The sequence below is a fragment of the Micropterus salmoides genome, unplaced genomic scaffold (genome assembly GCF_014851395.1).
Source record: "Micropterus salmoides isolate LMB-PRFRI ecotype aquatic unplaced genomic scaffold, ASM1485139v1 Ms_hic_scaffold_13, whole genome shotgun sequence".
NCBI classification, from domain to species: domain Eukaryota; kingdom Metazoa; phylum Chordata; class Actinopteri; order Centrarchiformes; family Centrarchidae; genus Micropterus; species Micropterus salmoides.
The window spans coordinates 3,749,598-3,821,686 of NW_024040374.1; the positions used below are offsets into that span (position 1 = coordinate 3,749,598).

Sequence of the window (72,089 nt, forward strand, 5' to 3'; positions counted from 1 at the left end):
AAATGACCTCCAGCAGGCCACAAATGTGCATGTGTCTGCACAAACGGTCAGAAACAGACTCCATGAGGGTGGTATGAGGGCACGACGTCCACAGGTGGGTGTGCCAGAGAACACCAAGATTGGCAAATTTCATCTTCACAGATGAAAGCAGGTTCACACTAAGCACGTGACAGACGTGACAGAGTCTGGAGACGCCGTGGAGAACGTTCTGCTGCCTGCAACATCCTCCAGCATGACCGGTTTGGCGGTGGGTCAGTAATGGTGTGGGGTGGTATTTCTTTGGGGGGCCGCACAGCCCTCCATGTGCTCGCCAGAGGTAGCCTGACTACCAGTAGGTGCTGAGATGAGATCCTCAGACCCAGTATGTATATATACATATATATATGTGTGTGTGTATATGTCTCAAGTTCTTCACACAATCAGCACAACAGAAGTCACTGTCGACTAAACTGTGGACCACTTGCATAGCTTTCACAAAGGTATTCACATTTGAAAAACACATCTTTCAAATTTTAATTTGTTTCAAATTTGTTTTCTCACTCAAACTCTACCACCACAAAAACTCTGTATTTACACTCTGTTTTGCACATCTTTACATACTATTGTCAAAACTGTTTAAAAGACAAACATAACTAAACTCCTAATTGGGACACTGATTGCTATTGTTCATTCCTTGATGACCTCTATTAAAGACTTGCCAGATGAGGAAAGGGGTCAAGTGAGGTGGACTCCAGAAGGTTTTGTAATAATTGGGATGATGTGGCGTTTCGCAGTTTGCTTCTGTCACAGAGTGGTTAACAGCCCATCCCACAATGGTGTCACTTTTCCTTCCACCTTACTCTCCATTCCTCAGCCCCATAGAAGAACTCTTTTTCTCATGGAGGCGAAAAGTTTATGACCACCAGCCACATGATCTCTCTCTCCCTCTTTGATGCAATAAATGCTTGATGTCTGGATATATGCAGATGAATGCCAGGGATGGATCAGGAATGCAAAAAGAATCTTTGTCCGATGGATTGCACACAAGGATGAAAACTTCTGGAGTATACTGCAGCATTTCTGTCACTGTAATGGAATCTTGGTTTAGGCTAAATCATTCCTTTTTTATTTATTCAGGGACGTTTCACTGAGAAGAAGCCTCTATTTGAATAAATAAATAAAAGATAATCTTACAATTGACAATAGCAAAACATATTGTAATTCTGCTTGTTGTTACTGATTTGTCATGGTCATTTTATAATGAGTGACAAATTGTTACCATGTGTTTTGATTGCATTAGTGTGAGCTGAATGTTGCATGTTGCAATAATTTAGAAATTGTAAAAAAGATGTAATAATGGCCTTTATCAATATCGTAACATTACTGTATTTTGTACTTGTACCGACCCATTTAAGTTTGTCCATATGCCTGCATATGCAGGCACGGCCACTTCAGTTTACACTTACAAGATTTAATTGAAAGCTTATGTTACGGATAGTCTATAGTGTTGGAATGAAATATGACTATATATGTGAAATGCAACATGTGAAGTAGTTAATAGGAGTAACATGTAAGGACAGTCAGAGGTAGTTCTTAATTACCTGTAGTGATGTTCCCAGGCAGAATGTTAATTTCATTAGATGAAAATGTTTGTTTAAAGGCTGTTTAAGGAATGAGTATTTGATATGGTGTGATACCTTAACATGGTCAAGAAGTTGCCTTGAGTATGGGTTTTCCATAGTTGTTCTTCATATTATAAAGATGTCAGAAGCTCTTACCCACTTTGACATAAAGTCTATTATATTGTAGGCTAATTTATTCCCATGCATGCTGCTCAGCAGCACAATGTCCTCTCGTGCCAGGAGTTACTATTGTCATGGGGACACTGAAACTTTGCAAACCCACCCTCCACCCAGTGACATGAAATATAAAAAATTGTTGGTGATTGTTTCTGGTCAGGAGTGACACAGCTGTAGGAAGGCATGGGTTCTCCATTAATCCTCATTTTCCAGTCTCATCTGCCAATTATGACAAATGTATCCACTGAATCACCCGTTATGTAGTAAAATAGAAAAACAACGTGCAAAAAGCAAATGTCAATGTCAACATTGTCAGCTCAGAAAGGAAATTGTGCTCACACGAGCTCTTTCAATTACAGTTTGCACAATTCTACTTTTCGCTGCCTGCTAATGTCATCCAGCAAAAATTACAGTGAGCAGAACCTGAATCTATGCGTGATTCAAAATTCTTTTCAAACGTGAGGAAGCAGGCCTCAAAGGGAGAGTGATGAAAAATGTTCGCCCACATAGTTGATCAGGGATGTGTGACCTTCATGACGCGGCAGCTGGAGGACTGCTTGTATTGTAGATTTCTCAGTCAGACACCATCTTTGTCTCTCTCTGTCTCCCTGAATGACTAATCGGAAATCCTCTGGCGGAAGCAAAAATTTTGCACGTCCTTACTTCATCAAGTAATTTTTCTTTCACATGGTCTGGCATGCACAGTCTCCCAGCTCTGTTTGGCATTTAACACATTTCAAATACCACTTATTATCTGAAGACTAGACCTTTTAAGAAGGAAGATCATGAAATAATGTCTTGCTTCCTGTTGATCAACGCCTTAAAAATTTAAACCAATCCATTCATCCATCCATCCATCCATCCATCCATCCATCCATCCATCGTCAACCGCTTATCCTGCATACAGGGTCGCGGGGGGTGTGTGCTCATTGATGGCAAACCCATCTCCACCACTGATACATTAAAATTTCTTGGGATACACATCAGTAACAATCTTAAATGGAAAATCAACACAGATAATATCTACAAAAGACTTTTTTATCTTCGACAGCTTAAGAAATTTACAGTAAGGTCTCATCTCCTGCTCCGCTTCTACATGGCCATCGTCGAAAGCATCCTCAACTCATCCATCACAGTCTGGTTTGGCAGTCTTGACTCATTTTCCCGGAAGAAATTACAGCATATCATTAACAGACCATCTAAAGTTATCGGTTCACCTTTATCATCCCTTGAATCACTCTATCACAAACGGACACTATGCAGAGCCCACATGATAATTTCTGATACTTCCCATCCTGCACCCTTCGCCTTCACTACTGCCCTTTATATCAAACTACTACTTTATATGTTAATGTCTAAATATATATTGTCTAAATGTTGGAACCTGTATCAAAAAGCTGTACTGGAAACAAATTCCACCAGCCTGGCTGTGTGGTCATTAAATTAAACATGTCTTTGGACATTGGGAGGAAGCTGGGGCACCCGGAGAGAACCCACGCGAACACGGGGAGAACATGCAAACTCCACACAGAAAGTCTGGGGTTTCAACCCACAACATTCTTGCTGTGAGGCGACAGTGCTGTACCACTGCGCTGCCCTAAACCAATTCATAATTTATTCAAAATGAATTTTCCTTCTTTTACAATTGTTTTTCCTGCAGTGGTGTATAGCGAATCCATGTCATTGTAAGCAGTTATTTTCACTGTTATTTCCAAACTGAAATCTCAACTGTTGGACTGACATTTATGGTTTCCAGAGGATGGACCCTAATGACTTTAGTGATCCATTGACTTTTCCTCTGGTACAACCATGAGACTGACATTTGTGGTTTTAAGTGAAATGTCAAAATACAATACTTTGGTTTATGAGCAAATACCTGCCAAACTACTGACATTATACAAAACCATCATTCCAAGAAAGAACATCATTCCATTAGGATTAACCTTTTCCAGTGTAAAGGATTTTGATCTTAATAATGTATTTCTCACTATATAGCATATCAGAGATGGACCTCATCAACAGAAGAAATTTGACTTAAAATGGAGTCCATTTGTTAAAAATCTGAAAAGAAACAACTCTATTTTACTTACAGATTAATTAACATCAATGTGATCTGTTTCATCTGCAATCCACAAGTAGATGTTATGTATTGCAACTGTCATGCTGTAGGTCTTAATGCTTATATAATTTATAGACTTTTAAAAATAAAAACCTATTCAGTTAATTTAGCTTGTACCAGTAAAAAATGTTCTTAGTGAAAGTTTATTATATATTATGGCTTTTTTTCGACTATTAACTTTAATTTGACATCCACAGAGCACTGTCTGGCAGGTTTATTGGATGCTAATTTTGATGTCAAATCCCCTCTATCCATTTTCCTGTGTTTCCCCTTCAGTGTTTATGACCTTCATCTTCATTTGTTATGGCTTACACATTGAAGAGTGTCATTATGGCCTACACAAGGAGGAGATTTAAAGAACTGCTGAAATGGGTTCCAGGATCTAATAATACCCCTGGTACACCTAATATAATCCAAAATTAGTGTCCCCAGGCCTAAATATATTCATCCCGTTAGTCACTGTTACGTCTGTCTCCATGATTATCTCAGGGTATTAGATTTAATTTTACGGCTTCTACATTAATCTTTCTCCCCTTTCACATTGTTTTTTGCACAGATGGCCATCATTTAAACCCCCAGAGTGTACCACATCACTTGTAATAATAGTCTGATCTCTCACTTAATGATACTTAAAAGTTCATAAAATGATTACAAATTTTGGGACACAGAAGATCATTAGTACATCAGAGCTAGCTTTAATTAATCTAATTGGTAAAGGAACAAGGCCTCAGTAGTGCATTTTTGCTAAGAGTTGCTTCATGTTGCCTACACTAGGAAATCTTCAATAGGAATTTCCAGGTTATCAACATACTGTCCACCATCATAAATATTTAGTAGGAATTTTTAAGGTTGAGGGCACCCCTATCTGTCAAGGTGGCAAGCAGGGCTGTGACTGATTCAGAGTTTTCCAAATGGCTTCATAAAGGTTATTAAAAAACACTGATGTCATTGTGTTTACTGTAAGTTCACCAAACCCATTCCAGAGAGAACTGAGCCTCCAATGTCACAAAAACACGTGTTGACCGTGACAGTGCTGTGACTTAGAGTAAAACAGAATATGTATGCAAGGGAGATTTTCCACCGTGCCCTGTCTGTTCTGCTGACTACTGACTTTGCTCTGTGTGTGTGTGTGTGTGTGTTTGAGCTCAGCCAAACACAGAAAGCAGGATTTTCTAATTTTAAATAGGGTTCTTGATAGTGAGTGTCAGGCCCACCACCAGTAGCAATGTGGCACGTTCATGAACAGACTTTATGAACTGTGTCAAACAGCTATAAGCGGTCTACTCCACTAAAACACAGATTTTTCAAATCTGAACGTTCCGACTTATTACTTATTACTTTGTGATGAAAAGTAGTGGGGACAGAGATGCTCAGATTAGGGGTGTGAAGAGACACTTAACACACGAGACATCACGATATGCAACATTAGGTTCAAGAGAACTAGACAAAAAGATCCTTAAAAAGTGTTTTAAAGTTAGTCTCAATGCCGAGATAAATAAGCAGGGGGTCTGGGAGGACCTTTTGATTTTGATCATTACACACTTCATATCCTGCATTCTGGTGAATGTTTCTGCATCAACTTATGGTGGAAATGTTTTTATTTATGTAAAATGAAGCACAAAATTCTGGTGGCTGGTGACAAAATATAACAGAATATCATGCAATGCAGCTCTCAGGCATTCTGTGTCGCATTCAGATCTTTTTCTCCTGTAGATCAGCTTTACTTATGTAATATCATCCCTGCTGAGGCATGGCGGCACGGTGGCCTCACAGCAAATAGGTCGCAGGTTCAAACTCCGGTCATCTCGGCCTTTCTGTGTGGAGTTTGCATGATCTCCCCGTGTCTGCGTGGCTTTCCTCTGGGTGCTCCGGTTTCCCCCACCATCAAAAACATGTTAGGTTCTCCAGTCAGTGCCGTTGACTAGACACTTATACATACATCTGGACAGTGGCTGCCCACTGCTCCCTTGAGGGATGGGTTAAATGCAGAGAATGAATTGTATGTGACAATAAAAGGTTTCTTCTTCTTCTTTCTAATGAGGGAGAGAACTAAAAACTTGACCAAAATGAAACTGTGTCAAGAAGTTACTAAATGGTGCATACATGTTTTTGGGTCATTTTATAGTCAGTAGCTTGTTTCTTTAGCTTAAGTTCTTTTTTTTGGAAAATGCACAATTATTTCTTCTATAATTTAATTGCATTGCATGTTTTCTTAATGTGCAAATAAACCTTTCTAAAGGCATTTTCATTTGTTATTAAACTGCAAGCTACTAAATTCAGAACATTTTTTAACAAATTATTATAGTACAAAATATTAATTATTTTGTACTATAATAATTATTAAATTAAATTAATTAGTAATATTATACAAAATATTATTAGTTTTAAACAAGTGGTGGGGACATGTCCCCAGCGTCCCCAGTGTAAATGACACCAATGAGCATTTCTGTATTTGTTCCCCCACATTTCAACCCACCCACACCTCCCCCACATTACTTGTTGATCACCTGTTAGATCAGGAGGAGAATGAGGAAGACCTCAAACGCATTCTTTGGAAATGTAAACAAAGGTTTTGCAAACTGACATCCAAACATACAGACTCTGCACGAGCCAGGAGATAATCGTTAAGTGTGGTTTTACATTATGTATCACAATTGATTGCATAATTTTAGTAAACAGCAAAGAGTCTAGCATGAATTGTTAAAAACCTCAAGCTTATTAACGTTAGCTAGGGAGCATGGTAGCCAGCTGGCCATACTATCTTGCTTGCTAGTTAAAATGTTAGCCTTAGTTAAATTTGTTTGCTAGGTAGTGTGAATGCTAGCTATATAGCTCGCTAGCTAGCTCACCCAACTTATAAAGTTACCTGTAAACAATTTCCAGTATCCTGTATCGTTGGGTATGCTTGTTTTTGTTACCTGTCTACAAAATAATAAAGTGCTTAAGCTGTCTGTCAGAGCTAGATCAAATGAATGATTTGTAATTGATTTGTTATTTGATATCCTATTTTTTTATACAAGTAATATTCATACTGGTTGAAATAAATAATTTGATGTTTCACATCTTTGCTGAGCAAGAGTTTTCTGCAAAATTTTCATTTTTTAGGTTTCATGCCTGCTATCAATTTACAATTGTGCACACTGTTTCAATTTACTTAAAGGGGCCGTGTGTAGTTTTAGCGGCCTCTAGTGGTGAGGTTTCAGATTGCAACCACTACCTTCCACTAACTAATGAGCGTGCCAAAACAGAAACTGACACACCAGAGACAGCATCACACAAAACGAAATTCAGGTAAACTCACACTGCAACAATACGGTAATATTTTTATCAGCTTTATGTTGAACTAATCCATGCTCGTTGCATTGTAACGTTACACTGACTGCATTTAACAGACCAGCAGCCAGTTCTCAATAACCTTTTGTGTATCTTTCATTGGAGAGGCTTAGCATATCTAAATTTATTGGATGATAATGAAAATGGTTAGTGAGCTAGACTGAATATTATACATGAGATTGTTGCTATACTTTCGTATAACAGTTACAGCGTAGTAATGATGTTACTGTACGTATATTACTGTAACTTACTGAATGGGTCTTCCATTGTTATGTTGCATTATTATAGATTTTGTGGGTCATATAAGTTACAGCGACTGAGATCTAAATTGAACATTATGAAGCAAACAATGCCAGATCCATGCTAATCTGGCTGACCCTCCTTCCATTGGTTTTAGAAACAAATCATTCCACATTTGCTTTGTACAGTTACATAATTTCTTGCAGGCTAAAATCAAGGTACACAGGATAGTAATATGGATCCCGTTGGCTGGTAATGTAATGTGGCAAGCCATACAACTATAGTATTTTGCAATAGATAACGTTAGCAACTTGTGGCATTAGCTGGCAAGCTAACATTATCTAATTATTAATCTTATTTGTCCCGTTTTTATATCCAAAAAAAGAAGAGGTCGCTCTGTGACTGAAACATCTTTCTGCTGTTGACCGTGTTTTTGGAAGCCTGGGAGTGTGCATGATCATCACAGCCTATGTAAACCAATAGTTTTTGCAGAAAACCCGACCTGATTTCTCCACATAGGAAGCAGCAAATGGTAAATTTTTATGTGAGTTTATAACCTGTCCACAGATAGGCAATAAAAAAGTGATTAATTTAATTAAAGAACTACATATAGCTCTGTTAGGAGCTTATATAGCATATTCGTCAGAAATCATTTAAAATTTTTAAAAGTTAATAATAAAAAAATGCATTAGCAAAGTATATTTTATATTTAATAAGAACACCATTGCAGCAGTAAAAAGTTTTTTATGCATGCAAACATGAAAACCAGAGAAAATTAACAAATTTTAACTGATATGTATTTTGAATATATGAGCATCTTTCTATTTAGAAACAAAAGAGAAATTTTTGTTGAATATCTTTGTGTGACTAAAAAAAGTGAAGCTCAGATGAACTGTGATTTTACCCCCAGTTCACCTAATGTAAAGTTGTGATGACTCATTCAGAACTTTAAGTTCTGACTTTGTGATCAGGATCTCCTTATTTTTTGAACTATATAGTTTTGCGGAAAACAGATCATTATAGTTTTTTTTGCAATGCTGTAGTATAGCAAAGTTGTAAACCCATGTATCAGCCAACATATTAAGATATTAATCGCATCTCTCATTAGGACTTTTGCCTCCTTTCAATAAATCCATCTCAAGTGAAGTGCTCGTCATGCGAGGGAATGATGACTATATGACTTCGGTTAACAGCAATAAGGTGTATAGCTGCTTTTCATTGGCTGAACAGCTGATAGTGTTGTACGAAGGGGATGCGGGTATAAACCTGCTTTCTTGTTTTATCTGACAACATTGTATATAGTCAGCATATTCCTTTGACAGACGGACTGATGACCACAATTGAATACACTGTACACACCCTTTCCAGCTATGAATGAGTGCGGGTTTATGTGGAAGCTTGAATTCACATGAATAAGCATCTATTCCTTGAAATGCTCCTCGAGGAAGCATCACCTGTTGAAAAGAATAACACCCTCTAGACTACAAATTCAAGACATCTCCATTCTTATCCTAATCCCTGTCTGACAGCAGATTAGTTTTAGGAAATTTAAGTTAGCGTGACCTCAAATCAATACCAGGAATTAATTCTCAAAAGAGACACATTATGCCAATAGGACCTTTTCACAGAAGACATTTTGACCTGTCACAGCAGGAAAAGCACAAGTGTGAATAATGAAATTAATGACTGCTGAATATCCGTTAGCTGCTTCAATTTCAGGGTTCTGGTACTGTGCATGCTGGCTCACTTTCACACTGACATGGTTTAGTGAGACACTTAAATAGAACGGAGCCATTCTTAATGTTATTAGTAACACTTTTCCTACTAAGAAAAGTCAATATGTCTGTTGTTTTCCTTGTTTAAAATGCCTTAAAGGACCACTTCACCCCAAGAAACACCAACAATATTATCATTTACAACTAGTGGTATGCACCTCTCTTAAATGTATATGATGGAGGTAAATAAAATTTAATTTGTTGTGCTCATAGCATTAAAAATTTTCATTTTAAAATGTAACCTAAAGTGTCTGTCAAGAATACATGTAACATATATAGATAGCTACATCAAGGCAAGCCAAACTTTGTATAATCAAGCAAACATTACTGAGGTACTTCCAGATCTTTAATCTTGTAGTGGTTAATTGGATGTAACAAATTCAACACATGCCTTGATTTCAACTGTATGTGTGACTATACTGTGATTCTATTTTGTCTTCCCAACAGCCCATAATATGCAGACATTTAAACATTTAAATAATTCATGAGCAATGTCACAATGAAAAGGTGCGTGTAAAATAGTAGTTTTAACAGGAATAAACTGGAATGGAAATGGAAAAAAGAAAACCCTTTTAGCTGAAGTACGATCAAACAAAACAAAAGCTGTGTTTGAAACTGCCTATTATACTAGCAGTATATATTGATTTGGCCAAAGTGTAGAATGTAGTATCCAATATGCAAACAAAAGGAAAATCTGCAGGATGACCAGTCTGCTTTGCGTATTGTGTCCCACAACACAAGCCTAGAGAGGTCACAACGAGTATTTTTCTTTTAAAAATCTGTATTTCACCAGGCAGTCTCAACAAGCGGTCATTGGTGAAAACAGCAAACAGCAGCATCCCTGCCTCAGTGATGGACAAAGAAGAATATAACTGCTCTGTCCCTGATAACATAAAATATAACTCTACGTTAGATTTAAGCTATGTATGTTGTGTTGTTTTCTTATTAATAGCTCGCTTAGGTTAACATTGCTGTGTTTGTGATTTAAAAAATTAGCTTAGATGGCTTAGCTTAAGCATTATGGCTTTATTATGTGTAGTAGGACAAATGCAGCTAGCTAGAATGTGACATTTGTTACATTTGTTTCTCCTTAAAGATTAAATTAGAAAACAAAGCTTGGCCTAGCATACTGCAAAATTGATTTGTTTTATACTGCATACTACTATGAAAAGCAGTAGCCCATGTACTGCATATTGTGGTCGCTTGTAGCATGTAGTAGACGTTCTGAATACAACCAGAGTCTACAGCCATGCTAACATGCTCAAAGTCATAATCATAAACTGTATATAAGAAATGGACGTAGCCATCATGACGTCACCCGTTGGTTTGTGGATCGCCGTTTTGGCTGATAGGGCGCCAACATGTTCAATTCAATTCAATTTTATTTATATAGCGCCAAATCACAACAACAGTTATCTCACAGCGCTTTTCATAAAAGAGCAGGTCTAGACCGTACTCTGTGATGATATTTACAGAAGCCCAACAGTTCCCACCAAGAGCAAGCACTAGGCGACAGAGGCAAGGAAAAACTTCCTTTTAAGAGGCAGAAACCTCGAGCAGAACCATGGCTCAGGGTGGGCGGCCATCTGCCTCGACCGGTTGGGGTGAGAGAGAGAGAGAGAGAAAGAGAGAGAGAAAGAGAGTGAAAGAGAGAGAGAGAGAGAAAGAGAGAGAGAGAGAGAGAGAGAGGGATGTAAGGAGAGAGAGAGGGGAGGGAGGCAGCCTACACAATATACACACAGAGGTACAGACAGCGAAGGTAATGTTGCTATAAACTAAATGAAAAATGGTACAGATATTTATAATAGTGTTAATGGTAACCATCGTAATGTTAATGATTATAATAACAATAAGACTAGCAACAATAGTCGTTGCAGTAGAGGGTGTCGAGCAGGAACACGGGGGCAGCAGGCGACCCGCAGCCACAGATCCAGACTCCACAGCTCCAGAGCCAGAAAACCTGCAGGAAGTGATAGGAGGAGAGAGGAGAGGGACGAGAAAGCACAAGACTACCAGAAAGGGGAGAAGTTGTGTTAGTAACATGCAATAATGGGATAAGGTTGCATACAGAGGGAGAGAAAGTAGAGGAGAGAGGAGCTCAGTGCATCATGGGAAATCCCCCGGCAGTCTAGGCCTATAGCAGCATAACTAAGGGATGGTTCAGGACTACCTGAGCCAGCCCTAACTATAAGCTTTATCAAAGAGGAAAGTCTTAAGCCTACTCTTAAATGTGGAGATGGTGTCTGCCTCCTGAACCCAAACTGGAACCTGGTTCCACAGGAGAGGAGCTTGATAGCTGAACGCTCTGGCTCCTAGTCTACTTTTGGAGACTCTAGGAACCACAAGTAACCCTGCATTCTGGGAGCGCAGTGCTCTGGTGGGGTAGTAAGGTACTATGAGCTCTTTAAGATAAGATGGTGCCTGACCATTAAGAGCTTTGTAGGTAAGAAGAATTCTGGATTTTACTGGAAGCCAATGCAAAGAAGCTAAAACAGGAGAAATGTGATCTCTTTTCCTGGTTCCTGTCAGAACACGTGCTGCAGCATTCTGGATCAGCTGAAGAGTCTTAATGGACTTTTTCGAGCAGCCTGATAATAAGGAATTGCAGTAATCCAGCCTAGAAGTAACAAATGCATGGACTAGTTTTTCTGCATCATTTTTAGACAGGATGTTCCTGATTTTCGCAATATTACGTAGGTGAAAAAAGGCGGTCCTTGAAATTTGCTTAATGTGGGACTTAAACGACATGTCCTGATCAAATGTTGAGTTTTTGCAACCAGGAAGTGCCCATATTTGGACGAGACGGCTGAGCTAACGGCCGTGTGCGGTGCTAGCTAGCTTGCGTAGCTAGGTGCATCTGTAATACGTTATGTTAACTCAAAACGTCATTTTAACAGGGCTGACAACTTTGTCTAGCGAACAACAGGTTTAAAACTAAATGTACTTGCCAGAGAAAGTGAACAGCCAACTCCTAATAAACTTTTTCAACGGGGCTGGTTAAATTTACACAGTGCCGTGGGTATGAGTCCGCTTTAGCCTGATTGACAGATCGCCATGGTAACGACTTGTTAATCATAGATCATCCTGCCCTGAAACATACTGCTTTATGGTCTATTTTAAAATAAATGGGACCATAATTTACTAAATGAACATCCTTTTGTATTGAAGTAGACATGAAACTAGCGATTAAGACCATAAACTCATCTTGAAAGTGTTTACTGAGGTAATTATTCAGCTGAGAAGTAGGGTCATTTTGCCATTATTTCTAATGGAGCCGGACTTCTTTTTGCAACCAGAAGAGTCGCCCCCTGCTGGCCGTTCAATAGAAGTCAGGTTTCAAGGACTTCCGCGTTCACATCAGATTACTGACCAGAAGCTTCCCGCTTGGTGACAGTGTTAACATGCTAATGTTGCTTTAACATTAGCATGTTAACACTATGTATCATTTCTATCTTACAATAACAGCTTCAATATAAATGTTGGTACACTGACTTCTAATCATGGTGAATGACGTCACTATCTTTGCGGCTCGGGCCCATGGAAGCTTTGTCCGGCACTATGCAGTTCTAAAATCCCGGGGGAGATTTCTATCAACAAAACTCTTAAGCAAGCAAACTATGAGAAGAAGCAAAAGGTGTGGAAGTTCTTTGGAAGAAACTAGCTTGGTATTATCTGTGTGGATGTCATGGCAGAAACTCCAAAGAGACTAAAGATGTTTAAGAAAGCAAGGAAGAGAAAAAGAGACAGTGGCAAGCAAATTTCGGACTGTCTTTTACTTGTTGCCATGAGCCAAAATTGCTGCAGAACAGATGCAGAGCTCGTCTTCTTTCTGTTGGCTTGCTATGTCTTGTGGTGTTCTGCTTGCTTGATGTTTGGCTATGTTAGCAAAGGTGTCACAATCAGCCAGAGGGTTCATAAACAGAGGAGGCGGTAGCTATAAATCTCGAGTTGATGTTACAAACTTACTAAATAACACACTTGGACATGGGTAACATTACTGTAAGTGCTCTTGCAATTTGTTTGCTGTCTAGCTTTGTTGGCTAGCTTGCTAGTTTCAAGCAACATTATGCTGCTGCCAGTGTTGTACCTGAACCAGACGAGCTGGCAACATAAGCAGGCTCAGTAGCCTCTATGGATATAACATTAGTTAATTAATAGCACAGGCGAATAGACAGAAGAAAAGAAAACATAATGTTGTTTTAAGTAGGTTTATTTATCATGTTCACCATCTTAGTTTAGCCTGTTAGCATGCTAACATTTGCTAATTACTACTAAAAACAAAGTAGGCTACAGGTAAGTAGGGAATACAAACCAAAGTATTTGAAACGTTTAAATTTTGACCTGATGGTAGCGACAGATGAAAAGTTAAGGGATCAACAAAGTGAAAACAATTTGTTCTGAGGGAAACATGAATGTCTGTCCAAACTGTCATGGAAATCCATCCAGTGGTTTTTGGGAGATGTAGTGATCAGTGTGTTCCAAGGTGGTGGACTGGCTGACTGACAGACTGAAATTGCCATCCCGAGAGCCATGGCTAAAAATAAAAACACACAGCGTCAACTTTCCTACTACAGCTCAGTGACTAATAATTTACTTAGTCTTACCTGAACACGTAATCTCTCGTTTGCTCGGATAAGCACAGTGGTGAGTTAAACAGGCAATATCACTATTATTACTATTACTACTACTAAGAAAATAATACACATTAACAAACAAAACAATACTTGCATTGGCTACTGTACTTATTATTGCTGATACCAAAATGTTGCTATAGAAGCAAACAAGCACACACATGCATCAATTCTAGCACAATTTAATTTGCTTTAGAACAAATTTACCCTTCCTTCAACCCGATGCACACCTATTTTCAGTATGAGCAGATGACCTGCAGGGAAAAACAACACTGTACATTGAAGTTGACTGATATATAAACTGACTATAAAAAAAAATGGCTGAAATTACTTATTTACTGGTAATGTTGGGTAAATTGCAATTAGATAAAATTTCCCTTCCTAATTTGGAGTTGCAAAGAAGCAGCCTCCTTACTATACATAAGCAATCGTCTTAATGACAACACCAGACACAAGCACCAGACATGTCATCATCAAGATATGATCAATTAGCATGTGCAGCACATACAATATGCCAGCTTATCCTGCTAATAGCTGCTCCTGTTATCCATCTTGGAATCTTAATTATCTTACTGTTATAATTATGAATTATAGGTCAGACGTGACTACACATGCATCATCTGACCACTTGTCGAGGATTATTTCCATTTTCTTCTCTTTGCCACACTGCTGTATGGTGTTTATGAATGAGGACAGAAATCGCTAATGTGCTAATTTCATAAACATGCATAATTAGAGCATCATGTTTACACATCACCTATTGAGAATCACTGCACTGAAATGATTTTAACCAGGTCACTTTTCCAAAGAGAAAGATACAGCACTTTTCTGTGGTGCCAACTTGTTACCTTTTGGCGAAAATCCCCATTTTGAATCCAAAAATGCTTATATAATGTTACTAACGTTGCCATTTTGCCAATGGTTACAACATAAGTTGAGCTCCTTAGCCAAAGTGACAACTAAACGTTAGCGCCTGATGGTTCATTTTCTTGATTCTAAGATAGTTTAATGTTGCCTGAGAAGAGGGCAAATGCCAAGCTCACTGAAAACTAGAAAAGCTGAATTACCCTGTGACAGTCTTAATTTAAGTTGCAGTGTTTTTATAAATGTATACCTAAGGTTTTTTTTTTATTGACCACACAGCAGTTGCAATAGCTGTAAAGAGCAAAATCCACATTAATCTCTACTAGCCACACACAAACATTAGGAGCTATAGACAGAATCATACCATTTTGAACAAGGCTCTAAGCATAAAAAACAAATGGATCTGTTACCTGGCAACAATTTTGCATCCAACAGTGCCCCTAACTCACCAAATGTATCCCTAGCTTATTGTTGACTGAGTATCAAAACATCAACAGCGAGCTTAGAGGCATTTAGGGAGTTTTTGGGTGCTGTAACAAAACCAGGAAGTATTTCTTTAACAGAGAAAGTGTTATTTTGATACTCACTGAATACAATGAGATCAGACTGTTTGCACTGGGGAGGGCAGCCTGATAAGTACCAGTGTAAAAATGATTGTGCCTTCAGTATTGATTGTATTTGTAGATTTTTTCAATCATTCAAAAACACAAGCAGCATCCATAAGACCCATTGTGGATCAGGTATGTTTACACACAAGTGAACTCTTTTAAAATGCAAGTATTTAGTATTTAGCGTGTTACTTATGCTTATGAGTTACTGCTACTACAATATTTATGGTGTCCTGATTTTAATTTACCTTATAAGCCTGTATGTTACCAAATGTTGATCATAAGGGACTTTGAACTTCTCAACCACGATACCTAATGAGAAGTGCTGATCAAAAATACCATTTATGAGCCTATTTGTCCATGTAACCACATACGAAATGGTAGTTGATTGTGATTTTGACAAATCTAGTCATAAAACTGCTATTTAACTGTTAATTATGTACACACACAGTTACTGCATTGTTCAACATTTCAGAATCTTAACTGAAAATACTTGAACTAAATGTCCAATATCTGTAATAGTTGACTAATTTTGATAAACTAGTTACATTTACTTAAAAAAATAAACAAAAATACAGAATGATAGTCTACATGTTCAGAGTAATGCACCACAGAGTGGCCATGTGGTGTTGTTCTTATTTTATATTGTGCAGGTAGTGTCCTCTAGTGGCCACATATAGGGTTTGCCCTTTCACTAGTTGAGTCATAGCACGCCTGTAGTATCAATTAATTGAATCCGATGATGACAGACTGATAAATAATTCAACCACAGTCACTTTTTGATGGATTTAATATATTGATGTAAATGTACTGTGTCTCCAAGCATTTTTTCTTTTGCTGCTGATGTTGAAATTGATGACAGTTATGTTAAAAATCCTTGTTTTTTTGTGTCTCAGAGATTCTTCACAGATGTGAGGCCTCTGGCAGGGCGTTGGCTCTTTCTGGCTGGTGGCCCCCAGTGGGAAGTTTCATATGGAGCAAAGTATACACACCTCTGACTGTGAACAGCACAGAAATGGCAGCAAAGTACGAGGCGTAGATAAGAAACTGAAAAGAAATGTGAGGATTACTTGCAGTGTGGATGAATTGTAAATAAATAAATAAATTTATCCAATTATTCCCTTTGTCCAATTGTGGTCCGTCTCTCTCTGTATGCTCATCGAACGCTCTTTAAACAGCATAATTTTGTTCTGTGGCTTTTATAGCAGTTTATTTATTCAAATGCAGTTTCTTTATTTCTTAATTCCTACTACTCAATCTTCTACTTGCAATGTATTAAACTCAAATATTAAAATAAACTCAAATCATCTCCTGAACTCAATGTTTGATTTGTGTGTACGGCATTACCTGCGAGGTGATGGTGAGCTGAAGAGACTTGGTGTTGATGACGATGGCGGTAAGGACACTCTGAAGGACTGTGCCCACAAAACTGTTCATCCCGAATACTAAAGCAAAGCGGCTCCTGTTCAGCATCTTGGCTATCTGAAAACTGGGATATACATAAATTTTTTTCTTTATTTAACCTAATGATCTCATTGAGATTTAAACCCCCTTTTTCAAGAGAGACCAGGCCACAGCTATAGATACAGACACCAGACACACCCACAACAACCAAAGAACATTCAACTAAGACTCTTAAGTTACACAAATAAGCACTTAAAAGTACAATTTATGCATTAGTTTAAAGAAGTATGTTATTTTAAAAGCAGTGACAACGATTAATGGCATATAGTTCCAAGTCTTTAATCCAGTGTTTAAATTCACCAAAGGAGATCAGATTTTTCAGCTGCAAGTCAGTATGCTATGTATTCCACGTAAAAGGAACAGAGGGACCCGAGTGCAAATTATAGGAACTGGTGTTGCATGACATATAGGTGCAAGAGGAGGGGGTTTAGAGGGGAGCATACCAAGTATGAACTTGTAAATAAAAGTAAGCCAGTGTATGTGCTAGGGTTGGGTGATGTCTTCAAAATTGGCACGCCAGTGTGTGAGACCTGAAGTGTAGGTGTGTGTTTGTGTATCTGAGTGTGGGGAGAAGAGAAGTCAGAGGCAGGTACAAAGCAGGTATATTGTATAATAATAATAATAATAATAATAATAATAATGTTTGTGGGGATTAAACCTGCTTTCACAGGACAGTATAATGTGAAAGATTTAGGGATTTTACTATTAAAGGCGGCTCAACATTGTGATGTCTGTTAGCTATCGCCAATGGTTTATGGCATCGTCTATTGGCCCAACCCTATTGTGTGCCTCCTCATTGATAATGAGGGCCAGTTTGTCATTTTGTACATCAGTACAATGATGTGTAAATGCTTTACATCTAGTCACAAATCTCAGTGCACTATGGTAGACAGTATGCAACAAAGATAAAAATCGGTCAGGCGCATTTCTATAAAGCAGATCACTGTAATCAAAGGCAGTGAGAAAGGTTGCAGCATTTAATCTCAGGCCTTATTTCTAAAATAAAATCCTATTTTTAGTTTGAGCTTTTGAGAGTTGATCATCAATTAAAATACATCAACTATTTGTACATTTGGACTTGTTCAATCTGCTAAGCTTAGTTTTCTCAACATTCAAAACTAGCTTTAGCTGATACAGTTGTACAATGTTAAAAGCAGATTGTAAATAGGAAACAGTTTGATGTATAGTAGCAGCTCTACAATAAATAACGGTGTCATTAACATAAAAATGGAAATGAGCCTGTGGGATGTCTTGACCCAAGCTATTAATATAAATAGTAAATAACAAACAATATCACAGCAGTCAAGTTAAGATAAAAATTGCATAATGTTTGCATCAGAAACAACAGAACAGGGTCTGTAATGGCCAATAACAGTAACAATGATGTGTAAATGGCTATTTCAGGATTTAATGCTAAAATCTAGAACTGTTTAATAGTAGAGTAAGAAAATAAGACCCTGGTGTTACAATTTAGTACAGTAGTTGTAACGACACCCTCCTTCTTTAGATGATCACAATGGGCAACTGTGGACATTTATCATAAGGTCCTTATCTAAAGTAGATTTTAGACATCTGCATCTGTTTGGATAACCCATGCCCTGGCCAAGTCAATTTTTGGTAATAAACTACACACATTTAGATGAATTACACAATGCCAGAATGTATGACTACTTGGAGCATGGGTTTATACACTTTATGTAATAAAGTAATGGCCCCCCCTGACGAGGGGCATATGCAAAAAATGCTATACTGTGTACCTTGTGTAACCCCTGTGTTTGAGTTAAAAGCATAGACTGTATATCAAAAAGGTTAAAAGGTGCTTAGCAGCATAAGTGTTATCATATTAGGCTCTGACCCTGAGGTGTGACAGACTATCATGTTTATTTTAAGAGGCCTCCGATTCGTCCATGTAGATGGCAATCACGTTTCTAAAATTGTGCCTGGTTAAGGGGCGGGACCACCAGGCAGAGCAGATCTGAGTTAGGGTTAGCCTGCTGCGGCCAGTGTGTGTGTTTTCTCTGGAGGCAGTGACCAGCTGCAGAAGAAAGAAAAGTGTAATTTAATTAATATACAGGGACTGTTAGTAGCCTGGCTAGTTTATGATAGGTTTGTCACGCTGTTAAACTATTTTGTGTTTTGTACTGTGTTTGAGAGCTATTAGTCTGTAGATAGCAACAGGTTGGCACCTAACAGCAAGCTAATGTCCTACAGACACTTTCCCACTGACAGCACCCTGTGACCTGATGAGCACCTCTAGCTTAGAGGGAGACCATCCTGTGACTGTTTCTATCTTCATCTTTCTGAGGGGATTGCAAAATATGAGAACAGCGAGTCATCCAGATGGATGTTGCTGTGAAACTGGGCTTAACTTTACTGGGAAGGGTAAACATCGCTGCCGAACAGGCGCTCCATTGAGCAGCAAAACAAACAGCAAGGAGCTCAGTGACAGTCGGATCATAACGTTTATTAAACTCCATGGAAAATGTGAAACAGCACTGCGGGGCCACAAGGAGTCGGCGGATTCTCTGAAAAACTTCAGAGTCATCCAGAAGTTTGCCCAGAGGAAAAACCGCTTTCTCCTCATGTGAGTCTTCAGCTGTGGTGAGTGAAAGCATCTTTTATCATTCTGACTCTGCTGCTGGTCTGTTGCCAAATTGTTGTGCTGGATGGATTGATACTAGGCTATGGATTATGGATGTTGTCATAATATTGTTGTATAGCGGCTTTCATACTGGTTTATTATCTGAGATGATTATGCCAGTATGCCCTGTATGAAAGGTATGGAGCCGGGAAAGGGATATTGGTAAACAGTGTTTCCGTTACCATTGCAGGATCTATTGAAAGGGTCTGGATCCCTAAAATCTTGTATGTACTTGTTATTGTTGACTTTAGTGGTGTTGAGCTCACTGCTGTTTGCTTATTGCCCTGTAGGCTCATTTTTGTCTGAGCTTGGTTGTGTATAATAATGCATTGATTTGTGACAGTGGTGTAACTTGTGTAAATGCTTTCCTCTCATTCTCTCTTGTTAAGTGTTTTATGGAGCAATGCTATTTGGTGACACAGCAGCAAGATAGTGGATTGTAGTTTTACTGGTATCTATGTTTTGAAATGGTTGGTGCACCACCATTGTTGGGATATTTCAAGAATAACTATTCCAGTTGTTTGTAACAAGAATAACTAATTACTAAAAAATAATTACACAACTCTCTACAGACACATATTGTATTTTGAAATTAAATTGTTATTATATAGTCTAATATGAAAGAAAAATATCTTATGCCCTGTGAGATCTAATCTTGAGTAGGCTTGTTCCCAGAAAATGTTTAATGATAACTGTAAAAAAAGAAACCAAAGTATATCTGTTTGTGATTCCTAACTCAACTGCGTAATATAATTCCTTTATTCAGTTGTGATTTGTGGTTTTTGGTTTTAGTGTGCCACCCCAGGATTTCCAGTGGCCACATCTGGCCACCCCTAGGAAAATGTTCTGGATGGACAAGATAGATGTAAATCCTAATGAAGGAAAATACCCCAGGCTGAAAACAACCAGAATAATTCTTTTTGCTTGTGGTCTTAGTGGTGGATCTAATTGATTTATGTCATGCTCAGGGTGGAAATCTTTACAGTATTAAGAGCGACTGAAGACCAAATTACCCAGGAAAGTCCAAATAAAAATTTACACCAACCTACACAAAGGGTATGTAAGCAATTCAGCGTTAACTGTGTTACAACAACATTAAATATGGTTAGGATGTGTTTGGAGGTTTAGAACACTCTCCATTCACAGAACCATAACAGCCCAAAATGGCTCACAAGGCACATCTAGACTTGTTTAAAACACAAAGCATGTTGTGGTTCTGGTAAATTTGTGGCATCTTATATTTAAATTCTACACAGTAGATTTATGAATGTATTTATACTGATACATGTGCACACGTGCATTTTTGGCTGCAGACATATCCATAATGTATTCTTACGTGCAGATGGTGGTGAGCTGCATGTAAACTGTTTTGAACAGGAAGAAGCATGCGTAGCTGATCCAGATGTTGTCAGACATATCCATTAGGAATACAGACCCAGCGATCAGGAATGTGAAAACCCCCAGGACCAGCTCCCCCCACACAGACCACTCCAGAGACACGTGTCCCACAGCAACAGTGGCTGCAGCTCCTAGAGTAGAAACAATCACTGTGCAAGTCAGTGAATTACTTAGTACAATACAAAACTGTTATAGCTGCTGATATCTAATATCTAATTAGTGGTTTCATTATTTAGTTTAGGCATATTGTGGGTATTGTTTTGTTCTTTCAGAAATGTTTATAGGAATTCTTAATTCACCACAATGCAGTGACACAATGAAACTGCAACACAAACGTGTGTACTGTAATTATATTACATCTGGATGACAACATAAAAATGACAGAACAGTATCAATGAATAATCACTGAAAAATTTTTTTGAAGTACAAGATAATTTATCTCCATGTTTTTTTGGGGTTGGCACCTTTAGGCATTTGATATGACTTTGCCCTGATGTTAAAAGGTTCTGAAAATATGTCACTGATTTCAATATTAAATGTTGCCAAGATATCCTTCTGTCCAGCAAGAAAAAAACCCCTTCAGAATGTAGAAAAGCGAATACAGCGCCTTATTACATCTGCATTTCTTGGAAGTAAAACGAACAATCTAAACAAACTGCAAAATACAGAAAAAGGACTATAACATTATGGATGAGTGTCTCAAAGAGTAAATGAACTTGCAATGGAGCATCAACAATGAAAGAGTAAGCTGCAGTATTGGGAACAGACTGTATGATTTGATTTAGGAATTCAGATAATAGACAGAAGCCCCTTATATGGTTAATATATGTAGTGTGTGTGATGAATATTAATACGTCTACAGAGTATGTCATGCAATTGATTAGTCTTTGAAATTAATTTATGAAAATTTGCCTCACACTTCATCCCTCACAGTAATATCACCAGCAGCTTTAATTTTCACTGTATCACATGGTCTTTCAAAGAGTCACTTTTTAAATATTATAGAGAAAATGTTTTCTGTTACTATTTTGCAGTATTAAAATCATCAGCTAGTTGAAAGTGATGTTTTTCATTTCAGCCACAGGGTGGCACAGTGTAGCCCTGATACATCACAAGTCTTGTTTCACCAGATATGAAGTAGATATGAGTCCTTTATCCCTGTGGATGGATAGAAAGTCACAGACCCCAGACACTTAATCTTTTGAGCATTGACTATTAGGACACTTGTCTCCCTCCTTCCTTCATCTACTCCCTTCTCCTCTCCTTTGGCAATCATTCTGGTTTACTTACTGTACATCTCAGACTCTCACATTACTTTAACTGGCTTGCTACATATGCACCACATGTACCAACTACCTAACTAACTAGCGCTGCCTTCTAGAACATTGTTGTAATTTCTGGTGGTTAAATAAAAACTAAAGTTGCATAAAAATTAAAGTCACATTCACTGAGGCTAGCGTAAATACCCCAGAGTCCTCAGAGACATGGATCCATTCCCGCAGAGCTCTTTATCCACTCGACTATGAAGGAGGCGCTGGGTAGAATTGCTTTACTCTTTTAAATGTGTAGGCTACATTTCCATTGAGTGCTTGTCCATTCATGGTCAGTCAGCATTAATAATCCAACATGGAAACCACTCCGGCCAGTCTATGTATTTAACATGTACTTAATGTTCAGTTCCCTGACTGTAGAGGGGGGTCGAATGGAGACTGAATAATTAGACCAGTTTCCACTGCAGTGTCAATTGGAGGCTTAGTGGGTTCAGCAGGAGTAAGCCATACAGCTTCATTCAGGGGATCAACAATGCAGCTGGTCTCTACAGTATGTTCAAACATTGCAACTTCATGCTTAATACCAAATAGTTGCTCATATCTACAGTTGGTTTAATTGGATTTATTATTTTTTCCTCTAATTTAGTCCATTTTATATCTGACAGGAACATACTGTCAAGAGAAAGTTGACTTTGTAACCATATTAAAAATCCTGTCCCTTATACAGGTACATGTATATACTACTAAATTGTTGTGCGACAGAGAGAAGAAAAGTAACTGCTCCCTAGAATATATGCAGTAGCAAAGATTTTTAGAGTCCAGGAACTGTGGGGAGGTGGATATGGATAGCAGGATTGCAGATAGTGGGCATGCTAACCTTAAAACTCTATCACCAGACAGGAATGTCCCTATTAGGTGATTCTGCAAAACCTCAGATTAAAAAATGAAAATAATCAGCAGGGGTCAAGATATCCTGACTTTTAGTCCCTAGTATGATTCAAGCTCCCAAAACACTGGATTCTATTTTCCATGATGCATTTTAATAGCATATTTGGTAAGACAACCTATGGATGTCAACATCTTTCATACTGTTAAAAATATCAGGTCTTTAAGCCCAAATTGAGTTAACCCTGACGGCATCATCAGTTTCATTGTGGTTGTTTTGAAGGTTCAAACACAAGCTGCAAGTCACACTGAACCATTATGTAACGTGTAGCACAGATGGGGAAAAATATGTGACCTAATGCTGTGTTTTGCTTTTTACACCGATTAGATAACATCATACTGGATGTGTGTTGTATGTGGGGGAGTACATTGAATTTGCAGACTTTGAGCTCCAGTGTGTGGCCTAAATCTAAACCAAAATGTATTCAACCTGCACTTTCATGCCAAATTAAATGGAAAACCTTGGACATCCCTGACCCGGGGAAGGAATTCCTGACTGAAACTATGTTCTGAATACATTTTCCATTTACTTAAATATTCTGAATAAATTATCCATTGACTATGTTTGAAGTGTAAATCACTTGTAATTACTGCTTTAGAACACAGATAAATAGTTGGGTTGAGGTGCCCTGTAACTCCCTCTCCTTGAAAATAATACTGTACAAAACAATATAACTGAACATAACTAAGTTTGTTCTGCATACACATTTTGTTTTATCTTAATACTAATGAGTTACTAAAAAATGTTGTTTTCAAGCTCCAGGACATACAGTAATAAAATGCTGAATATGAAAATAGTAAATTGTGTTGTGCGCTTCTCCCATATTTTATCATGTTGGTAATCCATATTCATATTTCCCCTATCAGTTTCCACCAGGTTTTTTTCCTCAGGGATGTTTTCTAAGTGTGGAACAGAGAAAATACAACAGGAATCTTTGGGGAAATATCAGACATGGGCCCTACAGCTTGACTGCATGTTGGGCAGAACCATTTACAAGTGAAAGGCATACAGCTGGATATAGTTTACACAGAGTAATTGCCTTTGGTTTCTGGGGAATACAGGAATGTATCAGTACTATAATCAATAAAAGTGCACTGGCTGGACGGCAGCAGCTGCTAGACCCATCTGGGGATGAGATCAGGCAATTAAATAGTCTAATTAATGCTGCTCCTATTGTCTGCCGGGCTTTGGGGATTGAGAAATACTGATAGTAGAAAAGGATTGTGTTTTCTTTCTGTCTATTTATTCAATTATTTTTTGTAGTGGGATGCGGACAACACATAAGTTTTAATGAAAATGTTTGGACTTTGTTTGTACAAGAACATAAACCACTTCTGTTAATCTGGATTCACAATTAATCAGTTTTCAGATTTTGCACTACAATTCCTATTGAGTTTGGAGCAACAGTGCAGAATCAAACTGTCAATCATGTGAAATGTGGGTGTTTTTTCCCCCTCTTAATAATATATTTTTTCATTAGAAAAGCTAATGATAATCAAAGAAGGATTTAGATCCTAATATTGAGATCATTAGATCAACATTTTGGGAAACATCCTTATTCACTTTCCTTCCAAGAGTCAATTGAGCAGATCAATACCACTGTAACAAAACAAAATCCACCTACCAGCACCTCAGTTTACTAATTAACACGTTATGTCTTTTTTGTTTAATCTAAAACTAGACTAAAGACTAAAACCAACCTGTTGAGGTTTTACAGAGACTTATGTGCTTTTCTATTTCTTGGCCAGGAGAAGTAACTTCCTGGAGTCCTGTCATCACCATTAGGTTGCCAGGCAACTAGCTTATGTTAAGACTTAAGTTATAAGTCTGATGTATTAATGTAAGCAGCATTTTAATGTTGCAGCTTTATGAGGTGGCACATATTTTTCACTACTTAACATAGAAATAGTATCTATAAGTGTACATCATATTTTATAAGATGATCATATGTTTTGTGTGGGGAAAAATAACTAGTAACTATAGCTGTCAGATAGTTAAGTAAAAATTACAATATTTTCTTCAAAATGTATTGGATTAGCTGCTAAATACTCCACTGTGTTTACCAGCTACTTGCTATCTTTGTCTGTATGCTGTTTGTTGCTGGGCAAGTTGCACACAGGGTCTATCAGAGCTTTCTGCTGTGATTGGAAACTATGCTGATGAGATCACTGAGACAGAACCAAATCATTACATTCGTGGGCCAGAAAAAACAAAACAATAAGCTAAATATGTTAAGACGCTCCATAGAGCTGAGGGGAACTGGAGATAATTCTAGATATAGTAATTTGACCCATCGTTCATATTAAAATATGTTTATAAAAAAAAAATATAGGTTTAAGTAAATGTCCACATTCACTTTCTACTACTGGATGGAAAAGATCATATTGAGGAAGCAAAACAAATCAGTCGTGCATTAGTTACCTGACAATGTGCTGATGGCGTCCACCCCCCCATTGTAGGCTGTGAAGTTATGGGGCTGCATATAAACCCATAGAAGCTGGACGTAGCTTGTAACCTGGGTAAAGCCGCATCTCCCAGCAGCTGCCCATATGCAGAAGAAGAGCACAGCCGCAGAAGAATAACATTTCTTACAGTCCCATATAAGCCTTCTGAACATCCTCCCAACCTGCTTGGCAGCCATCATGCCCTTTACCCAGACAGAGATGTCCAGGCTTTCAGAGTCGTGATTGTCCTCAGCTGAGTTTCCCTGTTGTGCAGAATATGTTCTGTTAAGAAATAACCTGGACTCCGGCATGGGCAGGAAAAATGAGGTTATTAGTGATACAGAGACAGAGATGAGGGTCACAAAAGCTAAGCAATACAAGGACACACCACCCAAAGACACTAGCAGTTGTGCCAGCAGGGCACCAACAGCGTAGCCCAGCAGTATGGCCCCCCTGACGTAACTGGTCACTCTCTGATAATAGCTGGGCAGCACCATGCTGTAAATGTAGGAGAAATAGGCCACATCTGCTGCTGTGGCAGTGCTGTAGCAGAAGAAAGCCAACTGAGCCGAGTGGACTCCTGAGCCAACTAGTAACAGCAGAAATGCTGTGACATAGGTGAGCCCCTGGAGAATGATTACAGGCTTATACCTGAGGAAGTCTGTCACCAAGAGGATTGGGGCAAGGAGAACCAGGCTGGAGTAAGTCCACACAGGAATCACTTGTCTAGTTACCTGGATATGGAGGAAGGCAGACAAAGAACTAATTAATTTTGAAATACCTGCTGATGGCAAGAATATACATTATGATATATGAATAAACATTATGACAGTAGCACACCAGATGCAACTCCTCCTCTGTTCATTGTCAATGAAACATTACTTCAGCATGCTTATGATGGAACAGGATGCAGCATGAATGAGTTTCATAATGTGACAAGTTGATACATATTAATATTATGCAAAAAAGCTCAATGGCTGCTGCTTGAAAGCCAGGCCAATTTCAGCAAAATATGGTTCTTAAGTTGTTTTTTGTGTTCCACTCGCCTTGACTGAAATAATATTCAAAGATGGGTTTTTATGGCACTTGCATGATTTCAAAACGGCAACCTACTGTACATCTAACCTCCTGAGTAACAAAACAATGTAGATGAGCAGCCCGCTGTTGTATGTACATAGGTTCTACGTACTTGAAGTTCTCTAAAATATTTTATTTGACGGCTTTAGTTGAAAGTTATAATCCTTAAGATCTTCATGAAAATAAACCTTCATTGATGATTACGGGCTGCATTTGCTCTGTAATAGCCATTCAATGCATTCACATTCAATAATTTCCTCTCTGTACAGCAGGGTTCAACGTTGCCCAGTCAGGGCAAGTGTGTCAGAAACGTGCCGAAGTAAATTTTTACTTGCCTTTCCAATAACCAAATAACAACAAAGACTAAAGTTAATAGTCATGTTTAATCTTTATTTAAGAAAATTAATCAGAACAAGGACACAGTGTGTCATAGATGCAAAGCAATAAACATTCATGCATATTGAAAATGGTATGCCAATCCCCCGTCCTTCACCCCAGAAACAGACTCGTTAACTGTTAATTTAGCTACTTCCATCATCAGCTCAGGAACAAACGATGTATTTAATTCTAGTTGCTAGATTTACAGTACAAGCCTGGCGTGACATTTTACTTGCTCCGGGCAATCAAGTAATCCTTATTGTTGAGCCCTGCATAGTAGTTTTTATTGACCAGTCTGCAATCGACACGCTGGATTCAGATTGCTTATAAGCACAAGGGATTCATAAAAAATGCATGCTTGTTATCCAGTGCAATTTTATCTCATTGATATTAGTCTCACTTTTTACTGTTGGCAATCTTTACAACGTATCAGACCTGTAATAAGCCACCTCTAATGTAAACCGAATATTTCCCTTGACTGTTTCTTAAAGCGTGCAACTAGCCATTTGCATCAGCGGATCACTTAAAATTTTTGCAAGGGAGTAATGGAACAAGAAGAGATGAAGCGTTCAACTCCAACTTAGCAAAGTAACCAACCTTAATACCTCAGGCTGTGTAAGTGAAAACAGGAATTGCAGGTTGATAGTCTTCCCTAAAAAACATCTACACTATACACTTTGAGCACACCTTGGTATTTGTGTAGTCACTCTAGTATCAAATATACTTTGTTGAAATGGTCGGAACAGGAAATTGAATTTGTGTGGTCTGCGCTTGTTCACAAAATTAGTCGATATCTATAGCTTCATATGAAATCTCAGAAGCCACTCAGGACCACAGGTTGAAAAGGTAATTTGTATCACACATGGCTGAGCATCGAATGAGTGCACATTGAGTGTACCTGCCATAATTTGTGTGAACAAAGCAGCTCTCATCCTGCCTTGTACATCACAGAGGTGTGAAGGACCCAATTTAGTTTTTTCTTTATTCCACCATGTGAGGCAGGTTGAAGTATAGGCTATCCTGTTCTCCTCAGTTTGTACCAAACTTTACTTCAGGAAAAGAGAAGGATACTATGTCTTATATACTGTATATCTAGTTACACTAAAAAATAGCAAAAATGACTAACATGGTCATCAGAAATGTAGAGATGGTTTTGCAGTGCAATTACCCAGTTCCCTAAGGCTGTGAGACTCCTTAATTCATCCTCAGCAATCCACTATGTAAAATTTCTATGACTTATTATTCATTCATTTTGTACATAACGTTTGTTTTTTGAGTAGCATAAAGGGAACTACAACTTAATCTTGGTATACATCCCTGTGTTGTAAAATGATGAATAAATAAATCTATCTTGTTTGCTAAGGGTAGTTATAGTCCCTAGAGAATAACTTTAATAATAACTTAGGAATAACTTTCCTATACTGCCATTTACACAGACAAGTGAGTTGTGGATATCCCTGCACACAAAGAAGCTCATGCCCACATCCTTCCAAATCGCAATAACAAGTCATTCTGTTCTGAGCATCAAGCAAGCTGATTCATTGATCCAGCTCCTGTCAGGAGGTGGGCTCAAAATGGAAAGAAAATAAGAAATAAATGTTAAACTAATAATTCTTTAGCAAGTATGTAATTAAAAACAGTCCTTGTAGGCCAGAGAAGCATCGCAAATATGTAGTTTTTTTGTGTTGTGGCATGTAGTGGCTGCTAATGGATCCGTGGTAGTTAATGTAGTCATAAGTATACATGAAAAAAAATAGTCATGTAAATGTCAACATACACCTTTTGTCTACATTTTTTTTTTTTTTACATTATTCATATTAATTTTATATTAAAACAAAAACTGAGCAAATCTAATAACCTAAGGCTTCCATCACTGTATGACAGTCATATATCTCATTTCATAGCTCAGTACTTCACCTGCTCGCTGGTGAGATTCTTGTAAGTTCCCGTGAGAAACTCTGTCATGAAGGGCTCTATGGGTCTCATCATGGAGCAGAAACCATAGATGCAGAGCAGCACAGTGGGGCCCACCCAACCAGCGTAGCAGGGCATGTAATGGTCTGCCCAGCAAGGCCTGTTGCCACACTCCCCGCTCCAGCAAAAACCCATCGTTCCTCTCCGGCTCCCCAGGGACTTCTCGCTGTGTCTGGTGAGAGCACAGTCTAATTTAGGCAGTTTAATCTTTTGAGATATGGAAGCCCCAGATAAGGCCAAGGTGAGACTGACTATGAACACCAAGTCACCTGCTTTGCCATTGTTGTTCCTCTGAAGTTTTCCTGGCTAAGGCGAGACAGGAAAAAATGTGAGGCTGTGAGTGAAGATATATTAAGATGAAATATGAGGTGGTGAGCCCCTGGGGCTCCAGCAGGTTATAATAAATACTGCCTCCTCCTCTGTCTTTATACACAACACCCTCATTCCTGCAGATATTGAGGAAGGGGTGGAAGTGAAGCAGAGGAATATGCATGAGTGCGTGCGTCTGAGTGCCGATGTACGCACCACCGTGCTGCCCCATACACACATGTGTGCCTGTTTAGCTTCTGCCACCATTAATCAGTGGAGTCCAAAACAATGTTTTATGCATATAATGTTTCAACGCGGTTTAGTTCAAAGAACTAATAAAAAACTATACTTTTACAAAATAATTAATGCTTCTTCTTCAGTTTTATAAATAAAAAATATAGTACTGTAGGTACTTGGGCAAATCCACAATTATCACTCAGCTCTAAATTTAATTCACCCAAATTTCCAGAGTAGCTCATCTGACCAGATAATCCTGATATTCAGCATTTTGTCTTTGTGAGTTTCATAAATAACAAGTTCATAACTTTAAAGTTAGTTTTGGAGTTTGAATTTTCAATACTGAGAGAAAGAAATAAGCAAGGCAATCATTCCAGAGATGAGAATTACTGTAGTCTGTAATTTAAAATATCCAACGGCGAATTATGACTCACCAGTGGGCTGTCAACAGAAAGCTCTGCCTCAGCTCAAACTGTCAGACTGTCTCCATGACTTAATTCTCAACATCAAGGTCACTGGCAATGAAAATATTACTCGTATTTATATATTTGGCATTTTTAGTTTAATGTTGTCAGATTTACAGTAACATGGTGTTCAGTGAATATGACTGGAGGGAGCAGACACAGAAACACTCAATTTGACCTTTACAAAGTAAAGAAGTTTTACTAATATTTTGCTTTATTGTATTCTAATCTATTAATTAACATAATCTTTTTGATGGGCTGGTATTAATATCTGTTTTAGAACCAGTAATAGAAAGAGATGGTTATCATTTTCATAAAAGGCGCCAGCATACCTGAGTTTTCATTCATATGCTACTGTTATGAATGTTGCTGGCATTTAACATCCTAAGTTCCAACTCAACATGTGTCCTAGAAACCGTTTTTACTGATGTGTTAGTTACATTTTGATGGATAGTTGCTGCTTTGGTTATGTTCATTGGCAATGTTTTTTTTTACCAGTGAAGGAAGTGCAGCCTTTCTTTGAATGAAATGTATTTGGGTGATAATATGTTACTCTCAAAACATATTTACTATTGCAAAGTAGTACCATACAAACATATTTTGTAGGAGAGTGTTGGAATAGGTAAGCTTTAAAAGTTCCCCATTACAACACCCAACTGGGGAAGACTATACACCTAAGGAATTAAGAGCAAAAAAAAAAGGTTAGAGTTACAGACATTTTCCTTGCTCATACTTTAAGTACTTGTAATTGTTTAAAGTTCCGTGTCTGTTAATGTGTGACTGGCTCACCTCTCTTTGATCATACTTTTTTTCTCAATCTCTTTTCCAAGTGTGATCTTGTATAAAACCAGGAGAAGTGCCTCACATGTTCTCAATGCACTCAGTTCCTGAATAAATAAAGCTTAACTGACTAACTTATAGTAACATAATTTGTCCTTTTTATCTTTCGGCATTAATCTAATCAGTACCACTTTTATATACTCTTTGTATTTATTGGATTGCTATGTTTGCTTTGGAAGACATATTCAACATATATGTTATATATATATATTGCTCAGCTAATTTATAATAAACATTGACAGCTATAATAGTATGTTTTTAGATACTTGCCAAACAGTTCTCTTTCCTGGATATTCTGTATCATATTTTTTCCTATACACTTATAATGGTCTAATATAATATAATATAATATAGTGAAATAAATTATAACAAAAACACCCGACATAAAAATAACATTAACACAACACGACTGCAAGATGCAGTGCCAAGATCACCGGATCTTAAGCCCTCGCCCACTCTCTGGACTCATTACGCTCTTAATCATCTCTGACCTGCAGTCTTATTCCTATTCATTTACAACAGACAGAGATGGACCTCATTGTCACTTTGAGGAGCCAGGCTACCTAATTTTCTTTTTTCTCTATAATATTCTCCAGACTAAAGTGATGATCAAAGGCATCTATCTTCCATTTCCCCTTCCTTTCCATCTGTAAGTTCACTGATAAAGATAGTGTAAAGATAGACAGCCTTGTGATAGCTTGAACAGATCAGGGCCCGTGGGAGGCAATGGCAGGTAAATGTCTGAAATTGCCTGCTGTGCGCAGTAGGGCCAAATGGAGCTCAGCATGGTGAAGGACATCTAAAGGCTCATGGAACTGTATTACTTTGTGTCACCTGCACCCCTCAGAAAAAAAACATCTGAAGAAGAAACTATGTGGAATTTGGGGTGAACTTGGACTGAGATTGACACTTTGTCGAGTAAGCTCTGAAATTCTGTGGTTGACCCTGCTGTGAACAAGAAGTTTGTTCATGGTTTAGCCCCACAGCCAACACTTCCAAAAAACTGTAACAGCACAGCAAGGATAGAACATGACAACGTCCTCTATAAGAAATACTTATTAAAATCTCACCTTTGTCAATGGGAAATCTTTTACTACATATTTTGTTCTCAACAGCATTGCACTTGGGTTATTAAATTACCCTTCTATGGCCATGCTTAATATTTCAATTAACCTATTTATCCCTTCTTCATCGTCACTTCTGAATTGCAGCATTTGACATAGTGAGTGTTCAAAGCCAACCCAGATGCATTGATTCTGCTTCACAGACCAAACCCATCTTCCCACAGTCTCCTTTTTTTCTTTCTTGCTGGCAAATCATATGAGGCTGCTGCAGTCAGAAGCCTGACTTTGAAACAAACAGTGAGTGTGTGTTAGGTGGAGGGTGTGTATTGAGGTGTTTGTGAGACTCAGATAAGCATATGTGTGCAGTGGTTTGGCTGCAAAATAGAACTCCCACTGTGTCGAGCTGATAAGACGTGGAAGTTCGATGCGTTTCTTTTTTCCCACCCTTCATTATGGCTCTTGTTGATTTCACTGGACAATGAGTTGTACTTATAATTAGGTGGCTGAAGCAAGTCTGGTTTACACAATGAAGACAAACACAATATAATCCAACATCACTTACATGCTGTTTCATATTTAAAATACTTAGAATTTACATATGGTAACACTTAATTTGGACAGTGCACATTTGATATAGTGTCATTTGCCTATTCATGGCTGGATTAGAGGGTTTGAGGTACAAATCTGCTGTTGAGCCAATGTCAAAGTCTCCACACCAATTTACTTATGGATATATTAAGTGAGAATAATATGAACTAATATAGCATTAAAGGTGTTATGATTAGAGTTTGATTAAGCAATTATACAGGACGTGCCTTAGTTGAGATTGTACTTGCGATGTACCAGCGATTGTGATGCGCTGTGAACCTTGGATTTTGGCTCTAGAGGGCACAGTTTACCCATGTTGCCCAGCTGGTAATTTAGGCATTTTCCTATTACCTGTATATAATTCTAACCTAAGCATGAACCCAAATCATTAAACAATGTTTTCCATATTTTAAACCTAAGTCACATACTTAATATATTCACACATGATGTACAATATTTCAAATTGTTACTGCACAAAAAATAATCTTTTGAGCATTCTGGTGTCACGAATGAGTGTTAAAACATCATTGCATTTGACGTTTTTAAGGAAGACTCTGGGCCAGAAACACTAAAAGATGGTCATAATGAAGAACCCCATAACACTAGATGGAGCTCTTGCTTCAACATACACCAACACACAGTAACATTACTCCTCATCTCTGTGATGCAGGGTGCTCATGACACATTCCTGACAATTTTGACAGTCTCAGCCTCAAACTTGTGAGAGCTGCAGAAAGAACAGCACATGATTGACACACTGATGGACAGACAAACTGTGAAAACCTAAAAAACCAGCTGTCCTTGCCATGCGGCCATCTGCCACTTCCTGTCTAATTAGATGATGAGTGCTTTGATTGGAATGTGGGCTAAATTGCTTGATATTTTGTCCTCATGTTTTGAATTATCTTTAGATTCTTTAGTGTTTCTATACAGTAGCAATAGATGTAGCATAATTAGTAATAGGACTGGCAATATAAGCAGTAAATAGATCATAGCTGTAGTTGACAACAGCTGTGATATATTGACATGCTTGTACTGAAGTTGTAACTTGGTCTACAGAATCATATAAAGAGTTGCATTGTTGGCTTACAGCTAAGCCCCTTTGACATTTTGTTCAGTCGACCACGCGGTAACATTTCCTGACACTAAGAAATATTGTAAAGATCCAGGATTTCACAGGATGTAGTATTCACCTACAGAAATGTGGAAAACAACATGCTTTATCCTTCCAACTCTGACCAGAATCTATAATATGATGGACACCTCTGGATGTCTGGACATCGCTGCTGTGATCAATACCAGAAAAGATATGATTCATACAGTAGAACCAATTTGTCACAGGGGCAAGTTCCTCCTTTTCGCTGTCAATCTGATGAAAAATGAAAAATAACCTTTTTCATCATGGATTCTGGTATAGCACTGTTTTTGTCAGCCCTGCCGAATAACATAGCTATTTTCTTATGTGATGCATAAATAAATGATCTCAGTTTCCAGTGGAAACACTGCCATGCCAATGACTCTGGATAATTATCTACTGTGGACAGCCAAGCAAATCAAGAAATTACGTTGAAGTGTGTGTAGGAATCCACCCCAATGGACTTGGTTTAAAAAAAAAAAAACTGAAAAGAAAAACTTGTGGAATTCAAATGTCACTGAATATCAATACGTCAAAGGTACTGTAAAGCTCACAAGGAGCTTTTTCCGATCAACACTTCACATTTGAGCCAAGTGGAACTATGGCTGTCTGCACTGAACCCAACCCTGTGACATTTAAAAGGGGAACCAAGGAAGGGTTTTACTGCCCCATCGCACAAGATGACAGTAATATCTCCAGGTGTGTGTGACAGGGATGATAGCAGTAGTTAGAATTTGTGGCACTCAGCTCAGTTGGCCATACTTGTTATTTCGCTTTTAACAGAAGCTCTCTGTCCATTCATCCATTCACAAAAGTCCAAACTATCCATAAAGGTGTGCAAGTGCCCTGCACCACGAGACGTTTTTTGATATTCATTTGAAATTAAATATCTTACTCATCTTTTACGCCAGTGGTAGAGAGTACAATGAAGAAGATTACTAAAGAAAACATTTCATTTTATTTAAAAAAATCAAAGCAGGTCATTGGGATGCTAGGGACTACATTATAGCCATGCTGGCAGCTCTGTGAGGTGCTGCTTTGTGCTAAATGCTAACATCAGCATAGTAAGTTGCTCACAATAACAATGCTTAGCAGGCATAATGTTTACGGTGTTCACCATCTTAGTTTAGTGTGTCAGCATGCTAACATCTGCTAATAAACACTAAACACAAAGTACAGCAGATGCTGAAGTGAATGTCATTAGTTGTGCTGGTATTTTGGCCATAAACTAAAGCTAATACTAATAAAATGTTTGACACGATGATGGCACTAGAGGAAACATCAGGGGATACAATTACTTACTTAACTGAATGGCAATCCATTTGACAGTTGTCGAGATATTTCATCGTGGACCAAAAAAGTGGACCTATTGACCATCCACTGACATTGTCTTGCAACATGTTTTTAATAATAAAAAAAAATAATAATGGCCTTGCTGTGTATAATGTCACAGGGTTCATCTATCTTACAGGTTTCCGAAGTTCCAGAGGATGAGAATGGTAAGACAAGTGGAGACTGCTATTTCTACTGGTCCTACAGAGGTCACAGATGACTTAATACCACTTTAACAAGTCCTAAACAGATAAATGAATTGACCGACTCAATATGGCAATATTCACGCCAGTTAAAACATATCTATTAGAAGCCATGCATTAAAACTCATTAGGGCTCGTTTGGAAAGGATGGGAGGTCTTTGGCACCAATCAATCAAGGTCACTGCTAAGATGATGCCATGCCGTAGCTGGAGGGCTCTTAGACTGATGAGTGTCATTGGCTTCTGGTGAGCGCTGAATGGCTTATATTCCACACACTGGGCTCCCCTCCTTGCAGACGAGTCCTGTTCTGACAGAGAGAGCTGCAGGAAGAGGAAGGAAATAAAAGCTGACATATCAGCACCCTCTCCACATCTTGTCAGAGTTGTCCTCTTTTGGCCCGATCCAATATCCAGAACCTCTTGTTGTCGTTTTCTTTCTCTCTTTCTCTGTCTGTTTTGTTCCCATTCCTATAGGCTGATCAGGTTAGCTGTTCATTAGCTCCCTGTGTGGGGGTGTGCATGTGTGCAAGCATACTTTCAGTACTCCTTTACCGGTACCTCTTCCTCTTGTTTCTGTCTTCCCACTCTTTACCATCTTAATTTCTCTGTTTATTCTCTCTGCATCGTGCTTAAAGTAATAGATCCAGATTTGTCGGGGTAATCGTGGCAGAGGAGGAGGATGAGGAGAAGGAGTAAGAGGAGTTTAAGAAGGAGGAGGAGGAGGAGGAGATTAGCGTAACAGTTATTTGGTGTGCTGCTTTTTGGGTTCTGTGCACCACTCAGCCTTTCGTTTGACAGCTCTTATCCAGATCCTTCAGGGTGCTTCCTTCCGCAATCAACTAATCATATTCTTTACAGTGCTGTCTTTTGTGAGACTCTCTATTTTTGGCTCACATCCGAACAGGAAACAGTATTTAGTGCTTGTCATTTGGGCAGAGATATGAGAGCTGTATAAGCTCAGGCAGGATTTGAATCCTGCTAATAATTGAGATAATTGGTACCAAAAGCAAACATTTAGGACACTTGGCCTCCTCTTACATAGACAGATAGATAGATGGATAGATGGATAGATGGATGAGGGCAAGGCAATCAGTTTGTGACCTTTTCCCATATTTAAAGACCAAACACACTAAAATAACACTGGATGTCTCTAGAAACACAGATCGTTCATTTTAACCTCTAGGCAATGTTGCCAGTAAATGTGCCTCTTTGTGTCCTTTCTTTTAATCATCAGTCCACGTTAATGGGAGACATGAAAGAAGAGAGAGAAAGAAAAGTCAAGGGAAGATAATGAACTGCGCTTGATTTAGGCATTAATTATTCTAATGAAAGCAGGATATCCACTTTGAGGTCAAATAGAGCTACCTGCAGATACATTTGGTATTGGAAGTCACACTGTATTTTATTAATACATTCATAGAAGAGGGGTAGTGTGGGTGAATGCTACTACTTCATGACCTTGCCCATTGAGTTACCCTTTTGTTGGTGCTCTCTCTTAATGGGATTGCTTCATTGTGAATTAGTACTGCATTGTTGGCTGTCTGAAAACAGCAGGCAATCGTATCTCTGTGAACTGCAGTACATTATCATCACTTGACAAAGAAAAAGACAATATTGTTGAATCATAGCACTTATTTTCTATTTAAGACTACATTTGAGTTACTTCCAACTAGCAAAACATGATATATTTAATGAAACAAAAATTTTTAACTTTATACGTATATTCCCAGCGTTTGTTTTGACTTGTGTACTTATGTGGTCAAAATTGTAATGACCACAAATATTTGTATGGAGCATAGACTGTATATAAGAAATGGACGTAGTCCTCGTGACGTCACCCGTTGGTTTGTGGACTGCCGTTTTGAAGCCTCGAGTTTGGCTGATAGGGCGCCGCCATGTCGAGTTTTTGCAACCAGGAAGTGCCCGGAAGTGATGATACGGCGGAGCTAACGGCCGTGTGCGGAGCTAGCTAGCTAGCTTAGCTAGGTGCAACTGTAACTCACGTTAACTGTCATTTTAACAGGGCTGACAACTTTGTCTAGCGAACAACAGTCTTAAAACTACACAGCCAACAGCTGGTTAAATTTACACAGCGCCGAGGGTACGAGTCGGCTCTAGCCTGATTGACAGGTCGCCATGGTAACGACTTGTCAATCATAGATAACCCCGCCCTGAAACATACTCTGCTTTGTGGTCTATTTTAAAATAAATGGGACCATAATTTACTAAATTAACATCATTTTGTGTTGAAGAAGACTTGAAACTAGCGACTGAGACCATAAACTCATCATGAAAGTGTTTACTGGGGTAATTATTCAGCTGAGAAGTAGGGTCATTTTGCCATTATTTCTAATGGAGCCGGACTTCTTTTTGCAACCAGAAGAGTCGCCCCCTGCTGGATTTTCCATAGAATGCAGGTTTCAGGGACTTCCGCATTCACTTCATATTGCAGACTGGAAGCTTCCCGCTTGGTATGGAGTGATAGTGCTCCCTACATTAGTGTTCCCTTCAGGCTTGACATTTTGGTTCAAAATCTGTGTGAAGTAAGAATAGTTTATAATTGCACTGTAATTTTGCCACACAAGCAGTTAACCAGCAGCAACAACTAGCTAGACCTCTTCCTTTTTTCTAATGTGGGACAACACTGAGCCTGCACGAGCTTCCAATGATTCAGCAGGTGCTGAAAAACCATAAACAAAAAATAATGTCTAGTAGGAATCAGAGCTAACGTTAGCAACTTTACTAAATAGCTTTCACTTTTCAAGTTGAATAGAAACTGGTCCTCTTAAATGTTGAATGCTGTTAAGTTGCCAACAGTTGATAGCAAAAGCTATATGGGCTTACTGAAAAAAGGGGGGAAAAAACAAAAATGTCATATAAACATTCGTAGGATATGTGATTATGAGGTGTCAGTGACACATCACAGAAGTTTAACTGTGCATCTCCTAGCATCGCTGGCTCTCAGATGTAATCTTTATTCCAAATTTTCCATAAAAGCAGGTCCTTCCAGACAGTGAAGAGATATGAAGGCACAGGTTAATGTGTGTGTATATACCTTTACTGCCCTATTAAAGAGACTTTCAACTCACTTGAAAAATCCACATTATGCCACATCTCTGAGACTTCCTGACTTGTGAGCATGAGCATCTGTGCTGTTGTCAACACTGAGGTGCTCCTTTGACAAAGCGAGGAAGTAGGTATGAACTTTGTGAACTTGTAAAATGTTGGTTTGAACTTGTGCACCACTTATAGTGGCGCTAACAGCAGTTCTGAACCAGAATACAGACCCCATAGCCTGTGCTCTTCCTCTGCCACCGTTTCCATCCTTTCTAATTAATTCTCTGTGGAGCTTCACACCTGCGGGGGTGGACCAACTCTGATCTCTTGTTTCTGGCTACAGGGGACAGTAATAGATTTTCGCCTATATAAAAAAAAACTCAGGTCACAGGGATGGAAGACATTATATGAACTTTGAAGATCACTGTATCTGGCCATTTTCACAGAGTCCTGAGTTCGATTGTCACCCCTACCTTTAACCCAGCTGGTCTGCTTTCTAACTTCCTTACTGTTGTTCTGATGTTGTGGTCTGTAGGGATGCGCCGAATGATTGGCCACTGAATTAATCGGCCGAAAGTAGCAAAAAAAGCACTTTTGGTGTTCGGCTTAATAAGTCAAAAGGCCGAAGAAATTTTAAAGAACAATTACGTTGATGTGTCGGCAGTGTGGAGGCATTTTAAAGTGTCTGAGAAAGAAGCAAAAATTGCCATATGCAGACACTGCTCTGCTGAGTTGTCTCCTAGTACATCCATTCAATCTGTGGCTGACTTCTTAGAAAAGGCAACAAACCTTCTGGCCCACTTTGAGTGTTTGTCACTCGTTTGTGAGAAGGCGATTAAGCTAGCTGCACCTAAACATGGAGTGCACATGTATTCAAGCCTTTATGGTAAATCCACTGAAACGGACCAGTGCGAGCTGACAAGTCGGTTAGCGACTTTATCCTGTCATATTCTCTCTTTAAGTGTGAGTGTATGAGAGTCCTACATGAAGAGAGGCTAATAAGTCCTCATGTTGCGCGATACGAGAACCACTTGCGACATTTATCAAATTAGGTTGGACTTGATGAATTTAGCGCGAGGATACACATGTGGCTACGTCTGGTTTTCAAAATAAGGTGTCTATACAGGATGGAAATAAGATTTATTGGATTATATTCATAGAAAGTATAAAACATATTACATGTGTACATTAAAAGTAAATGGACACATGTAATTTACTTTGCTGGACCCTCTCGGGCCTCGGACCCACACACCATAGTCTGATTTATGCAATGGTAAAAATAAAGGCAAAATAAATGGAAAAAATGTGAATGCACTTTTTCAGTATTCGGTAATTTTGTTCATTATATTCGGTTTCGGATTTGGCCAAGAATTTACATTTCGGTGCATCCCTAGTTGTCTGCTTGTGTCCTTTTGTCAATAAAGAGCAGCTGTGTACCAGAGTTGCATAGAGATCGGGGCCCGTTTCGGCAGGTGGAACTACATGAGGACTGTGTGGTAAAAACGCTGGTGATGGTGATGTGATAATCAAAGCAATCAGGATAATACAATATTTGTATTAACAATATTTGTGTCCAAAAAGTGCTACTAAAAAATTTGTTTTCAAACAAAAATTGAAAGAAGTTGTATGAAGAATGAAAAAAGGGAGCTTGAGGCGTTCCTTTCGTTGAACAACCTTGTGTGATATATAAACTACCTTGATACCTTGAAAGTTATCAAAGCCAGATTATAACATTGGAAAGGTGTGGTGAGAAGAGTTTTCAGACACCACTTTATGATCCAACAAGCGCTTTTTTTATAATATGTCAACATATATCATCAGACGAAGCATGTTCACTGTTTTGTCTTAATGTCTGCATGCTCTGTTGTCTACATGTCTGATTAGGTTGCCTCTTAGGACATATTTTGCTTTGCCACATTACAAGAAAGAAAAGAAAAGACAAGACGTGAGAAAAGAGTTCCCCTTTTCCACTACCCTCATTGGGGAAAAAGTAGCATTAAGTTTGGCTTTCCAGGAATGCCACTCAAAATGTTGTCATGAAATGCATGAATGTACTTTTGTGACAATACGTTTTGAGCTCTAGTAGTCTTATTTATTTGGTAGTTCACAAATATAATAATATAATATTAGAATATAGAATATATTAATCCCCGGGGTGTGTGTGTGTGTCGATGCATCATATTTAAAAGCGCCATGTATAGTTTTCAGTGGCCTCTACCAGTGAGCTTGAGATTGTAACCACTACCTTCCCAAATGTGTGCTCGTGCACGTGTTTGAACTCATGAGCGGGTAGGTCACTCATGACTGAGACCAGTAGAGAAGAAGAATGACAATAAATCTAAATTTAATGTTGCTAAGCAAACAGCGGCAGACCCATGATAACATAGCTGGACTTTGTCAAGTCCTTTAAGTGTTTGAAGAACAACTAGGAACAAAATAGTAATGTACATTTACTTTTGTTTATGAAATGCAGACATGACTTCATCTCCTGCGGGAGTATGCATGAATTCTGACTACATGTGTTGCGTACCGCAGCTCGACTGGAAGTGATTTTGAGCCACCTTGTTCTAGAAAAAGCGTTTAAATTAACCAGTGTTTTAGGCAAACCTCTCCCAGATTCAGATGAAACTGCCAGCCTGAAAGCGCACTAAATTTCACTTCATTTCCTTAAACTGTTGGATAAGGAGAAACCTTGGCTGCTCTCAATTGGCACCCAGTTGTTTCTGATCGGAGGCCTTAGAGCTGAGCCAACGAAGCATCTTGTTTGATCTGCCACAGCTCTGTTCCCTCATCCAGACAGAACAGTGTGAGACATCAAGTCAAAGCCAAAAAAGACATCTATAATTAGTGAAGTAAGTTAGGCTCCACCTCTCAAGCGCCACTCTCAGCTGGCCGAGACCCCCAGTATAAACACACACAGTCACTCATACCCACTGTGCCCACCCCCCACTTTAAGATTCATCTGCACTCATAGCTATGGTTTGTAATTGCATCACAAGCCTAGTTACTGAGAGCTAGCCTATTAGGAGAGCACCAGAGGGGAACATAACATTTTCAGTTTCAATTAGGTCTATGAGGGCATACATAATGCACAGGGGAGGTTTGGTCCCCTCGGATCGGTGAACTGATGAACTTGTGGGGAAATGACGCAGCAGTGGTCGAAGGATCTGAGCTGAGCTGACTGCTTGTGCTGCATAAGGCTGTAAGATTTGTCAGCGTTTAAGTGAATTAGTGTGTACTCGTTGGAATGTGCAGATAAGTTTGGAGTGTGTGTGTGTGTGTGTGAGAGAGACAGTACGCTATAAAAGAGAGGAAATTGCAAAAGACTGAACTAAATGAATTACATACAAACTCACGAGGCTACAATTACCTGGTGTGGATTTGAGCTGCGGTGCAGCAATGGGACCTTTTGTCATGCGAAATGTCTCCCCCATTTTGCAATCTGCTGCTGCCCATTTCAGTATAATGTTCATAACTTATATGATCTTATATGATGATCTTATTTGTTATGTAATCATCCCATCTGACTCTCTCAGAAAACATTTGTTTGCATATAAAACACATGGTTGGGGTCATGTCCCAGTTTGCATTTCCTCTAGAGGTGTTCGATATGGGATTTATCACATCTTGTGACCTATTTCAGTCTTAAATATGGACTAATCTTCTGTGCCTTGGAGCTAACTCAGTGGTGACATTCAGCTGTCAGCTGAGCCACTGCAGCTTACTGAAAGACCACACAAGCTAAGAAACAATCAAACAAACATATAGGGCTTAGAGACCCCTAGTTTCGTCTGAATGAAACGGTGAACTTGTTTATCCAAGACAATCAGAAGCAGTGACTTCGATCCATGCTTTGATCATTCACTAATGTGCATTTGAATGGTGCTATATTATCTTAAAAATGGACATTACATAGTCACTGACTACAAATATTTGTACTGAAGTGCATTACATTAATTGAATCAGCAAAGTGAATTGTACTTTCCTTTATTTTTACTACAAACACAATCTTTGCCTAAGCTTAAAGGTCCAGTGTGTAGTATTTATTTACACACTGGACTTATTTTTATTTCAGAAATGCAATATAATACACATAACTATGTTTTCAGTGGTCTATAAAAGTGTTACATAATGAACTGTTATTTTTTCATTACCTCAGAATGACTAATTTCTATCTACGTACACCGCGGGTCCTCCGCCATGTTGCGCCGCCATGTTTCTACAGTAGGCCAAATGGCCAAATGGTTTTAGACAGCGCATTTCGCCACTACATTGAATATGTACAAATAAGAACAACAAGTAACAGTAGTAGGAGTAGACTGGTTTATTAGATGTAAGAAAAGAAGTGAAATTTGGACAAATGGAGGCCCACACGTATTATTTAAAACAAGAGCCACCGTAGCATCTGCTGCGTGCTTGGAAAGGGAGGGGTGAGCGGTCACTGATGGTGCATTCATGCGGTGTTGGAGTAATCAGAATCTTTTTTTCATCCCTAAATAAAGAAGAATATAGAACTTTGAGACGTGCAAAATCACATATTGCATATCCATATTTTGCAAACAAGTCATTTGTAATATGGTTATAATTGTTAATTTGCTGTCCAGGAAGGCGGATTCCACATTGTGACTTAAGAGCACATGAACACACATTGAAGTTGGAAGAACGACAAACAACTCAGGAAATGGGACCATCTGAGGTGCATGTGAATGCACTGTGAACTGCTGGTTATAATCTGCAAAACTCACCACTAGATGCTTCTAAAACTTACACGTTAAACCTTTAAAGTATATCCTAACCATTTCATTTTGCCATAACCACAATCTTGCCCTAAACATAACCCTTTAGCTAGTTTTAGCTTACTATCCTTATGTGCCATATCATACAATTTAGAAAAGGCATTGAAAGCTCAAAAATATCATTAACGTAGCAGTTCAATATCAATGCTGTTTACCTGTTAATTTTTTCTTTTCTCTACAGAGTGTACCCTTTTTTGGTTCCTGTATAAATGAATGTATCACTGAAATTAAAAGTGCTTGCATAAAGTTTTATGGACTTGCAAGACAGATGCTCTGATTAAATCATGTGTCTAGTGGCCCTCAGTGCTCAGAGGGTTTCTGCTTCCCATTTTGACATTGTGCACTCTCAGGCTTCCAACCTTCAAATCTGTGCCATCTTCTCCACCTGCCAGTTAACTAACTTTTAGTCTCTGAACTCCATGGCTTTCCTTCACCTTCCAGATCCTCGTAGCCAGAAGTCTTGTGGAGCGTTGCAGTAGCTGTCTCCCTCTGTCTGGTGTTCATTCTTTCGTCTAACAAACATGACGTATGCCTGCAGTGGTTTTGTAAACCAGTATGAAGCTTAGCTACAAACTGAAAGTTGAGCCAACACCAGCAGTGGTTACATCTGTATCATCTGTATCTAACATTTATAAATAATAACAATAAATCTCCAAGACACCATGAAATCATACATGTCAATATTGGCATTTAAAATTCTGGGAACCTTTCAGGCAAATTTCCAGTTCCCACGTATCTCTTTTTAGGGGGTATGCGAGTGAAATTATGTAGAGTTGTGCATCATCTATCCTGGACCCCTTGCTCGTGCTGCTGTTCTTCTTCTTGTTTTATTGGCTGGTGCCGTTGACTTCCTGTCAAACATTTAAAATACACCCAGCAGGTTTTTTAGTTTATTTTAGAAAGGTTAAAAATACATTTACAGGAAAATGTTTAAACAGGAGGACACCAGGATAAAACGGTAAAATATGGGAGAATCCCAGGGAAAATGGAAGGGTTGACAGATAAGCATGAAATAGGGACAGTCTTGCGTGACCTCTGATGTACAAGGGGAGGATCATTTAACACAAAGGAGGAGGTTGCTAAGCAAGCAGTAGTGCTAGCGAGCTGGGCTACACTTTACTTGCAACACGACATGCTTACAGTAACAGAATAATGTTTTCTACGTGTTTAAATTAGAGCCCGACCGATTTGTCGTTTTGCAGATATTATCGGCCAGCATAAGCTACTTGCAGATATATCTGTATCGGCGTTGAAAACACAGAAACAGAGAGTCGGATCCTTCCCTCAGTTCGTGAGAGTTGCATAGTTTGCCCACCAGAGGGCATGCTGCAGCTCCTCTGTTCAAAACACTGCAGCACCACAGAACAAAACATTAGCTGACCGCAGTCTACCGGAGCTCAGAGCGGCTTTGCTGGAGCTACGGTGAGTAGCTCCTGGTAGAGCAGTGTTCCTGGTGAGTTGGTCTTTTGTCACGTCAATTAAATGACTTAAATAATAATAAAAACAGCCCTTATAACTTCTCCTCTCCTGAAAACATTCATACCAGACTTGCTAACCCTCCCGGGTCACAGCAAGATGTTTCATTAGAAGGTGAGTGGTGGAGGCTAACGTTACGCTCACAGATGTGACTGTTGATTTATTCTGAAACAGTGCGGCACTTGTAGTGAAAGGTCCTCTCATTTCTCCCTAGTTCATTACTTCTAAATATTATTTATCATAACTTACAGCAGCTAACGCTGCCCATTACTTTATTAGCCACAAAGCCAATACTGTGTTTTTCTGTGGAGGAGTTAATGAGCGTTGGTGTGTCAGAAATGATTAAACCAGAGCGGACTTGTGAATAAACGTGAGCTGTACAAGTATCTAACTCAGCTTCCTGCCTAACAAAGTTCTCTAACGTTACATCTTCTTTTGAATATGAAGCGTTAGGTTGTAATCTCAAAGTTGCAGGTCCTCCTTGTAGACAGTCATTTAGTATTCGATTAATTAAACAGAAGCATTTTCTCTGTGTCACTATATCATAGACGGCATGTTTTAGAAAGCTGTCATTGTGGCAGATTATATGTAAGGTAGGCCTAATAACTATTACATGACAAAAAATATAATTATTTGCCTATGTAGGAGAGCCCTGTTTATCATTATTATTATTATTATTATTATAGCAATGACATGAGATATGATATACAGTATTATTATTATTATTAGTAGTATATAAATAATTTTTATAGTTTCTGTTTTGCTGTCCCCACTATTTACTTTAATGTTCATTAGTAGTAGTACTCTATAATAACAAATGTAAAAAATCTGATATTTTGAATTTATTTCTGTAGTTTTATTTGACTCTTATTTATCAAAACGTTAATATATGTTGTTGTACTTTTGTTCACAGTACTATTTATCACAATAAAAAAAGTTTATTTTTATATTGCAGTATATCCTGGTATCTTGGTATGGTCTCAACATATTATTTTATGGATAATCTTTGTTTATGTCATGCGTTTCTTAAAATAAGGGGGAAAAACAATATCTGCTGATATATCCGTCGGGCTCTAGTTTAAATGATGGCGAAATTGTTTAAACATGGCATGGAATTGCATTTGTAGTCTTTTCATTGTGTTTGGAATCTACATTCTTTATCACTTAGGCATTTTGAACAGAGCTTTGCCGGTCCAGCAGCCAAATGAAATTCAGAAAATGGTGTTTGAGTATGAGTGTCGGGGATCATAGTGTGCTTTCCAAACTGAATAAACAGACAGAGTTTGCGTGAACATTCATAAAGGGTGTATTGCAATGTTGGAGAGAGTTAGCTACCATTCTTTATTTAGCCCAGTTCTCCCGTAAGTTTTACATCTGAAAATGTTACATTGTTGATTTCAAAGCAAAGAAATAGATAAGTAACCCTAAATAGACAATTGTTTTACTAAATTTAGATTTTTAGAACTGTTGTGATGTCTGCTTTCCCACTGATTACTTTTTACAGTACAAGCAACCAGTTGACAAAAATAGTTTTTAATGGTGAAGTAAAGCCTTTAGTTTTTCATTATATTCCAATCAAAAGTGATCTTCAAATTTTCTCATGGATAGTGGTTACTAAATAATGATGCCAATCCTTTGCTGTGTACAGCATATAGGCCTCCAGCTTACCTCAGCTGGTTAATTTGCCTTATATTCGCAGGTCTTTAGACCATGGTGACACAACAATGGGCTGAAGGAACCTTTTAGTTCCTTCAAGAGATCTTCGGACTTAAAAGTCCCAAATACTTTTGGTGGAAATGTGGCTAGAGACATTTATGTGTATCTTCGGAGAGGCATAAGCTTCAGTGAGACAAGATAACTTTATGATTAACTTTGTTAGCTCCATTTTATGTTCACAATTTGAACAGTTTTCCGAGAAGTTAGTCTCACTGTAATGCTGCCTTTACTAAGGCAATATTTAGCTTTCCTTCAGTTGATGTTGGACTTCACCTTCTCAAGCATGGCATATATCTACAATGTGCACTGTACTGCTTTTCTTTCTGTCTCTAAGACACACAAACAACACCTCACTTTAGGTTTCATCATGATGTGTGCCCTTCCATGAGCAGCAATTGACTCTACCAGAGAATGACAGCAGGCAGCAGGCCTACTCACCAGCAATGGCAACCTCTTTGTGTGTGTATTTATGTGATCGGTCAGGCCAGAGAAGCCAAGTGTGGCCGAGTCCCCGCCTCAGCCAGAGCAAATAAGACAGGACAGAACAAGCCATTTTCTCCAACCCCTCTGGTCAAACTCCCTATTTTCACACCAGTCACCCAGGAATTGCTCTGTCTCTCAATGAGCGACATCCTGATGGCACAGCGGGCAGCAAACCCAGTAAGTGAATAGGAGGAAGCCGGGGGTGAGACAGCGACTGGGAGGCATGTGTGAACACATCAAACACGAGGCCACAGAGATGCAGCTGATAAAATCTCAAACACTGTGTTTGGTTTTGTTTAGTTAGTTTTGGTTGACCTGTGAACATAGCTCTCCTGGGCAGTCAGGATCATGTTGACATTCATATTGTTTATGTTCGTCTGCTGTTGTTTACTCTAGTCAAACAGGAACAGGGCTGGGCTGAACGTTGTTGTCTTGTCGGCTCTGAGATGTACGTGACCTTCCCTCGACTCTCCTTTGAGCCTGACTGGACACTGGCTGTGCTTTAGCACAGCAAGTTGAGCAGCTCTTAGATTCCCCCCAGGTCCTCTTCACTACTGGTGGATCGTAGGGTCAAAGAACCTGGCTTTGCTTTAAGTTCAGACTGAATGTCCCAAGGGCTAACTTGTTAAAACACATGTCTGGTGTATTACACTTATTGCTGAGGAGAATGGCCAGGTATTACTGCACAGGCAGTGGACTTTCTATTCCATGATTTCTTAACGTATTCTGTTGCATGGCAAAATTCACTATTCATTGCTGTATTGATTATTTGTGACCATGATAGAGGTATTTTTAAGGTGTTGGCTAGGCCCTGTGTTTGTGATTAGCATTTTAGATTTTTCCTGCAACCATGCATGTGCTCATTTAATAAAATTATACACAAGGTACACAGTGACAAATACAATGCAGTATTGTTTATAATAATACCAAGTACTGGTAGGTGGTTGGTTGGTCATCCTGTAGGTATGTGGACATACGTACAGTATGTGGATAAACACAACATCTGTAGGTGATTGTTGAAAATCTCTTTCCAAAACCATGGGCATTATCCTGCTGGTATAACAGTCTCCACTCTTGGAGGTTGGTAAGGCTCCTGCAGGATTTCCCATTCAGCCTCAAGAGGGTCTGTGAGGTAATTTACTAATGTTGGTTAATAAGGCCTGGCTCCCAGTCTGGGCCCCAGTTCAACAAACCAAACTGAAAAAAAACCAATTTCTTTATGGACCTGTCATTGTTGAAATAATTAAGGGCCTCCTGAAAGGTGTTCCCACAAATGACTGCAATATGATTGCATGGAGAGCGGTATCCACATTGGCCATATATAATACTCATTCTCAATTTTTGGGTGAGCGTCTTTCACGTCTGTGGGATCTATTCAATCTTATATAATATGGTGGTGTCTTTTAAAAATATTTACTATATGTATTCTAAATACTATATATACTTTCTATGGTTACTCTTTAGCTTCAGTTATAGGTAGGTAGATAGGTTTATAGTCACAATATTATATAAAGTTATAGAGTGAAATTGAGTTTTGTAACTCCCTTCTGCTACTTAGCAGACAATATACATTAATACAGAATCAATTATGAAAAATGGTAAACAGAAATAAACTATCATCACTGGAGCAGTGCTGGGGATGAATTAGAGTTTAAGAGTCTGATAGCTTGGGGGGAAAAAGCTGGTCTGCAATCTGGTGGTGTGGCAGCAGAAACTTCTATATCTCTTCCCAGTTATCAGTTAACCATGACATTAGATCATGATGTAAAAAATGTTGTTTCTTCACTATTTTCCTAATGAAAAAGTGTGAGGATCAGAATGTTGCCTTTTCAATCTGATAAAGTTAAAAAGCAACAACAAAATTCTCTGCTGATAAAGATCATGCATTATGATCGATAACAGACATTGTGGTTGGAATGTTTTGTCAGCTGCTGTTTGCAAGGTCAAGAACAAACTTTGAACCTCAGCTTTTAATCGAACATGGATGTGAAGTCCATAAAGTGCTCAGAAAAAATGGAAATTTGAACAACATTTCCATGACAACTGGCCACATGCTGATAAAGATCATGCAATATGATCGAAAGTTGCGGATCAGCCATTAAATGGACCCTGTGTGACAGCCCGTCCTCACCAGAAAAACTGCCTTATAGCTCGATTATGCAAAAGCAGCTTATTACGACCCATATTTACGTTTATTATTAGGCCATAACCTGTAGTGGCCATATGATGGACAATACAAAGGAGGAGAAAAGGAGGAAGTCAGGTGACATAGTATAAAGAGTGAGAAAGTTTGTGTAAGTAGGAGGTTGTGCTGGTTTGATGGGTCAAATAAAATCATGACTTTAATCCAGAAGACCGAGGTTCGAGCTTCACATGAAACCAAGTCAAGGTTGCACGTCACTGGACTGGTACTTTCCAGAGGTCATATGTTGTTCTGGGGAGTGGTTATATATGTCGTTTTGGGACAAACAATTGACAATCGACTTGTTTTGTTGTATAGTTATTAGGACATGTTGTGTGTGAATGTTTTCTCAAAACAGATGTGTAGTAGTTCGTTTTAGTGCAATAATTACATTGGTTTTAGTACAACCTCTTGTATTGATATTTAAAAATGAATACCAGGACTGCTTTATCACCAAGATTATGCACTGCTGCACAACTTACAGGTGACTGCATCTGCTCTAGACAGGTATAAAAGATTCAGTCATCTGCTGGACTACCAAGACTAAGAGGCTGCATCCAGTGAATTTAACAATGCAGGAGCCCTCATAAATAATAGCTGTCCAACAGTCAATGAGTCTTCATGTAGGTTGACTTAAGAGAGAGATCTTATCCCTTTATCTCAGCTGCAGAGGAGACAAAAACAGGCCATATGAAACAATTCAGCCATGGCTGTTTTTTGTAAATAAATAAATGACTCTTTAGGGTAGCAAAGACAGTCATGGTGCTGCAGGGCAACACACTGTTTGATTGAGAGCGAGAGCGTGATCCTGCTCTCTGAGGAATCAAACTGTTATTTGTTTGTGCTCACGCGTTATGTTAATTAATCTTGTTGTTCTGATGGTAAGGTTGAGAAGGCATCTGCAATCCCCTGTAGTCCATACCAATATTGAGCATATATGTGTATGTATGTGTATGTGTGTATAACACATGTACATGTGCACTTCAAAAGTCAAGTATAGATGTATTCACACATAACATACAGCCCATGCACTTATTCTTGCTCCCACTCTTTCATCCCTCATGCAAATATAAATCAATATTGCTATATCCCATTTATAAATTATCCATGACACATCTAACAAGTTGTCAGAGCCACTTTAACTGCCCCATAAAGCCTTATTGACCAGCACGATGTGTACATTTTTATTATCGAGTATTATGTTTGGTAAGCTTGATCGCGGAAAGAGTTCCCATAGCAATCCAGGTTTCACTCTTGAACATTTAGCCAGGCTTTTGTACTGTATATTCATATATACAAAATATGGGCAAGCCAGATTATATCCAATAACATAATGTAATGAATAATTGATTCATGGCTTTCGGGTAAGGAGGAGGTTGCCAGGACAACCAGCAAAGCACTGCTCACACGCACACAGAGACACACACACAGAATCTGTGAGTCGAATTTGCCCTGACCTCTCTCTAGAGGCTGCAAATAGACAGCCTTTAATTGTTTAACTTAGGGGTTCCCCATCCTCTTCCTCTTCTCACCTAGACACACTCACACACACAAATGCGCACACACACACACACACAATAAACACACACAGCAAAGGACCCACAGTCTTTCCTCTGGTTGAATGACCCCTTCTGTATGTACAGTATATCACAGATGTAAGAAGGTGTATATTCTTTAAACTGTTTTGTTTTATCTGCTGAACATTGTTTCATTGCCACTGTGAGCTTTCCCAAAAGGCCTGCATGGTCAGGATTCACATTGGCATCAGTGTATGATATGTTGGTAAACATTTCAATCCCAGACATCATATTTTCATGATTACAGGGTAATCAGCTTGCTGCAGAATACAATGTGTGACATTATGGGCTGTTAAACTGTAAAGTGGACGGATATTATCTGTCATTTTTGAGGGTCTATTTTTAAATCAAAATTCAACCAAATTAACCAGTTTCAGCAGTAGATATTCACTCCGCATCAATGATAAGTGCATTGGCACAGTAACAAGACATGCTAAATGTATTACAGTTGTGCAAGGCAGGGGATTTGGGGATTTAAACCTCAGCGAATGAATAGCAATATCTGATTAGGAAGTTTAGCTTAATAGCCTCTTGCCTTTGGGACAACACACAAACAAGCTGTGAAGACAGTCAAAGTTGTAGTTATTCTTTGAGTACAGAAATTCTCACATCCTCTTCAGAGCACACTGATGTAGGTGGTTAGTGTTTAATTAATTAGTGAGCTAACAGAAAAAAATTCATCTTAAGGAGTTGTCTTAGATACGCTTTTGTCTTGCAGTGAATACTCGGCTTTGATCTTATGGGTTTAAAATGTATTGAATGGATACAGATGACTGATCCTATAGAGAGCAACAATTCTACCATTCACATTTTCCTCTGATTAAAAAGCCCTCCGCAAAGCTCCAGGTTCCTTTGATGCTTTTTTGAAAAACAAACTCTAGGTGTGGCTGAATGATGCAGTGTTGAGTTGTTCCTGTTCCTGTCAGAAAAAACAACATGGGAAAAACAGGCTTTAATTCAAACAAAGGCAGATAGGGACCTTACGCATTTCCACGTATATGCAGGGAGTTGAGATAACTCGGGCTCTGGAATATTTCTCTTTCTTTCTCTCTGTCTTCCTATCTCCCTCTGTTGCTCTGTTCATTAATCAGCCCTTTATTAAACAAAAGCAGCTTCCAGCACTGCCTAAAAGGTGCATAGATAATCTTGACATGAAGACAGAGTATTTACCCTCCTTACCCTCTACCTCTGCACCACATTCTGCATGGTAATGGAGGGAAAAGCTCTTGCGGTGTATGAAGACTGATTGAAAATACCAACCTTTGTAAATATTACATACAATTCTGTTTAATGGTCTTTGAGCTATTGTGCCTCAGAAAGCCAAATGTCTGCTGCCAAGTACAGTCTGTGCGGATAGAGGTGACGTGCATCGACAAAATGAATGGTGAGGTGAATTATCCACAGCGGAAAGAGTCTGGAATTTAATTACCGCCGTCCGACACTGACGTTTTTAAGGACACGGGCAATTTCGAGGACCAATGTCTAACTACTCGCAAGAAAAGCAATACAGCGAGTCGGGCAATCAAACATCCCACAGCAGGAAAACTGGGCCAGGATGTACTTTCTTTGAACAACAGACAATTTAGAAGTTATAGTGTACTAGTCACTCGGAGGGGAAAAAAATAATAGCGTGTAAAGGTTGGCTGTGTATAACAATGACAATGAGGCGTCGAGCTGGAAAGACCCTTAATAGGTACCTGCCCGCCCTAGGGACCACACTCGCGTCTTATTGGTCATCCATTCACTAGACAGCGGTGCATTCTCCTCACCGCCAATCAGCCAATTACAGGCTCCATAACAGGAGGCCTGCTGGCAGCAAGGCAGTCTTTACAAGCCCTGCTTCCCAGGCAGGGGAGATGACCCTGTCACAGAATCATAACTATGATGAATACGGCCGTAGGTTTACGGCAATGCCACTGTTTTTGGTAATGCGAGATGGGCGTAAAATGGCCATTCACAGGGAGCAGACACCATGACCCTGTTTGAGACTTCAGAAAATGATGTAAAATGTAAGATGATGGAAGGGTGGGGAGAGAAGTGTTAATCCAGACGTGGTGAACATTTATTAGTGTTGGAGGGAAGGGGCAGCTACTAATGTTGCTTCTAACCGGCTGCTAATGAAGCCAGTTATGAGGGAGACAATAGTTTGGAGTTGAGCAGAAGGGCAGAGAGAGGGGATATTTTGCTACCTGCACTTTACTATTCACTTCTTTTATAGAGTAGTGCAAGTCCATTTTATCCTGCAATTATTAATCTGTCCGTTACAACGAGGCCTAAGCAGATTCTGATGAGCATTAGCTGCCTGCCTGTCTGGCTTGAGTCCATGTCCCTTTGATTGCTGCTGAGCACCAATGACTTTGCAGCACATTATCTACCCTGCCAATGATGTTGGTCATTTAGTGACTCTATGCATTTTAATGTCTGAATTGATCCAGACATTACAGCATTTAGGTAGTGACTGAGATCAGCAATAATGACACAATACAGAAGTATGTGTTTGTGTCTGATGCTTTGAGCTCTCATGTTTGATCTGCACTCAGTGTTATTGGGTACATCAACAAGAACTGAGTGAGAATTGTAAGGGTTCTGCACACAAAGATGTGGACTCAAAAGCAGGACTCAGAGGCAGAGCAGTTGAAAGCAATCAATAGTTTACTTGGTAAGAAGTTCAATGGAAGCTACACACTGAGGGTAACTACAGGGCAGGGCTATTATTCAAAGGCAGGAGAGGTTTCTGACTGGTAGAAAATACAAAAACGAAGCATCATGAAGTCGGGATGTCAGGATTACAAAATGTAATAGTTATACCAATACAAAAAAATGACCCGATTCTCAATACCAAAATTGATACCACTTTAAAAAACAAAATAATAAATCCCATGTTTTCCACATAATCTCCTTTAATAAATGATCAGGTATAGCTAGGGCAGGGCAATAAAACAATAATGATAATTATCGCAATATAATTTTTCTCAATAACAATATAACAAATGTTCAATATATCGTCAATAAATGTTGGATTTAATTCATTTGAATCACAAACGAATTAGCACTTATTTTTTCAATTAGGTTATTTATTTTGTTGAGGAAAAGGGACTGGAAAAAAGATTTTTATCAGAATCATTCTACCTTAAATTTGTGAAGTAACCCACTTGTTGGGCACAATAACACACACACACAGATGTGTACAGATGTATCCTTATATAAGGAGTCAGAGGATCACAACTATGTGAAAAAAAAGTAATTATTTGCACTGGAGTCTAATGTGGACAAAAGCCCTGCCTTCATAATATAAAATCTAAAAATGTAAGATCACAATGGTATGGTGTTTACAGCTTCATTATGGTAAAGTTTCTGCAGTTTCTCACTCACTGTCCTTTTCTTTCCTTCCTGGTTTCACTTGCACATTGACAATTGAGGAACCACCACACTGAGGAACAAGAGTATTTCTTGCTGAAAGTTTGCAGAGGTTGTTAGTGAGTGAAAAAGTAAGCAAGACAAATAATAAAATAGAAAAAGACAGAAAACATACACAGATATTATAATGTACAGTACTAACAAAGAAGTTAAAGCAAGGCCATAAGAACATTTGCACACCAGTAATGCAACTAGCAACTAGCGAGTTATCCCTAGTTATCATTAATAAATGTAATTTACAGTTAGTGGTGAAAATGGTGTGGGGACACACAGGAACCCCGTTCTCGGAGTAAAAGTCGGGAGGGAACGGCGTTCCAGCTCTGACTTAAAAAATGTTTTATAGGGGAAATAGTTGTTTTACACTGTTTCTATGTGTTCATGAAACAATTATAATTTATTGTGCTTGAATGCACCACAAATCTAGCAGGCCTACTTCCCTTATAGCCATGGGACGGTGGGACATTGCAGGGTCCGTGGAACTAGTCCCCAAAGCACCGTTGCTGTCTCAGTCATTGTTGTCAGCGCTACCGGTTAGAGGTGTGCTGGAAGCTGCAGTAATGTTCGTAGGTAATAGGTACACTTCCTGTGTCTCTGACGCATTAAAATCCGAAAAGGACAAAGTAAACTCACTTTGAATGCTCCCTATTTCTCCTGTGATTATGATTACATTGTGAAGAACAAATCATAGAAATGCTGTTATCTGTTAGCTCTATATACACACACACACACACACACACACACACACACAGGCAAAAAAGTGATGAGCAGAGAAGTAAACCAGGTTATAATAACACTAAGATTACTCAAGTTGATGGCAATTACATGTATTACTGTAAGTGCAATAAAACCTTCGTAAGTAAAAAGCACAAGGTCTAAAATTAAGAGGCTATCTATGAAGAACTTTGCACTCATGTAAACAATGTTGTGCTCTAGTAAACTATTTGATCATAAACCCGTTGTAGAGCTATACATGGTGATGAAACAGCAACAAACATCAACAAATTTATTTAATATTTTTCCAGCAAACCTAAATCCAAGAATAGAAAATATACAGTGGGGGAAATAAGTATTTGACCCCTTGCTGATTTTGCAGGTTTGCCCACTTACAAAGAATGCAACGATCTATAATTTTAATCATATGTACATTCTAACAGTGAAAGACAGAATCCCAAAGAAAATTCCAGAAAATCACATCATATGAATTTATAAAAATTGATAACCATCTGATGAGGAAAAACAAGTATTTGACCCCCTGGACAAACAGCATGTTAATATTTTGTAGAAAAGCCATTATTGGCCAGCACAGATGTCAAACGGTTTTTATAGTTGGTGACAAGGTTTGTGCACATTTCGGCAGGGATGTTGGCCCACTCCTCCCTGCAGACAGCCTCCAAATCATTCAGGTTCCGAGGTTGTCGCCTGGCAACTCGAATTTTAAGCTCCCTCCAAAGATTTTCAATTGGATTCAGGTCTGGAGACTGGCTAGGCCACTCCAGAACCTTGATGTGCTTCTTCTTCAGCCACTCTTTTGTTGCTTTGGCGGTGTGCTTAGGGTCGTTGTCGTGCTGAAACACCCATCCTCGACCCATCTTCAGCTCTCTCACTGAGGGAAGGAGATGTTGGTCCAGAATTCCACGATACATGGCCCCGTCCATCCTCCCCTCAATACGATGGAGTTGTCCCGTCCCCTTGGCTGAAAAGCACCCCCAAAGCATGATGTTGCCACCACCACGCTTGACGGTGGGGATGGTGTTCTTTGGGTTGTACTCGGTGTTCTTTGCCCTCCAAACACGACGAGTTGAGTTGAGGCCAAAAAGTTCTATTTTGGTCTCATCTGACCACATCACCTTCTTCCAGGCCTCTTCTGAGTCGTCCAGGTGGTGAATGGCGAACTTCATGTACTTCGGCCTGTACATGTTTCTTCTTGAGCAGGGGGACCTTGCGTGCGCTGCAGGATTTCAATCCATGACGGCGTAGTGTGTTACCAACCGTTTCTTTTGTAACTGTGGTCCCAGCTGTCTTCAGTTGATTCATCAGTTCCCCCCTTGTGGTTTTGGGATGATTCCTCACCGTTCGCATGATCAGGGACACCCCACGAGGCGAGATCTTGTGTGGAGGCCCAGGCCGAGGGAGGTTGGCGGTGGTGTGGTGCTTCTTCCATTTCCTGATAACTGCACCGACAGTTGATCTTTTCTCTCCAAGTTGCTTTCCGATTCTCTTGTAGCCCATCCCAGCCTTGTGCAGATCAACAATCTTGTCCCTGATGTCCGTAGAAAGCTCTTTGGTCTTGCCCATGGTGGTGATGTTGGATGCTGGTTGTTTGGGTGTTGACAGGTGTCTTTTATACAGGTAACGAGGTGAGGCAGGTGTATTTGATGTAGATAATTGGTTGGGATTGGGGCTGTGTCTTAAAGAAAGACTAACTGGCTTGTAGGAGCCAGAATACTTGCTGTTTGGTAGGGGGTCAAATACTTGTTTTTCCTCATCAGATGGTTATCAATTTTTATAAATTCATATGATGTGATTTTCTGGAATTTTCTTTGGGATTCTGTCTTTCACTGTTAGAATGTACATATGATTAAAATTGTAGATTGTTGCATTCTTTGTAAGTGGGCAAACCTGCAAAATCAGCAAGGGGTCAAATACTTTTTTCCCCCACTGTAAGTTATTTCCCAAACATTTTGTTTTTGTTTTTTTTTACTTGTAATGGACACATGTAATATGTTTTATACTTTCTGTGAATATAATCCAATTAATCTTATTTCCTACTGTATATTCAATTCAGTTCAATTCAATTTTATTCATATAGCGCCAAATCACAACAACAATTATGTCATAGCACTTTTTATAAAAGAGTAGGTGTAGACTGTACTCTGTGATATTATTTATATTATAAACCCAACTAGACTATAGACACCTTATTTTGAAAACCGGACGATGTCACATATGTATCCTCGCGCTAAATTCATCAAGTCCCACCCAATTTGATAAATTATGTTGTATGTGGTTCTCGTATTGCGAAACATGACAACTTCAGGTCAGAATCTCATACCCCAACACTTGTCTTTGTAAAGAGAGAAAATGAAAGGATAAAGTCGCTAACCTGCCAGTCAGCTCTCACTGATCTGTTTCAGTCGATTTACCATAAAGGCTGTAATACCTGTGCACTCCAAATTTAGGTGCGGCTAGCTTAATTGCCTTCTCACACACGAGTGACAGAAACAGACCGTTAACGTTACTATAGTTACCTCAAAAGAAAAGTGGTTGTATCGAGTCGGATGCAAAAGTGTGTCAGTGAGTGAGCTTACAGCATTGCCCATAAAACACAACGTTAGAGGTCTGTAATGTTATTATGATATGTGTAAAAATATTTTCAGTTCATTTTGAAACTATGGCGGAACAAATTAGGCTGTGGCGGACTGCCATGGTCTCGTTAATTAATGGGAAACATTGACTTAACGCAGTAGATGACTTCGAGCACATTATAGAGCTGCAGCTAATCATGTGGAAGCTCTTACATGTACATGCCTTTGACTGCAAACCTATGTGCAGTAGTCAGAGTCCGCAGAAAACTTATTCTTCACTGTATGTTATCATTAGTAGTTAGGAAAACACCGCCCACAAGGAGCTCATTTAGTTAAAGTGCTACTTAAATATGCTTATTTGAAATTATTAGCTAGATGACGCAGCCTTTGTAGTATCTTAGTGGATGCCATGTTATAATGGATTGTATGGTCTCCTTTCCTTCATACATAATTCAGAGAACATAAAAGATCTGAACATTTTGATCTTCATTCTGTGGAACACTTACTTTCCAGATATTCTGCACCTTCTGGTACAAACACACATCTCATATGCTTAAGGCTACTGAAAACTGCTTCCTTGGTTTATATTTTGCATGAGCAGTTTTTAATACAGTTGGTGAATTGGCCAACAGAGTCAGAGAGATGAGGACTGAAGATTGCTACACTATCAGCACACAGGCTATAACCACTGGCCACTGTGAATAGAGCAGAGCAGAGATATAGTGGACCTCTGTTGACACAGGTATAGACTTCCAGTTCAGACTTCCAACTCTTATCTGTCTAAGTCAAATGGAGCAGAAGATAATAGGCATGCATATAACAAAAGACTTCTGTGGACACGACAAAATATACAATGGTATTTATTAGTTACTTGATGCTATAAAAGGAGGTTATGTCATGACTGACAGCTGAGCCTTGCTCGCAATTGAGTTGGCTCATCTCGATACTATGGGTATGTCTCGATACTGTAACTCCTACCCCAATCACTGCTGTGTAGACTCTGACTCAAAATAAGGTCGCCAGTGCCCATATCTGGGATATTTTGGCTTAATTTTTTTTTTTAACAGTGGAAGGTGTGACGATGCGTGGTCCATCTTTACATGCAGCCAAACTACACTAGGATAGTTAAAATTACAGGTGCATCTCAGAAAATAAGACTATCATGTAAAAGTCAAAAAGTTAAACTTTCATGTATTCTAGATTCATTACATATAAAATTTAATATTTCATATTTTTTGGGTTTAATCTTGATGATTATTACCAAAAATACACATCTCAAAATATTAGAATATTAGAATGTAAACTACAGAAATGTCGACCTTCTGAAAGTGGAACAGTTATGAAAAAGGTGAATTTATGCACCTTGGTTGTGTCTCCTTTTGCATGAATCAGTGCTGTGTGACATGGAGGCAATCAGCCCATAGCACTGCTGCATGAGCTGCAAGCTAGAGACCTGTGCGTGACTGTTTTTTTGATCCCGCTCCTGCCCGCTCCTGTTGATTTTGTGACCATTACCGCCTGCTCCCACAACATGTGTGTTGCTCTACCGCCCATTCCCGCAACATGTGTATCCACTCTCACCCGCACCTGCAAACAATGTGACATGCAGAGTAAAAAAAAAAGGGACACAAATGTTTGGGCTATGCTAAACGTTCAGAAAAACCGACATAAATCATTGCATTCATTTTTGTCAGTAAGAACTGAGAAGTTTTCCAAATGTCAGACTTGCCTTGCTTTGGTCTTGTAAGCCCGTGTGACGGAAGCCAGCGAAGCTGTGCATTGAGTAAACCTCATTCCCGACACCTTAGGACACACACTGGTGACTGCTGCCAGTGGCCACGGGCTTAAGCCTTTTTGTCAGCATGTCTGCCTCTTGTACCCGAGGTCGCAGGTTCGAGTCAGGCCTTTGCAGTACATTCAGCCGCATACGCTCACTTTAATCTTCTTTTCAAATTTGTTTGTTGACTCCATCTTATCAGCGCAGTATATTTTTTAACCGCCCGCTCCCGCCCACAGCAGAGTTAAAACTGCCCGCTCCCGCGCGATTTGTGTTCCCAATGCAGCTCTCTACTGCAAGCCATAGGCTAATTATCAAGATTAAAACAAGAAAAGGCCTGTGTGACGAACCCTGTGGGGCTGTCCTGTAACTTCTTTGTGCTTATATTCATCAGGTAATCGTTAACACCTGAGGGCTCCAGCGTGTGCTGATTACTTAGGATTTTTAACTCGAGCGTGAAATTTCCAGGACACTGTGTTGCGATAGCCTACACCTACGGCTCTGAGAGTGGTATGACAGGGACAGAGCCTCTGCTCTCCGATAAACAGCTGTTGAGCTGTGGGGAGCTCTGGAGAAGCTTTTGGACAATCAACCGCAGTAGTACTGTATCCTTCTCTGACCACGGAGTTGTTCAACAGCAGGAGGAGCACAGAGTTAACTGCTTTCATTTAATTAAATAAAAGTGTGTGCCGCTCCGAAGCAAGCCTTACACCGGGGATAGAGATCTCCAGGCAGGATGAAGCCCATGTGGCAGACACCGCACACCCGCATGGTGTTGCCATCGTCTTGCCCCGCTCTATTGGTCTTCTTGCAAGCAATGTTAATAGAAAAAAAATTCTTTAGCTCTTTAGTGCTGAAGAAAAAATGAGAGCCAACTAGGCCATATATACACAAGGTGAGAACGTGAAGCCCACGCTGGTGGTGGTGGGAGTAGACAAAGCTCTTCAGTGCTGCTTGTGAGCGTGAGGGATTATTTTGTTTTTGAATATTGTATTTTTGCCCTCATAGTTCACTGACAAGGTTTGTACTGTAAATATGCTCAATTATTAAAGCTGGTTTTAGTTATTCTTTTGATTTACAGAATTTAAAATCTTTTATCTAAATGTTAATTGATATGGTAATGTTGACGTCCACATTATGGCGACATGGTTTCCCTATATTTGGCGCATCGCCACTGCTTAATAATGACTGCTGCTACTAAAATTTTACTCAATTGTTAATGTCAATGCGGAACTACTGATTTGCTCTCCTCATTCATCAAGGGACATCTTACGTGACAGCTGCTATTTCTAAATAACCAAAATAACCGACATGGTACATCAGTTAGAGGCTCTGAATTTCAGTTTCGATCACAATTAATCTTCCAGCCCTACTAGCGATAGCTTTGAAGGGCGCAGCCTATACGAAATAGAACTGCATTCTATATTCTCTAAATTAAGAGCAGATGACAAACAGGAAAGGTTATATAAACAGAAAATCAGGCTCAATTATAATTTATAACTTCAATGGTAACTGATAAAATATCTGACTTGGACTCTGTCTGGTAACACTAATGTATTGTAATTTATGCTCTGTAATGAATCTTTTCCCCTCATGCCACACCCTCTTGACAACTTCTCACATTTCTTCTATCATTACATGTCAACAGCTGACGGCGAGAGGTGCATCCCTAGCTCCATATTCATCTGGCTCTCCTTTTTCTGAGCAAGACATGCTTCCCCTTTTTGCCATCAGCCCCCCACCCAGCTCAGCCCACCCCAAAAGAACTTTGATGTGTCACTTTACATATCAACCTCAAAGCTGTGAAATCTCAATTTTCTGATAAGAGCAACCTGAATTTGTCAGGAGTTACTATTTATAGATCTGACAGAGATAGAGCTGCACGAGTTGCAATAATTCCTAACAAGTACTAAGAGGCCATTGCCACTTTTGTGTGAAGTAGAAGCAGTGCTGCCCCAGTCGATTCACCTGATAAAGACGCAGAAGTAGATATAAAATGATGCTTGGCAGCACTTTTACTTTGCCACTGTATTAGACATGGGTCCAGTGTGGCCCAGCTTCCTGCCTGAGGGTTTGGGCTTTTTAATATCTCAATTCAAGCCACTTTGTGGTTCTTAGTGGTAGTACTACCTTCACCCACACAGCAGTCAAAAGGAAACGTAGTAGTTTTTGGCGTACACACACACACAGTGTGAAAAATGCCCATTATTCACACAGGAAATTGTTGAGCTTCCGATAAACTTCTAGGAAAGTAAATCAAACAGTACATTACAGTTGGTGATGTTTGTAAAATCCAAATCATTTTCAAAACATTTCTTAGGAAGCTTCTTGTAAAGATCTGTGTAATTTGGCACTAATAGTAGCTAGTATAGAGTGTTTCAGTCAGTACACAGCAGGTCAGCTAAACCTGCAACAGGTCTGGCTACTTGGGATTAAATAGGGCAATTCTCAAAAGGTAAAATTCCTCAGAAAATCAAAAACTGGTTTTGAAGCCAACATGCTCAACTATTCTCTAACTTAAATGAGTGTCTCAGAACTTCTATTTTCATTAAAAATTAGTACCAAATTATCTTACTGTGATCTCGGCAGCATCTTGCAGTGAAAAGGACACTGTTCAGCAGCAATATCATCAACTGTCTTATGTTATATTTCAGAACTTGTCACACCATCATACATTGCATTCATTTCCATAGAGTACATTTGACAGAACTATGAAAATGGTTCATATTCACCTGTTGGATTTCCAGTAGCAGGTGATAGTTCTACTATTCTAAAAATGTATTAGCTTTTATATCAGATAGCAGGGTAGCATGAACCAAAAGCACTCCATACCTTTTATTCAGTGTTTCACAGTATATTAACAAAAAGTAGAATCTGTGCTGCGAACCCCTGTTGATGTGTAACACCAACACAAACATGTAAATACATGTGAGAGCAGTGCATTATTTCCACTGTTACTTTGTGTATTTATCTTCACTTGGTTTTGTTACGTGAGAGGAAAGTAGAAATACATGACAGTTAAAATAGTATTTGGAAGAAATGCAGAAAACTGGCTCTTAAGAGGAAACAGGGAAGAAGAAAAGAATAATACTTCTGTGTAATAATAGTCACTAATCTGAAGTAAGATGTGAATATGAATAAGCACGTTTGCCTGATTCATAATCACTAAAACTGAGTTCTTTTCATGAAGTTAATATTCTGATGATTTTAAATTCCAGACTTTCAAAAGCCATCAAATTAAAATGCTAATCATTCACACTCCAACACAGACATTAAATTTCACTTTGGGTGAGATGTGCTCATGTAAATTAAAGCAATTTACACATATTAATGTTTCAATAGAAAAATCTGTTGATGGCTGCCTCACATTGTCCAGATGAACAGTAGCCAGATGGTGTAAAATAAATGAATAAAATCATACATGGACTGATGGTGCCAGAAATGGTTCTACCCCATTAAGTCTTTAAGTGATGTGAGTTGATTAGCATTGAAATTTCTAGTTTACACATTATGTTTAAGGAGATGCTTAGTATTATGTCAAATAAAATAAAAAACGTATCCCAACTTCTGAATCTTTTATTACCTGTAGCAACAGTGCAAAAACACATAATTGCCTGACTAACTTTGGCAATTTTCCGTCTAAGCACACCAATTAATGCAAGCAATCTCATGGTAAGAGATGTTGATATTTAAAATGCTATCTAAAAAAAAAAGCAATATTTGGATGTGTATTTTATGTGAAATTTAACAAACCACCCAGCCTTGGCATTGCTTGCTTGAAGGTAAACATTGTTCAGCATGTGCGGACTAGGGATGCATTTGAACATTTTGTAACCTTCAAAACTCTACAATATAAACCAGGTGTGTTTAGGTCTGAAAAAAAGCCGGGATTGTCTCAAGAACACACAAAAGCTGTAACTAAAAAGATTCTTCTTTGTCTAACTTAAGTATAAAAGATTTATGCAACAACAGTTTTGTCTGTGAAAAAAGAGATGAAGGGTGTAAGCAAGGGGAAGTGAGGAATGGAGACTCTATGTATAAACTTGGATTTCTAACATAGTAAGCACTTTGTGTTCATGAATCAAAAAAGGATGGTGTTGGGCGATGACAATAACATATCCTTTAGTAAGACATTAAAGGTTGACAGCAGCACGCCAACCTTTTTTTAGAATAGCTCCCAACGTGTCTGTGGTTCTCAAGTTAATTTCATAATCCTGAGTCACATTTTTTACAGTTATATTTGTGTTTTCATAACACAACTCCTTTTGGACATAAATATGAACATTAATCTGAACACTTTTTTTTAATAAACAAGTCAAATGCCTTGTTCAATGGCTCAGACCTTTCCCAGCTGATCTTGGGAACTGAAATGACAATTTTGCGGTCACAAGCAAACTTTGCCTAACCTTTGGGCTACTGCCGGCGCAGTTTGTCTGAAATGGTAATGTGCTCCTTTGAAGTTTTCTCTATTGAGGAAAAGAAAAGTCAAGTCTTACAAGACCACATACTACATAGCCAACCCACACAACTCTGATTTTATATTATATACACAGTAGCTCGCTGAGTAAAGGTCTCGGTGTTAGATCAGTTCTGACCCTCAAAAAAGCCTTTTACTGTACTTCTTTCTTTCCTTCCAATGAAACATTTCAATGGCAATTTGATTACCTGCTGCTGGGGAGAAAGAAAGAGCAATTTGAAGACAGATTGACCTTTCCTCTTCTCTCTACAACCGCTTGCTCTGACTTTCCCATCTACCGCATCTCATTCATTCACTCTGTTCCTTGCAAATATCTGTGATACTGAGAGCATTTTTACCTTAAACCTTTACAGCCTGCGTATAGCATGAAGGAAAGGTGTGTGTGTGTATTTTTGTGTATCCGTTTGGAATCTCTGTTCTCTGTCCCTGAATGGGTGGGTTTTACAGTGAATATCCTCTACTGGTAGGTAGGCTAGAAGATGAAGTCTGCATGTTTAATAAAGCAGAGACGATACAGGCTTGACTGTTGTTTGGTGTTTGTGGTGCCTCTTTGTGTATTTTAAAAGAAGAGGAAAAAATGAGACAAAGAAAGGGAGAGAGGTGACACTGCCGTGGGACATTGTCATATCACCCCTACAATGAATTCAAAACATTGCTCCCTCATTCCAGCCAGAGTACCAGGATGCCATTATGTTGCAAATAGAAGCATGCTGTCTTCATGTATCAATTTTCCACTGAACCCTGAAAAATGCCTCGGCAGCCAGAGTGACCCAAAAATGTCAAATGACTCTGGCGTAGTGTCCTAAGATGGGAGGAAATTATGCAAGCAACAAACCTGCTGGCAGAAGTGATCAACCACAAATTATTCTATTCAGATTCACAAGGCACTGGCTAATTTGAGGGAGTGACACCAATTTCCCACAGGCCAACCCGCATGGCTTTTTTCTCTATTTACTATTAAATACCAAAGAGCCGTGCGTCTAGTGAGCGTGGGAGAGACATTAATGAAGGAAGGACTGCATTCAGTCCCCAACCTTTCATACCCTCCCCCTCTCATAATAGTTGCAGGTTTTACAATTTTAGCACACATCTCCTAGCAACCACAGCTCATGCCATCAACCATATTGTAACTCTGTATAAGTAATTGTAAAAATATTACAAGACTAAGAGTTGAATGCCAACATTAGCATGCTAAAATTACATAATTTGGACTAAACATAAAGTATGATAGGCGTTGGATGGAAAAGTCAGCTTATCACCAAAGTAATGAGCATGACATGCACATAAGCGTACACAAAATGGAATGGCAATCCATTCAATAGCATCCAATAGCTTTGTTGAGACATGTCACTAAATACCAAAAATGTGGAGCTAAAGGAAAACTTAGTGGATCACCAAAGTCAATAGGATTCAACCATCATTAATGTGCAGCGTATCATGGCTTAAAGGCATTATACACTTGTTGCTGTATTTGCTTTGCTTTGACTCCCAGTCTGTTTTCCGTTGCCACAGGCGCTTTGTACTCCCGTGCAGTGTTGAGGGGCAGATTACTTTTGTCTGTAACGCGGTAATGTAATGAATTACTGTTGATAACTTCAGTAATCACATTACAGTTACTAATAACAAAATCATTGTGTTACTTGTGAACTGGTTCTTTAACTATTCGCATAACGGGAGGAGTGAAAAATAAATCAAACGTCCCTTTTCGTGCATATTTGCGTAACACTTTTCCAACCTAACTTTTGACTTCAGCGCCAGTTCATGAGGATGCAGAAATTTCAGAGCTGCCAAAGACGTCTGGGCAGTCTTGTGCTGACTACGACAATAATAAGACATCAGCACCCCTAAAAGCATGATTTGTGATATTTTGGGGGGTCTCTAAAATATTGACAGCATGCTTTATTGACAATAATCTCTATATTTTTCTATCATCATGGATCATGTAGAGCATCAGACTTCATCCAGCCAGACGGCTCAGCGATCTCCTGTCCCTGTACGCTCCACCGCCCCACTCCCTCTCCTTTACGGGTCCTGTCGCTAGTACGACCGACACACTATGAACGGTTTGTGCCACACAACTTCCTAAATTCTTCCCTCTCATGTAGAAAAGAAATAAATGTTTTCAATGAAATGTCCAAATAAAGATTTAAGATTATAGTAGGCTACTGTACTCGAGCCTTGTTCTTGTCTTGACAAATGATGGGCTGATGTTCACAACTTTGTTGTCAGCTTTGTAGTATTAAAGAGCATAAAAGAGAGATCTTATGTACATATGTCCTCGTTATAATAAGGATTTGTGTTGATCTGGGCATATGAGGTGTAACGTTATTGTTATTGTGCATCACAGGTAATGTTACGCAGTAATGTAACTAGTGTAACTAGTTACTTTCAGAAGTGAGTAATCTAGTAAAGTAAGGCATTACTTTAAAAAAAAAAAACTACTAACTAATAATGGTATCTCACCCTCCGGTCTTGACCCATCTGAGCTAGTCCCATGCCCTCACTCGTGAAGCCTACTTTTGCTCCTACTGTCACTGACCTCCCGTATTTTAAAAGAGGTTTTAGATGTTGTTGCTCCCAGCCTTTTGTCTATAATAAAAAGCTCTCTTATAAATGTAATTTTTCCATCCACTTTTAAACATACTGTGGTTCAGCCTCTTATTAAAAAACCCAATCTTGACCCTATGGATTTTAATAATTTTAGGTCCATTTCTAAATTCTTTTATGTCTAAAATTTTGGAGAAAGTCATTCTTTCTCGACTCTCCTCGTTTTTAGCTGAAAACAATGTGCTGGATAACTTTAAGTCAGCTTTCAGGATACATCACAGTACAGAAACAGCACTGCTTAAGGTACTAAATGATTTATTGCTGTTTGGTGATGCTGGAAATTTTACCCTTGCTTGACCTCAGCGCGGCTTTTGACACCGTTGATCATGACATCCTCCTGGATCGCCTCCAGCAAGGGGTTGGTATCCAGGGTGTCACGCTACAGTGGTTTCACTCTTATTTGAAAGATAGAACTTTTTCTGTTAACATTGGTAACATTTCCTCTTCATCAGAAGCAATTAAGTGCGGAGTACCTCAAGGTTCAATCCTGGGGCCAATCTTATTTTCTTTGTATATGCTCCCCTTGAGCTCCATTCTCCGTAAACATATTATATATTACCCCTCCTATGCTGATGATACACAGCTGTACTTACCTCTGAAGCCAGGTGATTCAAAGTCCTTATAGTCTATTTACAACTGTCTAAATGATATTAAGCATTGGATGACAATCAGCTTTCTCCAACTAAATAAAACAAGACAGAAATATTATTATTTGGTTGCACTAACTCAATTGAGGAATTATCAAAAAATCTGGACCTCCTGTCCATTAATGTACAACCCTTAGTTAGGAACTTAGGAGTTATCTTTGATTCAGCATTAAAATTTGACAAATATATAACCTCTGTTGTTAAAGGTAGCTTTTTTCATTTAAGGACCATAGTAAAACTTAAATCCATTCTCTCTGTAAAGGACCTTGAAACTGTCTTGCATGCTCTTATATCATCTCAAATTGATTACTGCAATTCCTTGTACTCTGGCATCTGTCACTCATCTTTTTTCACGCTTGCAGCTTGTTCAAAATGCAGCTGCTAGATTGTTAACTGGTACAAGGAAGAGGGACCATATATCCCCAATATTGGCTGCTCTTCACTGGTTACCAGTCAAATATAAAATCGATTTTAAGGTGCTGGTAATTGTTTTTAAGGCATTACATAGACTGGCCCCATCTTATATTTAGTTTTGTTACTCCTCCAGACACCTCAGATCATCAAACCAATCCCTCTTAGCCATCCCCCTTTTCAGTGGTGGCCCCGAGACTGTGGATAACTTTACCCCTGATTATTAGATCATCCCCCACTATCCACACTTTTAAGTCTCGACTTAAAACTTGTGTCTTTATCTATTTTGTATCTAACTTGTTGTTTTTCTATCTTATTGCTATATGTCAGTAATTGTTTGGCCTGTTTTTATTTTTTGTCTTCTTCTGTATAACTTGTCCAGCACTTTGGTCAACTCTGGTTGTTTTTAAATGTGCTTTATAAATAAACTTGACTTCACTTGACTAATGTGTAATGAGTTACTTCCCCAACACTGACAACTTTGTCAATACATCCATTAAATGAGCATAACATGTAGAAGGAGTTAATTGATCTGCTCTGACCACGTCTCTCATCCTCTGTTATTAAAAGCACACCGCGCCAACGCTTTCATTTAGCTTGGCAAAGCTAGATGTACAACAAGCTAAATGAAAGCTGTCTGAAGTCTAACTGTTAAGCTTAGATTGCCATGTATCTTCAATCTGCACATTGTTACATGCACTGAATCACGCAGACACAGAGGGAAGGACACGAGCTAGCTGCCTGTACTGCATCTGTGTGGCTCTATCCGCGCACAGCGACATGACGCCTAGAGCGCGACAGTGCGGTGACGCATGTTAACATGTTTAATTCTACTCGGCCAAATTAATTCCCCAATATGCTTCTTGATAATGAGATATGCCCGATCAGCCATAACTTATTGGATTGATAATTATTGTGCATCCATATCAGATCTGAAAGGTGGAGCTGGGGTGGCGGTGGGTTATAAGCTTTACATAGGAAGCAGCAAGGACAGGTGGGTAGGCTATGGCAGCTTAAATAGGCGCCTTGTCCGGAATTTGCCAATGAATGCTAAGAGAGGAATCAGCTGAGCTGAGGTGCTGCTGAAGATGGCTGCTATCGCTGATATGCTAGAATGAGCGGAGCTTCACTTCGTTGCCTGTCTGAACTAATGCTATGCTTGATTAGTGTGGATGTAGCCTTAGTAATCAGTAGTGTTGTAGTACTTGAGACCGGTCTTAAGACCACTTTCTGATGGTCTTGTCTCGGACTCGACCGCATTTGTACTCGGTCTTGTCTCGGTCTTGGACATTGAGTACTCGGGATTTTATTTCAAGACCAGAATATCAATAAATTGCTTTTGCATTGTCAGATTTATTTGGTAACATCCTAAATGTGATTGGATGTAAAATGTATTGCTTCAAATGCAACCAATAACCCTAATTAAAAATGTGTTCTCCTAACCGCGATGGTTAACATGGAAAAGGACCGTTGAATAAATATGCTTACGTTTATTTTAGCTCTTAGTGTTTATATGTGGGTGTTTTAATGGGAATGTGGATCTTTCAGATCAGTTTGAGAAGTACCTATGATCTCGTTCCACATTTTATTGTGTGTCATGTAATGTGGAGAACTGGTCTTGGTCTTGACTCGGTCTCGCCCTCCCTCGGTCTTGGTCTCGACTGGTCTCATCCCCTAAAAGTCTTGGTCTTGTCTCGGTCTCGATAAACTCTGGTCTTGGTCTTGACTTGGTCTCGGTTTGGGCGGTCTTGACTACAACACTAGTAATCACCACTACTCCTTCTTCATTATTCCATTCACTTTATGCAATGCACCAGTTCCACTGGCAGCAAAACAGGCCCAGAGCATAGTGCTACACTACCACGCTTAACAGTTGGTACAGTATTCTTGTATGCCTCACCTTCACTCCTCCAAACATACCTCTGGTCATTGTGGCCAAACAACTAAATCTTTGTTTCATCTGACCATAAAACTTTCCTTCAGAAGGCTTTTACTTTGTTTGTGTGGTCATCTGCAAACTTTCTTACTGTCTTGAAGGTGTCGAATGTGGAGGATCAGATTTCATGATTGGCAGTGTTTAAGTCAACGGTGATGTAAAACTCCCTTGACTGTTGACAGTGTTCCAGCAGCTTCCAGTTCATGGCAGGCCTGTTATTAGATATAATTATAGCATCACATATTTGAAAACAAAGACTAAGTTGCAAAAACAATGCATTCCCAAAACATAATATCATTGATGGCATGCTTCTACAACATTGGCTGAGTTATTACGTTGGGAAATTATTGGATTATGCAAAAGGTTAACCCAATTATGTAATTACCTCCGGTTAACACAACAATTGATTACATTATTGGTACAGAGTATTACATTATTAGTTAAGACATTTTATTATTGGGAAGTTATTACATTATCAGGTTTTATTACATTTTGATGGAGTTATGAAGATATTTTTATTACATTTTTGGGAGTTATTACATTATCAGGGAACTATTGGGTTCTACACACTTTTCTGATGTTGACCGTGTTTTTGCCAAATGTCGATCTGATTCCTGTTTGGCACATAAAACTTTGTTGTTGTTTTTTTATCCTTACATGGAGTTTGTGTGGGAGTCTTTGCTGCCCTGATAGCCGGTCATTTATTTGGTGTTAGTGGACTCCATTTCGTTAGTTGCGGTGTTGTTGCTGTGTGTACAGTTCATAATCAGTAAGCAAGAGGCTCGGCAGTGCACATGCAGAATATCAAACCAATATAGGGATTGCTGTGGTAACCAGCAGCGCTTGTAGAAGCATCAGCCGGTAGCTCCTTCAAACTTTGCTACACTTTTGTTTTTTTTTCTGTTTTTTTCAGCTTTATTGCCAAATAATGTGTAACCTCTCACATAAATACAGTCATTTGAAGATGAACACAGGGTTTTTGGATTAAAGAGCAGCAGACCACAATCCACCCAGCCCAAACAACTGGACCAGGTGCCAGGGCAGGTGCAGTGATTGCTCAGAGGACAGGAAAGAGACAGGAGAGGAGCCATGCTGGCTAAGCTTGGACTTGATTCTGCTCCTGAGAAGTCAGTCTAGACAAAATAGGACTCATACTGACCAAACAATGGAATTCAGAGACTGCTGTGCCCACATCGTTGCAGAGACCTGCCCCATCAACATCCCGGATCAAGCACTTGGCAGGTGGTTCATATTCTGAGCTGTAAGTGCAAGACTCTGGCAAGATGAGAGGAGGTGGACTGAGTTTTACATCAATGATGGTTGGTGGTCAAACGCAGTCAAGATAGACTCTGTTTCCCAAATGTCAGACTGTTTATTTTTAAGATGAAACTTTCATATTATCTTCTGGTTGCTGTTGTGTACATTCACCCCAGATGAAAATTAAAAAAATGCACTGTGGAATGTTCAGGGTGAATATATATGTATGTATATAAATAACATTTTTATTTATTTTATTTTTTATGTTACCATATTTTAATATAGGCCTAGACTTGATTGTTTGTTGTGTGTAGCATCAAGGAACAACAAATTTCTTTTCATTATGCAGCCTTGTGCTGTATAATAACTACTAACAACCTTGTACTTGTACCTTGTAGCATAGTAGCTGTTTCAAGGGACTGAGAAAGCAGGCATGTGGTTCATTTTTATGTGAGATTACAACCCGTTCACAAATAGGCAATAAAAAAGTGATTAATTGATAAGTGATTTCTTTAAAAAAAATACATATAGCCCCTTTTAAACCTAACCCTTTCGTGGTGAAGGGAATCAAATCCCCCAAAGATTCAATTCCACAGAAAAAAGTGACAAACTGAATGCACATTCTCTGCTTACACTCAGTTTGTAATTTTATAACACACTTTTTGCAAATCTTTAAACACAACTCACTGCTTTACTGTCAGTTTGCAATTCAATAGCACACTTCTATCAAAACTGTGAACATTGACACATGTGAAAACACTTTTTGATTTTTAGTTCACATACCAATAGAGCTTGAGAATGGATATGTAAATAGGACACAAGTAAACATTTGGTTTGGCTTAAAATGGAGGCTTTAGAGGGGTGGGAATTACAGGAGGAAGTGGAGGACATGGACTAGGAGGTGAAGAAGCAAGAGGAGGATGTGGAAGAGAATGAGGAGGTGAGGGCTGGATAAAGTAGGATGGGGGAGAGGGGGAGGACCAGGAAAACGAAGAGGGAAAGGAGTCAGGAACATAACTGATGAATTCAGAGGTAGTGTGGTTGTTTGCAACCATGGGATGAGCATGAGGGAGGCTGGGAGACAGATTCCACCAAATCTGAGCTGCTATACTGTTGCAGGTATCATGTGATTATTTTGAAATGAGAAGCAGTAAGTAACTGTAAGTGCTGTCCAGCACTGGTCCTGGTTCAGTAATATGTACAGATGATTGTGTAATGACAATCATCTGTCACTACTGTAAAATCAGTCAAATGTTTTTACAAAGCATATTTTTGTCTATTAGAACTTTTTTGTAAATGTGTCCTGAATTGATAGAGATATCCGATGTGATGCGGATGAGAATCTGTGACCCGACAGACAGGAATGTCAGCCTACGGGGTGGTTTCCATATTTACATTTCTAATTTTTTTTTCAGTGAGAAAAAGTCTTGTCTGTTGACTGTAAACAGTCTTGTTTCTTTCCTTTCTGTATCACAATGACATAGTCTGTGAACAAATTACAGTACAAACAGTATAAGCGTGACTTTGAATCCTGTCTAATATCTTGCAATGTACAACTTTGTAGTGTTGAAATTGATATATACCATACAGAAAAAGTTCAGCCTTTTCAATAATTGTCATCCAAATTAGATAAATACTTTCAGAGAACACTGTTATATTGACAATATGAACATTTTCAACATTTCATCTTATTCGTACACAATGACTTGTCATTCTGATGGCAGTTGCATGTTCACTGACATAAATATTTATTTTTGAAAGATAGACAGAGGATTTTGAACAAGTTATGGGCTTTTGCATGTAGTTCACTGTGTAGTGCTGCTTGTATAATCTGTTGTGAGAAATGCACTTACCAT

The 72,089-nt window shown here is 38.9% G+C and overlaps 1 protein-coding gene across 1 annotated transcript; it reads right to left on the reverse strand.

The window, feature by feature from the left end:
- Positions 1 to 16,183: 16,183 nt before the first annotated feature.
- LOC119901334 (thiamine transporter 2-like) lies at positions 16,184 to 32,758 on the reverse strand. The gene is made up of 6 exons (XM_038716965.1): positions 32,699 to 32,758; positions 28,885 to 29,247; positions 25,490 to 26,246; positions 20,790 to 20,982; positions 16,696 to 16,837; positions 16,184 to 16,395 (listed from the first exon to the last, which is right to left on the reverse strand). Exons 1-6 carry the CDS (start codon positions 32,756 to 32,758, stop codon positions 16,252 to 16,254), a joined length of 1,659 nt encoding a protein of 552 aa, XP_038572893.1. The 3' UTR covers positions 16,184 to 16,251.
- Between the last annotated feature and the right edge of the window lie 39,331 nt (positions 32,759 to 72,089).

Coding starts and splice junctions, on each gene's coding strand:
- LOC119901334 (XM_038716965.1), bottom strand. CDS start 32,758: ATGGGTAAACTGTGCCCTCTAGAGCCAAAATCCAAGGTTCACAGCGCA. Junction 20,983..25,489: donor CGCCATCAGCACATTGTCAG/GTAACTAATGCA, acceptor TTTCTACTCTAG/GAGCTGCAGCCACTGTTGCT. Junction 16,396..16,695: donor AGCTCACCATCACCTCGCAG/GTAATGCCGTAC, acceptor ATTTCTTTTCAG/TTTCTTATCTACGCCTCGTA.